General features: G+C 34.4%; 1 protein-coding gene and 2 long non-coding RNA genes across 3 annotated transcripts; all 3 read right to left on the bottom strand.

Annotated features, from left to right (window-relative positions):
- Positions 1 to 6,660: 6,660 nt before the first annotated feature.
- LOC128126245 (uncharacterized) lies at positions 6,661 to 8,690 on the bottom strand. Its single transcript, XM_052764001.1, has 5 exons — positions 8,377 to 8,690; positions 7,875 to 8,251; positions 7,731 to 7,781; positions 7,521 to 7,602; positions 6,661 to 6,953 (listed from the first exon to the last, which is right to left on the bottom strand). Exons 2-5 carry the CDS (start codon positions 8,201 to 8,203, stop codon positions 6,801 to 6,803), a joined length of 615 nt encoding a protein of 204 aa, XP_052619961.1. The 5' UTR covers positions 8,204 to 8,251; positions 8,377 to 8,690; the 3' UTR covers positions 6,661 to 6,800.
- A 35,122-nt stretch (positions 8,691 to 43,812) lies between these two features.
- Positions 43,813 to 46,196, bottom strand: LOC111897648 (uncharacterized). The gene is made up of 5 exons (XR_002852341.3): positions 45,524 to 46,196; positions 45,022 to 45,398; positions 44,877 to 44,927; positions 44,659 to 44,739; positions 43,813 to 44,079 (listed from the first exon to the last, which is right to left on the bottom strand). It is a non-coding gene; the product is annotated as an uncharacterized LOC111897648 (long non-coding RNA).
- Positions 46,197 to 66,363: 20,167 nt separating this feature from the next.
- LOC111897634 (uncharacterized) lies at positions 66,364 to 68,082 on the bottom strand. The gene is made up of 5 exons (XR_006191859.2): positions 68,001 to 68,082; positions 67,499 to 67,875; positions 67,355 to 67,405; positions 67,145 to 67,226; positions 66,364 to 66,578 (listed from the first exon to the last, which is right to left on the bottom strand). It is a non-coding gene; the product is annotated as an uncharacterized LOC111897634 (long non-coding RNA).
- Between the last annotated feature and the right edge of the window lie 4,007 nt (positions 68,083 to 72,089).

Below are 72,089 nucleotides of genomic sequence, written 5' to 3'. Positions count from 1 at the left end.
GTGAACCAAAAGTTAACCCTTTAGTATGGTATCTCAATGACATAGACACACAAATCGTTGAGTTTCGCTGGTAACGGATTAACTTTCTTCTTCCCCTTGTTGGTGTTTATAGATTGTGTGGACAAATGAAGCTATTATATAATTAGATTCAGGGATCTAGTCATTGTATTGTGAAGAATATATAGTATCTCAAAATTATACCAATGACAATTTCCTTAAATAGTCCAATAACCAACAACAAGAGAAAGGAGGAATGAGAAAATTAATGAGTTACCAGTTAAACGAAAGATTTGTGGGAGTCTATGCCATTAAAGATTAATATCAGTTCACCATCAAAGTCATACTTCATGTCCATGAAAATGCCATGATATTCACCAAATCCAAAAATAAAACATCTATGAAAGTGAGGACAGAAATCAAGAAATCAATGAGGAGAAATAAACAGAAAAAAGCGACTTAGCATTCTTGTGGGAAAACAATTTGTCTACATGAAGTGGTTGACCCTCTGAATCAGACCAACAATTTGCAATCATAATGGAAAAACCGAAATTTGAGATTCTTCAACCATCTGGAAGATCCAGATAATCAGAAAAGAAGGCAAAATGTTCGGTAATCGACAAGACTATGGGGGCAGAGATGGAATATATATAGAAATAAAAAAGCGATGGCGAGATTTCAGCAGACAGTCAGATGTGTGATCCGACGGAAAAGATAGGATAGGGTTTTCATGTCAACGACTAGGGTTAAATACTAACCGATCCCTAGACCAATACTCTCTTAAGGAGCCCAATGTAATTGACCAGAAAGCCCATATGACTTCTAGTCTTTGACTCTTCATAGAAGCTAAGATAGGGCTGTCATGTACGCTAGTAAGTTATTTTTTGTTATAATTTTATAAATAGATAATGATTTAAAAGGATAATATATTTTTAGATTTGTACATGTTTAGTCATTGGATTTCTTTTTTGTCTATATTTTTTCATTGAATTTGTTGAACTGTTAAAAAAAAACATCTTTATCGCCTGCTATCAGAGGTTTAGCTAGTTTCCGAAGGCTCCGGCAAGTCTCCGGCCAAAAATACCAAAAAACTTAGATTTATGTGTTTTTCCTCTAGAAAGTCTTAAACCCAAATTAAACATCTTCAAGAACATGATCAAACGAGTTCATCATAAACGATTTCAGATTTGTGCGCGAGTGTGTGTGTGTGTGTTAGATCTGAACAAATTTCAAACATAAACCCATATGTGTGTTCGACTTTCAAACTCAAGAACCCAAACCTAGAAATCAATACAAAACGCTCATAACTCACATGCTCGAGATCTAGAATTCCTTTTAGATGAGCAAAGGTGTTCCAAGCACAAACAGATCCAACAACATATACATGTCAAAGCCTCTGACAAGATTTTCGCTTACATATAAAAAGAATTATAACTAAATAAAATGCAAAGGGAAAAAAAGGCAACCTACTAAACAAAAGCAATGACGTGCAAAATAGTTAAAAATCATACGTACTATACTAATGTATCATGCATTAGAAGCATCAATGACCTTTCAATTTTAAACATAATATAATTAATCTATTAACTTAAAATATGTTTTTCAACGCAAAATACTATTTTATTATTGGTAGAATTTTAAAATGACAATTATAATGCATGCACTTGTTTGTTAATTTACATGTCAATTTAAATCCAATAAGTAAATCAAAATTTTAAAAACTTAGAAAGTATTTCAAATATTATTTTCAAAATATTTAAGAATGTTTACATATTAAATGTAAAACGAAAATACAAATTAAATAAAAAATATAAAAAATTACTTTTTATTATAATTTAATTTTTTCAAAATAAGTGGTTTTTAAATAACTAATACAAAAAATTAAGTTGTGGTAACTTACAAACGATGAAAAACTTATATTGTATAAACTTACAAACAATGGTTAGATATCAATTAACCATGATCATGATTGAAATTAAAAATAAAAATAGTAGATAATACATTAAACTCAATTATTATTCTAACTATAATATTACTTTTCCAATTTCAAAGCTAATATGTTAAATTTAATAATTTCAGTTGGATATAATCTTTTAATGATAACATTTTAAAGTTATTAATCAAATATAATTAATTTCTTAATTTAAATATAATTTCAAATTCAAAATACAAATGGGAACTTTAATAAATTAGAGAAAATTATTAAAAGATATTTTTTAAATTATTGCTTTTGTTAAATATAAAGTTAAATATAAAATCTAAACCAAAATTGGTTGGTTTTTTGAACTATTAGCATAATATAATTAACATATGGATATAAATATACATATTAAACAAAGTACTTAAATAAAAGGATCGAATATACTTAAAAAATGAATTATTGGTTTCAAAAAAGAATTAAAAAGAATTTAAATATTTCAAGTGTAAAAGCTAAATTAAAATATCAAATAAACTTAAGTGTATTGAAATTCTTTTTCTTTTTACATAGTTACTAAAAATAAATTTTTAAATATAAAAAGGGTTAATGAACTAGAAAGGTAACGAACTTTGGTCTTTGTTCACATTAAGGTAACTATGTTTTTTCCATACACATTTGACCATTAAACTTGTTTGACTTGTTCAAAATAAGGTAATATGATTGGTAATTAGCAGTAATATTACCTTATTATGAACAGGTTAAACAAGTTTACTGGTCAAATCTGTACGAAAAAAACATAGTTACCTAAATACGGACAAAAACCAATGTTCCTTACCCATTTTGATAATATTGGGTTCTTTATGTTAAGTGCAAGTAATCATAATATCCATTGATGTTACATGAAATTGGGTTGTCCGATCTTTGTGTATTAGGAGATGGTCAAGTCTTAGGCCAACCCAATTTATGCTCAACTAGTTAGGGTTAAGTTGTATACGCTTAAGGGGCTAGGTTGTATGTGCTTTAAAGACCTTGCAAGATATCCTAGCCCATGACTAGTCAGGACTGTACTGGGTTAGACTAAGCCTAACCTAATTGTTCACTGACTATAGGAGCTTGATCCCACTTCGTAGGGCACAGTCACTGAGACAGTTCCTGTCCAATATTACCAAAACGGTAAAAAACTTTGGTTTTTGTCCATATTTAGGTAACCATGTTTTTTATACACATTTGACTAATAAACTTGTTGGACCTGTTCATAACAGTGTAATATTACTGTAATTACTGGTAGGGGTGTCAAAAAAACCCGAACCCGATCAACCCGACCCAACCTGAACCCGAATAAGGTAATTAGGGTCGGGTTTAATAAGGTTAGAACTCTTAAGCGGGTTATTCGGGTTAACCCGACTAACCCGAATTATTATTAGGGTCGGGTTTAGTGTTGATTTTTTCAAAACAATTCGGGTTTCGAGTCAACCCGAATAACCCGATTAAGAATATATTACCATTTTTTTTTACAGCGTTGAATGACATGAATTCAAGATCCCATGAGATTTTACAACTAATACATATTTCTTATTTAAACAAACCAGATAGTAAAATTACTATGTATAGAGATGTATAAAATGACATAACTTTCCTCTCTTCTTAATGTAGTACGGTTGTGTTGTAACAGTTTTACGAATTTTATTCATTGTTTACATTACTAATATGATAAAAGAAACTCCAAAAATTCATTTAGTATACCAACTTTACAATTTAAGTCCCTATACATGTGGATTATGTATTAAAATAGCACAACATAAATTCATCTTATATTTCAACCTCAACCCGACTAACCCGATTAACCCGACCCTACATACCCGAAACCCGATTAACCTCAACCCGACTAACCCGTATCTTATTAGGGTCAAGTTTCGGGTGAATATTTTTTCTAAAAAAACCCGACTAACCCGACCCATTTAACCCGAAACCCGATCGGGTAACCCGATTAACAGGCCTAATTATTGATCATATTACCCTATTTTAAACAAGCCAAACAAGTTCAATAGTCAAATGTGAACGAAAAAAAAAAACACAATTACCTAAATGTGGACAAAGACCAAAGTTCGTTACCTTTCTAGGTCATTAACCCATATAAAAAACCTAAATTGAAATGTCAAATTAACTAAAAATATCAAAAAAAAGTATTACTATTTTAATTAAAAATTCTCCAGATAAGTATTGTAGATAAATGACCATTAATAATAGGTAAGGATAAAAAAAAGTTATAGATAAAATTATATTATCTTACAAATAATAATTAATATTCTAAGCGGTCATCATAATCGAATTAAACAAAATGACAAATAACTTTTTGTCTTAAGTGATAAAACTAAGAGTAAATTGAGAAATATAAGTAACTTATTCATAGGCAAGTTGCGGCCTCAGGCGAGTAACTAATATGATTCTAATAGATGTTTATCGTTCAAATTAGTTATAATTTAATGTATCAATTTTGTATAAGAATTATCAATTTACTGTTAGTGTCAATAACATAATTATTTCCAGTAGCATATATTTACCAAAAGTGTAACTACATACTTTTATTATATGCAACATGTAGATATCCACCTAGTTTATTGTAAACTTGTCTAAACAATACACGCACAAGTTTTGAGTTGGAGGAAATTAATGACTTAGTGGTGGTGCTAATTGATGAATTCTAGAGTGCATTTATTCAAGAGTTATGTGATAAGTATCGATCCATCACAACGATGTTATAGGCCTTGAAACAGAATGAAGCTTCGTATAAGATATGTATTTCCCACTTCGACTTATCAAGGTAATCAATAAAGCAAATGGTGCAAGAGATCATTTTTTTATAAGGATTGTCAAAATTGTACAAGCCTATCATAGAAATAAATTCAACCACAAATAACTTTAAGCAACAATTGTAATTTGGCCTAAAGATATTGAATTTCATTGTCGAATACGTTTGGTCAATCACTTCACATATTTTTTTGAGATGGGAAATCTAAGCTACTCATACAACGATTGGGAAGCTGATCTGAAAGATTATTGAGACGAGCACAATAATCCGACATGTTGGAGAACTCAGAGAGGCGAATTTTATTGAACTGTTCTTTGAGATAAACAACCCTGGTAGTTTTGTTGTCTTGGTAAATTTCCTAAAGACGGGTCCAAAGCAGACGAGCAGCTGCATTGAGTTTCATGATCGATTGGAGTAACTTAATGGATATGGTGTTGTAAATCCATGATTTTACAATAGCATCAAGACGATTCCATGTTTCTTCGTTTATGCATGCTGGCCGCGGAGTGTTCGGATCAATGTGATCAAGAAGATTGTAAGCACATGTGTGGATGTGAAACAGTACCCACGAAGCATATTGATCGTCGGTTTGATTCAGAATGAGAGGGACGCCATTCTTAATGTTAGTGACAGTGAATGTCGGGTGGTTAGTTTCATGCAAGAATCAGAAGATTCGCCTGGTGCTACAATGTTTTATGAGACGGATGTTGGAGAAGAAGAGGGCAGCGATGGCTAGGGCTAGGGCAAGGCTCTGATACCATAAAGAATGGTATTCTCTATTGATTCTTCTCATTATACAAAATCAATTACGAATAGAGAACCATTCCTGTAAATAAGGAAAGGATATACATTGAAAGGATAAAATCAAATACAAAAATATAGAAGGTATATATTGTCTAAGAACATTGATCGTTGACTTTTTGACCCTGTTGACTTATGGTCAAATTGCTAGTTCTAAAGTGTAGACTAAGGTGTGACCTTGTGTGATTCGATAAGTGGGTTGTAACACCTATTTCGTGAGGTTAAGCTGGGATTTGTATGACTTTGTGAGAGAGGTGAGTCTTCTCACTATACTGTGTAAGATGCTAGCTGTCTTTGTGACTCTTGCATGTATGTTGGACGGGCTCATTTGTATGTTGGGTACGACCCGTATGTATGCTATGCGGGGCTCGTTATGATTGGTGGGGCCAAATATGTGGGCAGGATTCGAGGTTACGTATGGTATGTGGTATTTTGATAGACTACCTAAACTTTGTGCTTACAGTTGTGTGGTCAAAACATTTCAGGTTCCTCTGGTTCCAAAGGGAAAGGTCTATCGTGATCGCACAACATCCCCTTGATTTTTATTCCTCATTGTTATTTGAATTTACTCTGATGTTGACGATATTTATATTGTGGTTGGTTTTGGAACATTTGGTTGTATCTTTTTGGGTGTTTTAAAAATGAAATTTTAGCGATATTTTTGGCTCGTTACAACCAAATTGCAATTGAAATTAAACTGTGTTTGTATTTATCTGACTTTGTCCTTTCTAGCTGTGGAATTTACTAGCAAATGCTTAGGAGAGAAGTTTATGATTATGATATGTTATGAATAAGTTATTGTATGTTTAGTTTTGATTTTTTTATTGTGTTTATATCTTTGATATAGTTATTTAATAAGTTTAGTCAGTTATTTTATAAAAAATAATACATAAAAAATAAGGAAATGATCATTTTTATCATTCTGCACAACAATTAAGATGTTTCAACTAAACAACATTTTAAAATTCAGATCTTCAAAATTTAGACTCTTAGAAATTCAGACCTTTTATAAATTCAAATCTTAAAAATTTAGAACTTGTCAATGAGCCCTAACTCCGATGTAAGTTATTTTCAAAGATCATTGCTAGTTGGTTACTCAAAAACAATGTAACCATTATTAGTTTTAAAAGTCTAATAATCACTATGGAACCAACTAATTAATTCATTCGATCAGCATTAACCAAGAAATTGTAAAAGTCAATCGGTTAAATGGCACAATTAAGGAACAAAGCTTTGTTGGATTTTATTATAAATGCATACTTTTGTCTATTCTCTTCAAGCATAAGTCAGCTTCACACAGAAGTTCTCAGCAGAACTTCCAATCTTGGTTATTTTCCTCTCTGAATCAACAATAGCCATCCACTGTTTCACCACATCAAGTAGCTTCATTTCCGGGGCAAGAAGTTTTCCATTCAAGAAGATACCAACCTGTTCAGATTATTAAAATACAAGTCATTACAGAAAGTATTTTTGTGATACAAAAACAGGAAAAAGAAGAACAAATACATGTCTATGAGACTGTGATGTCCTTGTTCTATTAGTAAAGTCTATATTTGCTGAATCTTCATGGAAAAAGAACAATTAACGGACAACTGAACTCTAACGAAAACTGATGTTTTTTAGGCATACAAAAATCAAGTTATTGTATGTAGTTAAGAATCGCATGGTTCAATGTTTATGCAAGAACACATAAAAAATGCAAAACAAACTCTCTAACAGTTTCATGTTTTTTAGTTATTAGATTTACATGGGGACAATTTCCTTTGCCTATGAAATATTGTTCATTATAGCAATTTGTGCATGATACATTGAAAGCTGCATATTTCAAGGCACTTTGTCCCCTCGGCACTTCAAAAGGAGTTTACATTTACTAAATTATATATGTTTAAAAACGTATAACTAAAATCCACTCGGTGGAGATCATGAGAAAAGAACGATACTTCTTTGATGAACGGAACCGAACTTATATGCAATTAATTGAATCAGAAAAGATACCTCCTGTTGGCGAACATGCTTAAGTTGCAATGCGATATACTTCATGAGAATAGACACATCTGGATTACAGTTCCCCTCCATGCTAGAATAATTTGTTTTTAATCAGTACATGCAAGTTACAATGACCAATGTCAAAAATTTATTAACTAATGAACTGGTGAATTATATGAACATTAAACAACATTATACTGAAAAGGCCGATGTACTTACATTATCTGTAAGTATGGTTCCACTAGAAGTTGCAGAGTGTTCTTTCTGTTCCTACGGAATCAAAGACAAGAAAATAAAAAAGATAAGATGGTGAAGATACTATTAGCTATATGATTAAATTTAAAAGGGATCTTTATAGCTCACTGATCACAGGAAGGAGTTAAACTGAACCAAGCAGAATGCTTCTTTTTTGCTGGATTCAGATGCATTCCAGCGTCAACCACATCTTGTGGACAGATCCTGTTCCAAGAAGAAGGTTCAAGTACAACAATATTTTGCTGCTTATTTCTCCTCTTTCGTTTTTTGATTACTGTCCTCACATCCGTAGATGATTGATCTTTAGATTTGGAAATCATGGCATTTTCATGGACTTGAGGTGTGGGTCTTGGTGGGGAGGCAATAGTAACCCCCTTACTATGGTATCTCAATGGCAACTCCCGCATATCGGTCCCTTTAGCTGGTAAATCTATCATTTTCTCCTTCCCCTTGTTGCTGGTTACAGCCTGCTTGGACGGCTGAAACTGCCATATACATATTTAAGCCAACAAAAAGAATTTTGGATTAGGTCTACAGGTCTAGACTTTACCAATCTGAATGCCAAAAATGACTTATGATTATATAATCAGATATATCAATGACAATTTACCTTCTTTCCTTGATTATCCGGTGAGTTTAATTTGATCTTCCAGAAGAATCTCCAACTTATAATTGCTATTTATTTGTTCCTCTTCTTTGGCGCTTGGGTGTAAACATACGGAGAGCCGGCGATAAAAATAGCAATCATCAACGATAGAAGGTAAAACGTTCTATAATCGACAAGACGATGGAGAGCTGCAGAGATGGAACATAGAAATAAAAATCGGATAGCAGCGTTTCAGCAGACAGTCAGGTGCGTGATCTGACGGCGGCAGAAGATATGTTTGGCACGCCTAGGGTAAATGACCAGAAATCTTATATATAGCGTTTGTAGTCTTGACTCTTGAGAGAAGCAGCCTGTTATCTTTTGGGCATTCATTTTCTATTGATATTGTCCAAACCCATAATAATCTTGGGGTCGTGGGCATTGCTTAGGAATAGATCGCAGGAAAGAAACATTAATTTGCAGCCCAATAAACCTACAACCTTTCACACGTCCAGGGACATGTTTTTTTTTTTCACCGGATTGACATGAATAACTCCAGGCCCAACCTTTCCTTTCTCCAATATGCAGACGAAGATATCTTCATGGGGCTATGCAGGTCCAAGGATATCCAGGAAAGTAGAAACAGCATAAGGATTTTAACTTGTTTCCATCTCGAGTGTCATCTTAAGTTTAAATACCTTCAGAAGAATCTGGATGAACATACACAACGAATGATGTATGGTCGTTTGTAAAACCACCTATCATGACCATGTGTTATAAATTATGGATGATTGGAACTTATCGACTTTAATGAAGTGGTGGCAGTGAAAGCTACATCAAAAACGATAAAAGAAAGTATTACATGTGATTATGATTTTTATCTTGAAAACCTAGTTATCCATGGGTATCTCGTATGGGTAGAGGTCCACTCATGATCTGGTGGTACTGATATGTAGATGGGTTACCAACACTATATAGTGATCCAAAAATGCAAGCTAAAACGTGTGATTATCTAGTGACCCAAGGTAAGTTCACCCAAAAGTATGGTGGGGACAAGCCCAAATGTATAGTTATAAATTGTTATTCTACACATGTTTCTTTAACAATATGATGATCGTATTATTGTTACGTATATGATGACTTTATGATGTAGAAAATTTTAGTTAGCCGAATAAGCTTACTGCAGCTCATGATTTAGAGATTTAAATTTATTCTAGCATAACTATCACAACTTAGTTAATGTATGGTTTGCAACCTTTGAGCAACGGTGAACTTTTAGTACCAAGCGATCTAACACAATATATTTTCCTAAGCTTATGACAAGAATTTATTTGAAATATAATAAGAATTATAACCATAAAAATGGAGTGGAAATTATACTTTCTAAAAAAGCAACGATACACAAAAGGCGCCATTTGGAAAGTACAATCCTTGGATTGTCATGGACTCATACAAAATAAAATTATTTACCATATTCATTGTAAAGCTAATCATGGAAGATGGAGGAAACCGTTGAGTGGGATGGAATTATAACCTTGATCTTGGCACTAGTCGATAAATTCAAGTGTGTGTTTATGTAAAAGTTTCTTAATAGGTTTCAATTCTTCATAATGCTTTGTGACATATATTTATATTTCCTTGGAAAATAAAATTCATGTATTATTAGAGTTGTGAAATGATTCTACAGTAAAAGAAAAGATGTTATATGCCTTGAAGAAAATAAATGAATATTCCAATAAGATAAATCTTTCTAACTTCAACGTATCAAGGTAATCATCAAATGAATAGGTACAATACATCCTTTCTACTACAATGATTGTAACCATATAAGATATTTTAGTTATGAGCAACGTGGATAGTTTTATATTTTTGTGTCCTAAAAGTGGTAAAATATAATGTTATATTTGGTTAGTAATTAAGTAGTTCCTGGTTACAAATAAACTCAGATGGCATATTAATAAAAATCCTATACTATTTTTATAAATTTATATATTTTAAAAAGTAATTAAAGATCATGGTGATTCCTAATCAAACGTGGACGGACCTAAAATTCATAGTATAGACTAACACTAAACCAAAATACTTATATTTGCAATTAAAAAAAAAAACTGTAAAGGTTTTGTTGAAAATGGTTATGAATGTACGTCACTATAAAGTTATCTATAAGCTTATTCAACTCATTATACAACAAATAATGTATTATTGAAAAGCCCACATACTCTTATATATTGAAAAAAAAAGGTATTAAAATATCATGTTAAGTATTAGTTATTTGTATGGTAAAAAGCAGGTTGTGCATAACATAATGGTTTGTAAGGTTGATTCATCATCAAAATGATATTCCAACAGTACTAACAAAATAATAGTGTTTGTAAAACTTTCTATATTATCTAAATTTGAATTCATAATTTTCCATTATAATGGAATTGTATTTTCTAAAACCCCTTTTAATCCATTTTTCGTATTTTTGTTAGGGCATAATTTCTTTCATCACAAGTTTTATTTCATGATATTGTTTCCATTCACACTTAAAATCAAATAAAAAATCATTATGGTAATCAATGTTGTAGCGATCGAGAAATTAGAAGATACGCAAATCTATATATATATATATATATATATATATATATATATATATATATATATATATATATATATATATATATATCTTTTATTTTTTAATCATTACAAACATCAAATTAGACATGTAATCAAACTTACCAAATTTGACATTCATAGTTGTGAAAATCGATTACATTACTCCTTCCTGGAATTCTCTTTCTCAATCTAAATGATTCTTCTTCTAATTCTCTCGGATGCATACAATGAAATGAGAGTGATTAGGGTTTCTTCTTGATATTGTTTGTGGAACCTGTACATTGTAAAAAGGTTGATGGGCATACTCTTTAATTTCTAATCATGGTCCATGGTTCATATATTATTGACATTTTATATTTCAATCAAAGTTGAAAGTACACATTTTGGGTATATTAATGATTGACCATTGGCCATGGTACTGCTAAAAGGAAAAAAATGCTTCTCATCCTAAAGGTAAGTGAAAGACCTTGGTTGGATACTCCAATCAAGGTCTCAAGAGAAAGGTCGATTTCGAGATAGCTCTTACTAGTTAACAAAGGAGGCGTTTGTTTCTACTGCCAGTCAAATGGACATTGGAAATGTAGTCACCCTAAATACATGGAGGATCTAAAGAAGGACAAAGTCAAGGAGTGTGGTGCCTCAGGTGTATTTATGATTGAATTTCATACTACATCAACTTCTAATTCTTGGGTTCTTGGTACATGATGTGGTACTCATTTTTGCTATAATATGCTAGGAGTAAAGGAAAGTAGGAAGCTGAAGCATATGGAGCACAACCCAATCATAAGAAACAAACACACACTTGTTATAAGGAGTGGGGATTACGAGCTCGTGGTTAGGAGTGGTGTTACTTTAAGATTATTAAATTGTTGTTACTCGCCGTATATGGCACGCAACATTATTTCTTTTTATGCATTGTACAATGATGGTTTTCATTTTTCTTTTGATAATGAAAATTGTGATATTTTGTTTTATAAGAAAGGTCATTTTTAGTTTTAAGCTAGCCTTTGCAATGGTACGTATGAAAATGTTATTTGTGTTAGTAAATCAAATAATCTAATCATAAACATTGATTCTTCCGAAAATGTTTTGGATAAATCATGTATGTAGCATCGTCGTCTTGTCCATATAAAAAAGAAACTTATCACCAAGCTTCAATCGAACGATATCTTGGAATCATTTGACATGTATGCGAATCATGCTTACTTTGCAGGCTGACAAAAGACCATTCATATGTAACCCTGAAAAAGGCAACGATTTTTTGGACCTTATACACACATATATGTGTAGACCGTTAAGATCCACAACAAGGCATGGTGAATGATACTTTGTGACTTTTATTGATTACTTTTGTAGATAAACCTATATCTATTTAATCAAATATAAGTCAGAAACCTTTGAAGTATTTTTCCTCGCAATCAATCCCAATTAGTTAATTGATTTTAAATATAAGTTAGGTACATTCATTTTGAATTTTGAAAACCGAAATTTTAACTTTATTCCAAATTAAAATACCGGTAATCAGTTAATTCATTTTAAATCTCAAAAAATTATTTCCTTATTTACATCTTTTTTTATAGGGTTTGACATTAAATAAATAAAATAGCTAATAGACATTTTCATTTAATGTAGTCTATAAATCATCAAAAGAAATATATATTCATTTTTAATTTAAAAAAAAAGAATTTTAGCTTCATTCAAAATTAAATACAGATAATCCATGTTTAATCCATATCAACCGATAATTTATAAAAAATGAAACTTAGCTATTAATTTTGAAATTGATATCTTACCATTAATATAGTCTATAATCATTCTATTTAATGATTAGGATCCCAATTAATTTGATATCAACTTTTTTCTATAGTCAATTTATTCTGTAAATATCATTGTTCTTATTCTTTTGACTCACATGATTTTAGATACTCACGATTTTGATTTCAAGCATCGAAGTTGCTTCTCCTCCCATCTTTCTTCCACAATACATCTTTATACTCTTATTCTTAAGTTTATAAATATGTATTTGTAATATCAATTATACATTATATGGAAATAAATGATTAAAATTTCAACATTATACTTCCATTTTACACTATTTTAGCATTGTACTTTAAAGCCTCATTTATTAAAGTACAATAACATTCCACATTGAAAGCCATACTTCATACCTATTCACCATTATAGTTTTATAAACTTTAATATTTTCTATATATCACCAAAGTTTAGTATTGAATTTTAAAATTTTCTTATTATATCAATGTAGTTTGATTTTTTAATTTACAAACCCATGTAATACACAGGTCTCTAACCTAGCTTAATGTTATACAAATTTGTAAAATAAGATTTTATATATACATGTGTGTTTGTATATACCTATCTGTGTATGAATGTTTATGTCCGTACAAACATACATACACCCATACATACATACATACATAAATACATATGGATACATAAACATACACACACACACACACACACATATATATATATATATATATATATATACACACACACACACACATCTGAAAAGACACAAAGACAGACATCCGGATCTTTGGATGATGAAACCCTCTAGAGCCCGTAAATATTGCAAGTTAAGTGGTTTATTACTTTATAACACCAAGGGTGGCATCCCTAAGCTTAGGAAACGACCTTGAATAATAAAGCATCATCCTTGGGACCAAAAAGGTCCACAAACTCAACACAAGAGATCTAAGTATTCATAAGGCATGTTCAAGAGTTTATACCTTACAAAAGCCTGAAATGAAGCAACCAACTTGGAGCTACACTTTCTCCTTTGAATCACCACCTTGCTTTAACCTTTACTTCCTTGGAAAAGTGGATCAAAACACCAAGAATGCACTCAAGGGGCCTTCTAAGCACAAGAACACACAATATACAAATTAGGGTTTCGTAGGAGCTGCTTAAAGATGAGGGGGAAGTTGGTCCTTAAGACATAACGTTCTTTATATAGTGCTCAAACCTAAAATTTGGGGTTTTGGGTCTGGACACGTATGCTTCAGTATGCAGCGCATATATTCATGGCATCCGCGCCCATAAACAACTAGTACGCTCAGTGTACATAAGGCGGTACGCCCAGCGTGCGACACCCCCTAAAGGCCCAAAATGAAGAAAGTCCATGAACTCTAAGGTCTAAAAAGAAATATTTACAACATAAATCAAATAAATAAACACCTTGAAAAGTTGAGCATTATATAAATTCTTATTTTAGAGAAAGGATGAGACTCATTTTAAAAGTTTTATAGGAGGTTGTTAAGACAATGTCATCCACGTAAAGGATAAGGTGAGCAATGTCATTGCCCCTGATAGATTAAAATTTTAGTAGGATCGATATACTCTAAGCAGTAAATAAAATGATAAGAACAAACACAAGAATGACTCAAACAATGCTTAATGATTAAACTCAAACACCCCAGAAGAGCTCGATGAAGAACTTCGACTGTAGAGGTGTTTTAGGGCTACAAAAAATATTTAGAATAAATAGAATCGACGACGTATCTAATGCATTCATGCATGCAATCTATATATATTACATAACCCTAATAAAACACGGATGGACAGGCCAATCCGATTAATACAAAATAAGCCCATGACGCAACATCTTTATCTTACTATCTCCCCCTTTGCGTCCATGGAACCGAAAGCTCAGTTCGGTTGAGCAACAGAAGACTTCTTAACAGTCTTGAACAGCTTCGTTATGATGGCCAGAAGAGTATGACGAAACGTAATATACAACTGAAGCATGTCCGTGAAGTTCTTCTTATCGATCTCACTTTCTTCTTGCACCATTGTATGATGTTGATGATGTGCTCCAAGCAGTCAGTCGAGAACATATGCTTGTCTGCAAGAACAAACAAAAATTTGCTATGTTTGGCTCTTGTAAACATAACCGTTAGATGTGTAGGATCAATTTCACCCATAGTCATTTTATTCACATCTCCCGGTTTCGTAGTTGGCTTCATAATCGGTTTCTTGTTCATGACAATGGCAATCTCCTAATCCATCTTGGCCACTTCATAAATATATGACCCCAACATCCTCTTCAAATGATTCAGGATCAGTTCGTACTCCGTCGCATTTGTAAGCAAAATGTTGTTCAACAAAATCCAATCATGAGGATTTAAGTTTGGGAGATCTGGAAGGGAAATGATAGAGACTGAGTTGTTTGAACCTCAAGTAACTCTGAATTGAACATTGACAAATTTCCCTGCAGGTGTCGGCTTCAGCACTTTGACAGATGTGATCTTTTGTGCAGTCCACGTCAAGTACTGAGGTTGAACGAACCTCAAATAGAAATCAGTAAGCTCCCGATCAGTCTGAGGATGAGGCGAAGGTACCTCAGCGGTGGAATCAAAATAATGAAATTTGAACGCCTTCCTCGTTATAGGCAAGTCAAACTGAGAATCCCTCGTGTTATCAATGTCAAAAGAAGCCACTGGTTCCAACTAGAAAACACTCAAGAATTCTATCTCCTATTTAATAATCTTTTCCTTAGTCCAAACAGGAAAAAAAACCTTTTTACACTCAAGCGCGTCACTCTCTTGGTTTCTCTTCTTCTCTTTCTCCTATTCTTCCCTCACAATCCTTTGAGTTTCATTTAACTCCTTATCTCTATGCTTTCTTTTGAGAATATCAGTTATTGTTTCCTGGTCTTCATCACCATCATCAACAGACATACCCTTCTTTTCTTTTCTGCTTCTGAAGTGACTCTAAGAAGACTTTAGAATCATCAATCAGCTCTTTAACACCCTTAGTAGCCTGTTTGCATTGGGAAGTAGAATAATCCACAGCAGCTGAGCATTTGTCAATAGACTGAGTGTATTGCTCCAAGGCCGTATCCATGAAGGCTTTCATGATGACATCCACATGCTGCTGATAACACTCAAGTAGCTTGTCAAGCTTTTCATGAGCACTATGAAGTTTTTCCTTAGTGGCAGAAGCAGAATTATCATCTTCAGTCGGCAGACGATAGGGACTGTAATAGGTGGAGTTGTACTCAAAATCATCTCCTCCAAGAATTGGATTAGAGTCATCTGAAGCAGTAGGGGAAACGAGTTTTGTGGTAACTGGGGGTTTAGTACCAGTAAATGCCCCTGTATTAGATACACTTATATTCACCGGTGGATCAGTGATGGTTGAGGTAATGATGGGTATTGAAGTGATAATAGGAATAGTGCTGATAGTTGGAGATACGATTGGTGTGGAAAGTGGTGGTGTTGTAGAAACGGTAGTGATGGGAGCAACCGATTGTGGAACAGTAGACAGTGGTAGAGATGGAGGAATAGGAGCAACCGAAAGTGGAACAGTGACTTTCGGTGGTGAAGCAGATGGAGTAGGTACCTTGGTATGTAGCTCTTTGGTTGGAGTTGGAGATCTAGGAGGTGTGTCTCCTCTCTGTGAGTCCTCAACCAGAATTGCTTCAACTTCATCATTCAACTTAGACCGTCTCGCCATCTTCTTAATTTTCTTTGGATGAGTCGAAGATCCTCCTTTCTCTGATTTTCGTTTCTTAGATCCCACTTTATCACTTTTCTTTGATTTTTCAACTTTGGAAGATACACACTCCACTGTATCAGTAGGCTTTTCATCCTTCTTCTTACCCCGTTTTGAAGGTTTTTCCAAGGCTTCAAAAGCTGCCTTCATCTTTGGTGTTAATTGGCGTGGACTAGTAGGAGCAATCTCGCGATAAGGTTCCATGACTGTGCTATTGAGTGGAACACATCAATACATCGTCTCAGGGATGGAGCCAACATAAGTGAATTTGGATGCATCTACAATAATCACCTTCTTGGTGTGAAAAGTGGCTATAGAAGATAACAAGACATCCTTCATTACTGGGATGTTAAGAGAAGTGATGGCTCATTGTGTAACGATCGCCCAAAATCGGCCACACGAAATTTCTGAGTACTTGGTTGTGGAAGTGAGACTTTGCATCAGTTGAGACCAAATTAATGACCTGTAATCTAAGTTGATGCCATTGTAAAGACCATAGAGGATGGTCATGAAGCACTTATTGGAACCATCTGATCCTGCTACTCTTTCACCCAAACCTTTGTGAAGTAGAGTCAATAAACCATTCTATCGTGGTGGAAGACACGACTTTTTAAGCTTTGTAAAAGAAACAAGGACATCTAAATAACCCATCTCATAGAACATGGCAAAAAGTTGTGTGGTTAAGAAAACCAGGAGAGATCACTGAGGCATCGACTGCAATCCCTAGCAACGAACATAATCGTACTTTAGAAAGCGAAGTCTTGCGATTGAGGATCTGAAAGTAGATCCTATCCTTGTTCTTTTCATAAGAGGCACTGGAGTAAACCTCCAATAATAAAGACATTATAACAAATTCCATCTGAGATAATGCCAAAACCAGTGGAGAATACTTAAGGCACTCAACCACCTTGAGCATCCAGTGGTCATACACAAACGGATTGAGTTCTATGATTAAGTTTTGGTTGGGTTTGATCACCAGTAGGGAAGACGAAGCAGACTGATCATGGTGAGAATAGTAATCCGTCATTGTTGAAGAAAGAAGATAAACAATGCAGAATCATTTGTTCTATTCGAGCGATGGTGAAGAAGGTGAGAGACGAAAATGGGTGTGAGAAACCCATTATATACCATTGCCTGGTGAGAGAAAAAAATCTTCTGTAATGATTACACGATCTCTGAACCGTCGCCTGAAAAAGCGGGATTTGACAGGTTGGTTTCCCCAGATAGACGTCATCACGCATGTGGCTAGGAGCCATTTCAAATTCACGCGCCTATTTCCATCCTTATCTCTTAAATTGGTTCAAATTCTTGTCTATATAATGCATCGTCAACTGAATTTTCTGCTTGCTTCAACACATAAGTCAATCAAAGTACACTTGAAAACGATCATTAGAATTTTGGAAAATTAAAACAAATTTCCGTGCAAGAGTGACAAAGATAAAGAAATAAATCAAATGTATATGGGATGTGAGTGATGTCTTAAACCGACAGAAAGCAGTTGATTCTGGGCACGAATCTCTTCCTTCAAAGTCAAGAGAGACTCGAAGTGCTTGCATGTTTCTCCGTAAGATTACGATTGAATGTCTGTTAATAAACATCGAAAGGCTTCTTTTCAACTATCGGCTCTAAAAGGTGGCTGATCTCCAACCGAACCTCGATACTTCATATAAGACCGAAAGTAAGGCAAAGTACTTGTGAGATCGATGTGGTCTTTTGAACAAGTAGGAGTGATATGTTGATAAGTGGATGGGAATTGAAATCTCAAAAATAAAACAAAAACTGGACCTTTTGGGAAGAAATGCCTTGGTGTTAGACTAGTTCATAAAGATCTCGCATAAAAATGAAAAAGAGATTTCAACTATTAACAAGTTAGATCTTGAATACTAAAATTCACTGTTAATTCCTTATTGGTATTGGACGGTGGGTTTCTCTCAGTACGTGGTAAACGCAGCTATGATCATCAACACAGAGTTTGTGTAACCATAAACCTCAGTGGTAAAAACTGAGAGTCTCAAGGGTTACATTTGTGAACCGAAAGGAGATGAAGAATATTAATGAGGTGGTTAAAGAACCAAAAGTACCATCGCTATTAAAGATTGACAAAGCAGTAAACTCTTAACTACTTTGAAATTCATAGTTGTGAAAACCGATTACATTACTCCTTCCTGGAATTCTCTTTCTCAATCTAAATGATTCTTCTTCTAATTCTCTCGGATGCATACAATGAAATGAGAGTGATTAGGGTTTCTTCTTGATATTGTTTGTGGAACCTGTACATTGTAAAAAGGTTGATGGGCATATTCTTTAATTTCTAATCATGCTCCATGGTTCATATATTATTGACATTTTATATTTCAATCAAAGTTGAAAGTACACATTTTGGGTATATTAATGATTGACCATTGGCCATGGTACTGCTAAAAGGAAAAAAATGCTTCTCATCCTAAAGGTAAGTGAAAGACCTTAGTTGGATACTCCAATCAAGGTCTCAAGAGAAAGGTCGATTTCGAGATAGCTCTTACTAGTTAACAAAGGAGGCGTTTGTTTCTACTGCCAGTCAAATGGACATTGGAAATGTAGTCACCCTAAATACATGGAGGATCTAAAGAAGGACAAAGTCAAGGAGTGTGGTGCCTCAGGTGTATTTATGATTGAATTTCATACTACATCAACTTCTAATTCTTGGGTTCTTGGTACATGATGTGGTACTCATTTTTGCTATAATATGCTAGGAGTAAAGGAAAGTAGGAAGCTGAAGCATATGGAGCACAACCCAATCATAAGAAACAAACACACACTTGTTATAAGGAGTGGGGATTACGAGCTCGTGATTAGGAGTGGTGTTACTTTAAGATTATTAAATTGTTGTTACTCGCCGTATATGGCACGCAACATTATTTCTTTTTATGCATTGTACAATGATGGTTTTCATTTTTCTTTTGATAATGAAAATTGTGATATTTTGGTTTATAAGAAAGGTCATTTTTAGTTTTAAGCTAGCCTTTGCAATGGTACATATGAAAATGTTATTTGTGTTAGTAAATCAAATAATCTAATCATAAACATTGATTCTTCCGAAAATGTTTTGGATAAATCATGTATGTAGCATCGTCGTCTTGTCCATATAAAAAAGAAACTTATCACCAAGCTTCAATCGAACGATATCTTGGAATCATTTGACATGTATGCGAATCATGCTTACTTTGCAGGCTGACAAAAGACCATTCATATGTAACCCTGAAAAAGGCAACGATTTTTTGGACCTTATACACACATATATGTGTAGACCGTTAAGATCCACAACAAGGCATGGTGAATGATACTTTGTGACTTTTATTGATTACTTTTGTAGATAAACCTATATCTATTTAATCAAATATAAGTCAGAAACCTTTGAAGTATTTTTCCTCGCAATCAATCCCAATTAGTTAACTGATTTTAAATATAAGTTAGGTACATTCATTTTGAATTTTGAAAACCGAAATTTTAACTTTATTCCAAATTAAAATACCGGTAATCAGTTAATTCATTTTAAATCTCAAAAAATTACTTCCTTATTTACATCTTTTTTTATAGGGTTTGACATTAAATAAATAAAATAGCTAATAGACATTTTCATTTAATGTAGTCTATAAATCATCAAAAGAAATATATATTCATTTTTAATTTAAAAAAAAAAGAATTTTAGCTTCATTCAAAATTAAATACAGATAATCCATGTTTAATCCATATCAACCGATAATTTATAAAAAATGAAACTTAGCTATTAATTTTGAAATTGATATCTTACCATTAATATAGTCTATAATCATTCTATTTAATGATTAGGATCCCAATTAATTTGATATCAACTTTTTTCTATAGTCAATTTATTCTGTAAATATCATTGTTCTTATTCTTTTGACTCACATGATTTTAGATACTCACGATTTTGATTTCAAGCATCGAAGTTGCTTCTCCTCCCATCTTTCTTCCACAATACATCTTTATACTCTTATTCTTAAGTTTATAAATATGTATTTGTAATATCAATTATACATTATATGGAAATAAATGATTAAAATTTCAACATTATACTTCCATTTTACACTATTTTAGCATTGTACTTTAAAGCCTCATTTATTAAAGTACAATAACATTCCACATTGAAAGCCATACTTCATACCTATTCACCATTATAGTTTTATAAACTTTAATATTTTCTATATATCACCAAAGTTTAGTATTGAATTTTAAAATTTTCTTATTATATCAATGTAGTTTGATTTTTTAATTTACAAACCCATGTAATACATAGGTCTCTAACCTAGCTTAATGTTATACAAATTTGTAAAATAAGATTTTATATATACATGTGTGTTTGTATATACCTATCTGTGTATGAATGTTTATGTCCGTACAAACATACATACACACATACATACATACATACATAAATACATATGGATACATAAACATACACACACACACACACACACATATATATATATATATATATATATATACACACACACACATCTGAAAAGACACAAAGACAGACATCCGAATCTTTGGATGATGAAACCCTCTAGAGCCCGTAAATATTGCAAGTTAAGTGGTTTATTACTTTATAACACCAAGGGTGGCATCCCTAAGCTTAGGAAACGACCTTGAATAATAAAGCATCATCCTTGGGACCAAAAAGGTCCACAAACTCAACACAAGAGATCTAAGTATTCATAAGGCATGTTCAAGAGTTTATACCTTACAAAAGCCTGAAATGAAGCAACCAACTTGGAGCTACACCTTCTCCTTTGAAGCACCACCTTGCTTTAACCTTTACTTCCTTGGAAAAGTGGATCAAAACACCAAGAATGCACTCAAGGGGCCTTCTAAGCACAAGAACACACAATATACAAATTAGGGTTTCGTAGGAGCTGCTTAAAGATGAGGGGGAAGTTGGTCCTTAAGACATAACGTTCTTTATATAGTGCTCAAACCTAAAATTTGGGGTTTTGGGTCTGGACACGTACGCTTCAGTATGCAGCGCATATATAGACAGTATGTTATGTTTTATGATCCTTAGGGATTGGTATGTTAGTGGCTTGCTAGGCCTGTGCTCTAGTTATGAGAGATCGCTATGATTGATAATCCGTAAGATAAATATATTTGATGTATGCATATGCCATTATATGTTAGTTATGCGCACATGATTATTTGTTTGTTGGTTGGGTTGAGGCAATCCTTCTTTGTGTTGAAGGCCAACATACCCTATGAGCGGTCCGGGGAGACCGTAGGCCCACGTGGCGGTCCATTCATGCCGAAGGCTCAGTATAGATGCAGTTAGACTATAGGCTCTATAGCGCGGTCCAGTTGGGCTGATGGCCAGTATCCATTTTGATTGATTAATTATTACTGATATGATATTATCAGTGTGGTATTGGTATTTTCGGGGTAACTCACTAAGCCCTTGGGCTTACAGTTTTCAGTTATTGTTTCAAGTACTTTAGGAGATCGTGGCAAGGCGAAGGCGTGACCGTACCAATCCTCATCCTTATGATCTGTTTTTGGGACACTCTGATGAATAATGATTGGAAAACAATTTGTAAACAAACAGTATTTGGGTTTAAATTATGATTGGAAAGTTAAAATTTGGCTTAAAATTTATGGATGTTACAGAATGACAGTGGATACAGTGTTGAAATTTCCTTTTTTAAGGCCGGAAACTAAACGGAGCACCATCTTTGTTTCTGACATTGGCGAACTGATCTGAAAGATTTTTTTAGACGAACATAGTAATTTGACACGCTGGAGAACACGGAGAGGTGAGTGTTATTAAACTATTCTTCGAGATAAACAACCCCGGTAATTCTGTTGTCTTGGAAAATTTTTGAAGACGGTTCCAAAGTTGACGAGCGATTGTTCCAGGTATCATGATCGATTAGAGCAAATCAATGGATATGGTGCTGTAAATCCATGATTTAACAATAGCATCAAGACAATTCAATGTTTCTTCGTTGATGCCTACTGGTCGCAGAGTGTTCGGATCAATGTGATCAAGAAGATTGTAAGCACACGTGGATTTGAAACAGTTCAACCCACGAAGCATATCGGTTGTCGGTTTGATTCAAAATGAGAGGGACAACATTCTTAATGTTAGTGACAGTGAATGTTGGGTGGAATGGTGTCTTGCCGGAATCGGAAGATTCTCCTGGTGCTACCATGTTTGATGAGAAGGATGTTTAAGAAGAAGAGGGCAGGGATGGCTAGGGCTAGGGCAAGGCTCTGATACCATAAAGAATGGTATTCTTGATTCATTCTTCTCATTATACAAAATCAATTATAAATACAAAACCATTCCTGTAAATAAGGAAAGGATATACATTGTAAAGGGTAAAATCAAATACAAAAATATATAATGTATATATTGTCTAAGAACTTTGATCGTTGACTTTTTGACCTTGTTGATTTTTGGTCAAATTGCTAGTTCTAAAGTGTAGACTAAGGTGTGACCTTGTGTAATTCGATAGGTGGGTTGTAACACCTATTTCATGACGTTGAGCTGGGATTTGTATGACTTTGTGAGAGAGGTGAGTCTTCTCACTATACCGTGTAGGATGCTAGATGTCTTTGTGACTCTTGCATGTATGTCGGGCAGTCCCGTTTGTATGTTGGGTAGGACCTATTTGTATGCTACGAGGGGCCCGTTATGATGGGTGGGGCCAAATATGTGGATGGTCCCCGATGTTATGTATGATAGGTGTTATTTTGATGAACTCACTAAACTTTGTGCTTACGGTTTTGTGGTTTAAACATTTTAGGTACTTCTGGTTCCAAAGGGAAAGGTCCGACGTGATCGCGTAGCATCCCCTTGATTTTTATTCTTCATTGTTATTTGGATTTACTCTAATGTTGAATATATTTATAATGTGGTTGGTTTTGGAACATTTAGTTGTATCTTTTTGGTTGTTTTGAAAATGAAAATTTAACGGTATTTTTGGCTCGTTATAACCATAATGCAAATGAAATGAAAGTATGTTATTATTTATTTGACTTTGTCCTTTCTAGTTGTGGAATTTACTTGTAGATGCTTAGGAGAGAAGTTTATGATTATGATATGTTATGAACTAGTTGTGAGACCCATGTATTACATGAACTAATTAAAAAAAAAATTAACTCTGAAAGTCTAAGCAATTGAGAACTATGAATTTATTAGAAAATAAAAAATATAATGAATTATTAAGATGGAAATGCTTTTTATCTTTTATATTTAAACAAATAATTTAAATAAATAAACAAAAGAAACTAATAAACTTTAATTTAAAAATTTTGAAATTAAAAATAAGCTTGTTAATGAAATTGATATTCATTTATTACTATACTAGTTGTGAGACCCATGTGATACATGAGTTTATTCAAAAAATAAATAACTATGAAAATCTGAAAGTTTAGAAAATTTGAATTTATAAAAAAAAATTTAATTATTAAAATGGAAGTATTTATTTATCTTTTAAATTTATATAAATAATTTAAATAAATAAACAACCAAAACAATTGGTTTGAATTTAGAAATATACAAATTATAAGGAAAGTTACATTATTTAATTGAATACGCATTTATTATATATCTATTATATTAAAGTACTATATGGAATTATATAAAATGAAAAACCCCAAGATGACATGTTGATATAATTTAATCTAAAATTACCACAAAATAAAATGTGACATAATGCATTAGAAGATGACATATTACAACATTATTCTTATTTATTAGGGTAAATTTATTGTAATTATGATATTAAAATATTATATGAAATTTAATAAAATAAGAAAACCCATAAAATGACATGTGATAAAAAACTAATTCAAAATAACCACAAATTAACATTTGTCAAATTGAAGGACAACATGCCATGTGGCAAGAAAGTTCTTTATTTATTAGGGAGGATTAGTTATTACTTTTTTAATTTGGATTTTGTATTGGGTTTATATCTTTTTTTTATAATTATTTAAGAAGTTTAGTCAATTATTTTATAAAAAATAAGAAAGAAAGGAATAGTCATTTTTATCAGTTTGCATAACAATTCAGATGTTTCAACCAAACAACATTTTAAAATTCAAATCTTCAAAATTCATAATCTCTTAGAAATTCAAATCTTTTATAAATTCACATATTACAAATTCAGATCTTGCCAATGAGCCCTAACTATGGTGTAAGTTATTTTCAAAGATCCTTGCTAGTTGGTTACTCAAAAACAATGTAACCATTGTTAGTTTTAAAAGTCTAAAAATCACTACCGAACCAGCTAATTAATTCATTCCATCAGCATTAACCAAGAAATTGTAAAAGTCAATCGGTTAAATGGCATAATTAAGGAACAAATATTTGTCGGATTTTATTATAAAATCATACTTTTGTCTATTCTCTTCGAGCATAAGTCAGCTTCACACAGAAGTTCTCAGCAGAACTTCCTATCTTGGTTATTTTCCACTCTGAATCAACAATAGCCATCCACTGCTTCACCACATCAAGTAGCTTCATTTCCGGGGCAAGAAGTTTCCCGTTTAAGAAGATATCAACCTGTTCAGATTATTTAAAATATAAGTCATTAAAGAAAATATTTTTGTCAAACAAAAACATGAAAAAGAAGAACAAATACATATTTATGAGACTATGACGTCCTTGTTCTATTAGTAAAGTCTATATTGTTGAATCTCCATGGAAAAATAACAACTAACGGACAAGTGAACTCTAATGAAAACTGAAGTTTTTTAGGCATACAAAACTCACCTTATTGTATGTAGTTAAGAGTTGCATGGTTCAATGTTTATGCAAGAACGCATAAGAAACCCAAAACATACTCTCTAACAGTTTCGTGTTTTTTAGTTATTAGATTTACATGTGGACAATGTCCTTCTGCCTATGAAATATTGTTCATTATAGCAATTTGTGCATGATGCATCGAAAGCTGAATATTTCAATGCACTTTGTCCCCTCAGCACTTCAGAAGGAGTTTACATTTACTAAAGTATATATGTTTAAAAACCTATAACTAAAATCCACTCAGTGGATATCATGAGAAAAGAACAATACTTCTTTGATGAATGGAACCAAAGTTGTATGCAATTAATTGAATAAGAAAAATTAGAACGTACCTCCTGTTGGCAAACATGCTTAAGTTGCAACACGATATACTTCATGAAAATAGATACATCTGGATTACAGTTCTCCTCCATGCTAGAATAATTTGTTAATCATTACATGCAAGTTACAAAGACCAGAAAAATGAATGTCAATAAGTTATTTCCTAATGAACTGACGAATTATATGAACATTAAACAACATTATACCGGAAAGGCCAATGTACTTACATTATCTGTATGTATGGTTCCACTAGGAGTTGCAGAGTGTTCTTTATGTTCCTATGGAATCAAAGATAAGAAAATAAAAAAGATAAGATAGTGAAGATACTATTAGCTATATGATTAAATTTAAAAGGAATCTTTATTGCTCACTGATCACAGGAAGGAGTTAAAGTGAACCAAACAGAATGCTTCTTTTTAGCTGGATTCAGATGTATTCCAGCGTCAACCACATCTTGTGGACAAATCCTGTTCCAACAAGAAGGTTCAAGTTCAGCAATATTTTGCTGCTTATTTCTCCTGTTTCGTTTTTTGATTCTTGTCCTCATATCCGTAGATGATTGATCTTTAGATTTGGAAATCATGGGATTTTCATGGACTTGAGGTGGGGGTCTTGGTGGGGAGCCTATAGTAATCCCTTTATTGTTGTATCTCAATGGCAAATCGCACAGATCGGTCCCATTAGCTGGTAACTCAATCATTTTCTCCTTCCCCTTGTTGCTGGTTACACACTGCTTGGATGACTGAAGCTGCCATATACATATTTAAGCCAACAAAAAAGAATTTTGGATTAGGTCTACAGGTCTACACTTTACCAATCTGAATGCAAAAAATGACTGATGATTATATAATAATTAAACTCAAGGATCAAGTGATCATTGTATTCTTGATAATATGTACTGTCTCTGAATTGTATCAATGACAATTTACCTTCTTTCCTTGATTATCCAGTGAGTTTGATCTTCCAGAAGCATCTCCAACTTATGATTGCTATTCATTTGTTCGTCTTCTTTGGCGCTTAGTGTAAACATACGGAGAGCCGACACCAATAAGAGGATAAAAATAGCAACATCAATGGAAAAACAGAAGTTGGAGATCCTTCCACGATCTGACCGATCCAGATAATCAACGAAAGAAGGTAAAACGTTCTGTAATCGACAAGACGATGGAGAGCTGCATAGATGGAACATAGAAATAAAAATCAAATGGTGGCGTTTCAGCAGACAGTAAGATGCGTGATCTGATGGCAGAAGATATGTTTGGGCTGTCATGTCAACGCCTAGGGTCAAACAATGACGGAACCCCGAGGCTAATACTTCTCTTAAGACTTAAGGGGACCAATGTAATTGACCAGAAATCTCATATCGCTTGTAGTATTGACTCTTGAGAGAAGCAGCCTGTTATCTTCTGGGCAATCATTTTCTATTGATATTGTCCAAACCGATACCGGTCTTGGGGTCGTGGGCATTGCTTTGGATAAGAACCCAGGAAAGAAACATTTCCAGCCCAATCAACGTACAACCTATCACACGTCCAGGGACAAGTTTTTTTTTCACCAGATTGAAATGCATAACTCCGGGCCCAACCTTTCCTTTCTCCAATATGAAGACGACGAGATCTTAATGGGGCTATGCATGTCCAAGGATATGCCAAGAAAGTAGAAACGGTATAAGGATTTTAACTTGTTTCCCTCTTGAGTTTCGTCTTAAGGTTAATCAGCTTGAGAATAATTGGGCCATGACAAACCAACAGTCTAGAGGAACATACACAAGGAATGATGTATGCTTTTTTACAAAACGACATATCATGACCATGTTTTATAAACTATAGATGTTTGGAACTTATCTACTTTAATGAAGTGGTGGTAGTGAAAGTTATGTCAAAAATGATAAAAGAAAGTATTACATGTGACCCTGAGCACCTTTTAAAAGGAGAATATATGTGGCCCGATCGTATCGTATTTTTGAAGATTTTCAATTGACCAACCTCTGTGGGCCACACATAAAACAAGAAAAAAAGTACCCGGTCAATGCAACTCTAACATGTGGAAAATGGCTTAGTTTTAATTAGGTGGGTAATTACTATTTCACAACATTCATTTCTTGGTTTTATTTTAAACGTTCAAGAGGGACTTTCCGGGAAAGATTAAAAATTAGGATAAATTATACCGATATCAAATTGATTAGTCTTTTATCTACAATTATCAATCACATTTATCCATGATCAAAATAGTAAACACTCTTTGTTCTCTATCCTTGGAATTAGGGAAAAAGAAAAGCGTTTGCCAATCATAAAGAAAGAATACTTAATGATGAAATTTAGTAAGTACATTATCAGGGCCGGCCCAAGGGCTAGGCGAGCTGGGCACAGCCCAGGGCATCATTTCACATGAGGGCAACAAATTTTATGAAGTTGTTATAGGTATATTTTGTTTGGGCCAAATGTTAGATCCATAATATTGTAATAGAAATCCATTCCACCTAGGTGAGATTTAAGTGAAATGCGAACAAAAAAAGGATGAAAACTTGAAAAGTGAAGGCGGCAATTGATGACAAAGAGATGGGGAGAAGCCGAGGAGACGAGGAAACGGTATAAATCTAGCCACATAGGTAATGCTTCTAAGCGCACACTTCTTTCTTTTATACTTAATTTTTCTCTGATTCCTTTTTCTTTAGAGTCGAAGACTTAAAGTCGACTCTTCAATCTTCAACCTCTTATTCTCTATCTATCTCAAAAGGAAGGATTGAAGGAAATATATCACTAATTTTTGAGGATTTATTTCTTTTGTCCCGATCAATGTCGATTACAACTTGGTTTCTTTTATTGAACTTGATTTCTTTTCTCTAATCGAATTTATGTTGATAAAAACTGCATGCATATAATTTGTTTGTCTGGATTAATGTCGATTTCTCTTGATCCCTTTATTTTTTTACTTGAGTTCTCTTTAAGCACATGTATGTATGTGAAGTCTAGAATTAGCATATCATAGAACGAGGAATTTGTGTATGTGAAGTCTAGAACCTATCAGGGAAAATCACTTACGAGCCCAACGAAGTTTCCAAAACGTTCAAAAAAAACTCAATCATGTTTTGTCTGTTCAAAAAAACCCAACGAACTTAACATTTTGTCTAAAAAGCCTAACTAAGTTACACTTTCCTGAAAGTCAAATAAGAGAAACAGATGACGTGGCTTATTACCGTATCGGGAAAATGACTTGTTAGACCAACAAAGTTTTCAAAACGTTTAAAAAACTTCAATCATGTTTTAACTGTTCAAAAAAATCCAACTAACTTAAACAAAACAAAATTGGGGTTTTTTGAACGGTTTGGAACTTTGTTGGACTTTTTAGACAAAAGATTAAGTTCGTTGGGTTTTTTTGAATAGAAAAAACATGATTGAGGTTTTTTGAATGGTTTGGAAACTTCATTGGGCTTTTAAGTCATTTTCCCGTTAAAAAGTTGGGTTAATGTTCATCTTGTACTTGAAACATGAAAAATCTTCAATCAGCCTTCCCCAAGTTATGGCAGGTGTTAACTATTGATTTTATTTTGTTAAGTTCAGTAATTTGATGTATACAATCACTAGCTTTTGTTTGAAAAATATTCAATCAGCCTTCCCCAAGTTATGCCAGGTGTTAATTATTGATTTTATTTTGTTAAGTTCAGTAATTTGATGTATACAATCACTCGCTTTTGTTTGAAAAATATTCAATCAGCCTTCCCCAAGTTATAGCTTTTGTTTGGGATTCCATTTGAGAAACTTGATTGTTGTTTTTGCAGATTTTTAGTAGCATTAGACAAAGTTGTTGATTGTTGAGCATTCAGGGGAATTTTTTACTGATACAAATTGTTGAACGAATGATTGCTCATGTTAAAGTCAAACAATTGTGAAATTCACAACTGTTGTTTATTGAAAAAATAATTGCTAACAAAAAATTTACAAACAAATATGAAGATAGAAGAACCTAATGTAAAATGATGGTAATTCAGTGAAATACAAAATTATTGTTTTTATTTAAGTTTCTTAAATAAATGAGATTGTGGTGATTGAAGATCCGTATTGGTTATATGGACATCTAGAAAAGTATTGATGAATAGTTTTAGGCTAGAACTAGAAAAAGGGAATTCTTAAATTATACCAAATATCATGTCCAATAATCATATTTGTGACTATTCTTTGGGACTTCAATCTAACTTCTTAATAATTGTTTTTTATAAACATAAATTTATATAGGATTGGTACAAATAAACGGGCATAATTAAGCATCTTCGCCCAGGGCATGGAAAACCAATTGACCGGCCTGTAGATTATATTAATAGATGTTTTGTTATCAAATAAGACATAAAAAGTATTTTGTTTGATGATAGTTTGTTTTTGTTGTTGTCAATTGAAGTAAAGAACACTACAATTAAATTAAAATATAATAAATATTAAGTTCATATTTGGATTTATTTAACTCAGACTTGTTTGATGCTGTTTAAAGCAGTATATGTCGACAATAGAAAGCCATGGATGGTAAAACACAAGTTTCTCAACTAAAGAAAGCAAATAAATACAAGGCGTTAGGAATTTTCCATCCATGAAACATCAAGGTGAGTAACATAGCTATTTTTAAGGTGATTATGATTGTTATCTTGAAAATGGTGTTTATGTGGGACTACCTAGTTATCCATGGGTATCTCCTACGGGAAGACGTCTACTTGACACTATATCATGCTCTGAGGGTACCGATAAAGTATATGGGTTACCAACACTATATAGTGATGCAAAAAATGCAAGCTTGAAATTGTGTCTAGATGAATAACCACTACTATAACCATAATAAGTATAAAAATTCTAAAATCTACACTAAATTTATGATTTCATGAAAAAAATCCATCTTGTAAACACAGAGAATATTTTTAGGAGCAAACTTTAATAACGGAGAATGTGATGATAAAGCACAAATGGTTAAATAAGTCATAAGTCATATGTTAGAGATTTAAACTTCTTCTAGCAGGACTATCTACACTTACTTAATGTATGGTTTACAACCTATGAGCAACGGTGAGCTTTTAGTACCAAGGGATCCAACAACATATATTTTCCAAAGCCTAGGAAAAGAATTTATTTTAGATATGATAAGAATTATAACTATAAAAATGGAGTGGGAAATTATACTTTCTAATAAGGAAATGGTACACAAAAGACACCATTTGGAACCTAGAATCCTTGGATTGTCATGGACTCATACAAAAGAAAATTATTTACCATATTAATTGTAAAGCTGATCGAGGAAGATGGAGGAAACTTTTGAGTGGGATGGAATTATAACCTTGAGTGTGGTAGTAATCGATGAATTCAAGTGCGTGTTTAAGTAAAAGTTCCTTACTAGGTTCAATTCTTCATAATGCTTTATGACATATGTTTATTCTTCTTAGGAAGATAGAATTCATGTATTATGAGAGTTGTGAGATGGTTCTATGGTAAAAGGAAAGATGTTATAGGTCTTGAAAATAAATAAATGTTCCAATAAGATAAATCTTTCTTACTTCAATGTATCAAGGTAATCATCAAACGAATTGCTACTACACTGATTGTAACTATATAAGATATTTTAGGTATGACAAAGGGAATATATTAAAAAGCCCAGATGTTCTTATATATTGAAAAAAATAAAGGTCTCAAAATAACATGTTAGTTATCAATTATATTTATTTGTATGGTAAAATCAGGTTGTGCATAACATAATAGTTCGTATGGTCGATTCTTCATGAAAATGATACTCCAATAGTATTAACAAAATAATAGTGTTTTTAAAAAAATTCCTATATCGTCTAAACCTTAATTCATAATTTTCCCTTATAATGGAATAATATTTTCTATAACACCATTTAATCCATGTTTCACATTTTTTAGAGAACAATTCATTTCATTACAAGTTTTATTTCTTGATATTGTTTCCATTCACATTTCAATTCAAACTAAAAATCATTAGTCGTAATCAATGTTGTAGCGATTGAGAAATTAGAAGAAACAAACATCTATATATCTTTCATTTTTGAATCGTTACAAACATCAAACTAGATATGTAATAGAACTTACGAAATTTGACATTGATGGTTGTGAAAATCGATTACGTTACTTCTTTCTGGAATTCTCTTTCCCGATCTAAATGATTTTTCTTCTAATTTGCTCGGCTGCGTACAAAAAACATGAGATTGATTAGGGTTTCTTCTTATTATTGTTTGTGGAACTTATACGTCGCAAAAAAGTTAATGGGCCCAATCATTAATTTTAATCATGGCCCATGGTCTGTATATTATTGACATTTTATATTTCAACCAAAGTTGAAATTCCACATTTTGGGCATATTTATGATTGGCCATTGGCCATAGTACTGCTAAAAGGAAAAAAGGGTTCTCATCCCAAAAGAAATGAAAAGACATTGGTTGGATAGTCCAATCAGTGTCTCAAGAAAAAGGTCGATTTCGAGATAGCTTCCACCAGTTACCCAAATGAGGCCATTATATCTACCATAAGTCAAATGGACATTGGAAACGTAGTTTCCCTAAATACATGCATGATCTAAATAAGAAAAAAGTTAAGGAGTGTGGAACTTCAACTATATTTATAATTGACTTCCACACTACATCAACTTCTAATTCTTGGGTTCTTGTTATAAGATAAGGTACTCATATTTGCTCTGATATGGAAGCACTAAAGGAAAGTAGGAAGCTGGAGCATGGGGAGCACCACCGAATCATAGGAAACAAACACATTACACATGTTACAAGGATCGGGAATTATCAGCTCGTGCTTAGTAGTGGTGTTACTTTTAGATTATTAAACTATTGCTACTCGCCTGATATGGCACAAAACATTATTTCCTTTTATTAATTGTATAAGGTTGGTTTCCATTTTTCTTTTGATAATGAAAATGGTGATATTTTGGTTTAGGTGAATGGTTTTTTTTTTAAATTTAAAGATACCCCTTGCAATGGTATATATGGATATTTTGTTCTGTTAGTAAATCTAATAATCTAATCTTAAACATTGATTATTCGGAAAATGTTTTAGATAGATCATCTATGTGGCAACCTTGTTTTGGCCATATAAACAACAAACACATCACCAAGCTCCAATCGGATGGGATCTTAGAATCGTTTGACTTGAGGTCAAATGATATATGTGAATCATGCTTACTTCGCAAGATGACAAAAGTGCCATTCACGGGTAACTATGAATGAGGCAAGGATTTGTTGGACCTTATACACACATGTGTGTCTAGACCATTCAGATCCACCACAAGACATGACGAACATACTTTGTGACTTTAGTTCATTGTTTTAGTAGATATAGATATATCTATTTAATCAAATAGAAATTGGAAACCTTTGAAGTGTTCAAAGAGTTTCAAAACAAAGTAAAGAATCAACTTGGCAAGAAGACCAAGATGCTCCGATCTAATAGGGGTGGGGCATATCTAAGTCTTGAATTCTATGATCATTTAAAGAATTATGGAATAGTTTCACAATTATCTTCTCCCATAACGTCATAGCTTAATGGCGTTGATGAGAGAAGAAATCAAATGATATTAGGTATGGTTCGATCTATGATGATTCGAGCTACCCTTTTGATAAGTTTATTGGGTTACGCCTTAGAGTAAACAACCCACATCTTAAACCTCATAACAACTACGAAGGTTTCTAAGACACCCTCTGAGATGTGGAGCGAGAAACGTCCTCCGCTAGCACAGGTTAAAGTTTAGGGTTGCGAAGTTTTTGTTCGTCGCAAGACCAACAGTAAAATTGAAAACCATATTAGAGAAGTGTTACTTTATTGGTTATCTCCAAAAGTCTTTTGGATACTTGTTTTTCAAGCCTTTGAGAATAAAGTGTTTTTGGCTCAAAAGGGATTCTTCCTCGAGAGGGAGCTCACATTGAAAGAATCCAATAGGATTCCAATTGATCTTGAAGATATTTAAGAGTCAAATAAAGAAGAAATGATAGTTCAAAATAACAGTCAACCAAAGCTCGATGCACCTATTGTAACAACCCGAAGTTGTTCATCGCCGAAAACCTGTTCTGCCCGAATAACTCGTCGGAGATTGAAATATCCCGATATCGTTTTGGGTTTAGTTAATTAAAATAATATGTTTATTATCATTCAATGAGGGTCCAAATCATTTAGGAACTCATGAATTTAGCCCAAAACATTTATTTCATAAGTTTTAGAAATATCCTCGTCGGGTGACGGAAACTCAATCAGGTGCGACCTATAGCCTCGTTTAAGGCCGGTATCGGGTAGAATTCCACCGTGTCCAAGTTTTAGGAACTATATAAACATGTTTAACCTCTCATTTGAAGCTTTTTCCTTCTCTCTCTACTCTCTCTCTAACCTCTCTCCTAAATCCAAAGATTAAGTGTCCAAAACTCAATTTTAAGGCCTCAAATCCTTAAGGTACCTTCCTAGCCTTAATCTATAGCATGTTTAGCTTCCAAATTAGACACTTAATCATGAAATTGGACAATATATGTGAGTTTACAGCCCAGGAGACTGCCTAGGCCGTAAACACCATTTTGAAGGGTTTTTAGCCCTTAAACTCCTTCCTTAACTCAATTGGACTTTAGATATGGCTAAGGGACTTCAAGATATGGACTTAGAACACTTAAAACTATGATTTTGTGGACTTTGAAGGAGTTTACGGCGAAGGCATAAGCTTGGGCCGTAAACTCATGTTAATGGGGTTTTTCATGCCTTTAAACCCTTCCAAATCACCTCTATGGCTTAGATATGAATTATAGGACCTTGGTATTAGCATTTGGACACTTGAAACATGCATTTTGGGGGATTTAGATGAGTTTACGGCCAAGGATAGTGCTTGGGCCATAAACTCCCCAAAACTTGACATAAATCCAATTCTAAGGTGCTAGAAAGCCATCCAACACCACCAAAAGCCTTGGAATAAATCAAGGGACCAACCAAAAATACTTTAAAGGCCTTAAACACATCTTTTGTGGGGTTTCTAAGAATTTACGGCCAAGACCTGTTCTTGGGCCGTAAACTCCAAAATTTTTGGTGTTAGAATGCAAACTAAACACCCCTAAAGCCTTTAGATGAATTTTAGAAGTCCTTTCATGCAAGTTTTAGACCTTGAAACACATTGTAGCTTCATATATTAGAGTTTACGGCCATGAAGGGGGTTTCATGGGCCGTAAACTCCATAAATCCCTCATATGTCCCATACAAATTCATGTTAGGCCTTGGAATAATTCTATTAATCACATGTGATTTGTTCTAGCAACATTTAACACCATTTTCTTGGAAAAATAGGAGTTTACGGCCAAGGAGCCATGCTAGGCCGTAAACTCCCATATAAGGGTCTATTTTATGTTTTAAAACTATTCCAAGTCCCTAAACCAAGTCTAGAAATTATCCCTTAAGTGTTAGAAGACATTTAGCACCATAAACCACACCCACCATGAGTTTACGGCCGTAAACTCATGGGGAATGGGTGTATTTAGACCAAAACTCTTATTTTAATTTACTCATGGGGAGTAAACTCAAGTCCCAAGTCCCTAGTGTCACTTCACATCCTTAAACGCCACCCGGGTCCCTCCAAACACTTGTATCGGAGTGTTTTCGCGACTTGAAGCAAGTGTCCCTAACATATAAATAAAATAAGTCCTAATTAGATACAAATGTGTATCTTTACATTATAATTAGGAACCTCGTGTATTTACAAGCCCCAGATCAACTCTTAACGTCCAAATCGTCATACTTCTCGTCCGGTGAGTTCATACCCCTACGCCTTTTTGACTGTTTTTAACTGTTTTCAGGGGGGAATACAAGCAAACCAAAACTGTTTTCAAATCATAACATTTATGTGTTTCAAATAATATCTGGCAAACTTATAAACTCTTTTACTCCTTATGTATTATGTTGAGCATAAGGAATGAATTATCAATTTCAACTAAATGGATTTTAGTTAAGAAAATAACCAAACTAATCAAATTATTATGGGAATAATTTGGGGTTCTATGTTTCTTTTTATATCATGTACTGATATCTGTATTAAGTTTTTAGATAAACTATGTCTGATTCAGTTTATCTCTATATCATTCGAATGTTTTGCCAGATAGTCTCATTATATGTATCTATTTTTCAATGTATCATGTCTTGAAATCCTTGTATGTATGGTATCGTATGAGAATCCTGTGAATAGTTTAATACTAGCTTGTGAGATAGTCACTACCCTTTATGGATGATCAAGTAAATCCTCTCCGGAAGTGTAACCAGAGTCTCCTGGAGGGAGAGCGAGGAATTTGTGAATAGATCTATTCGGGACTGACAATCCCACACCTTAACTGCTAGCTACAGTTAGGCGGGCACGCCTGGGGTGACAAATTTTGTATATCATTCGACGTCTGACTAACGTCAAGGAGGTCTCGTTGTCATATCAGTATGGTTACCCGACTCACAATACGTATTAATATAAACTTATTCACAGCTAAGATTTGTTTAGAATCTAAATCTTGTTCGGGATGATAATCCCATGGTTTTATATCTATATCTTGTTCGGGATGGTAATCCCATGGTTTTGTCTATATTTCGTTCGGGATGATAATCCCATGATCTTGTGTCTATATCTCGTTCGGGATGGTAATCCCATGGTTTTGAAACTAAATCTTATACGGGATGATAATTCCATGATTTTATCAATCTATCATATATCTAGTTTCGGGATAGTGATCCCATGGTTTATCAAGTTATCTTATATCTACTTTCGGGATAGTGATCCCCTGGTCTTTATCGAATTATCTTATAACTGGTTCGGGATGTAGTCCCAAGGTTTTCAAAATACTTTCTATTTACAGTTTGTCTAAATTATAGTTTTGTATATTAAACTATACTATGTGTTATTCAATCAATCTTGCAATTAGGAAAATATGGGATTTTCTTAGGGTTAACTTATAACTTGTAACAGAATTGTAACGAAAGATAACTTAACTACTTTACATAAGAAAATATGGGATTTTCTTGGATATCAAACCTTTTCAGAAAACTAAAGGAAACCGACACATTTTTACAAAACAAAACCGCTTATGAACTCACCAGCTTTATGCTAATTTTCAAACTGCTTGTATTCTCAGGTCCAAGTTAGACAGGTACCCGGCGATATCTTTTGGTGAAGACGGAGTGCTCTGAAGACTCGTCTCTTTTGTTCATATGATATATGTATAACTTTTGTACAATTTACTTTTGAACCAAATGTAAACTTTCATATATATATATATATATATATATATATATATATATATATATGTAATGGTTGTTTACTGTGATTACTATGTACATTGGATTTGATACTCAACATGGAGTCAACCCCGAGAACGTTTCCGCCTTTGGTTTTCGGGGTGTGACACCTATTGAGGAAACTAACATATCTCAACCTCTTCTTCACATATCTAATATAGTTCGTCTTCTTCCTAAGTTTTATGATTCCATATTACTGTAATAGGATTCGTGAAGACTGATGATGAGTCACTAATTAGTATAGATAGGCCATCTGAATATAAGGAAATGATGGTAGGCCGAGAGGCTGCCAAATGCAAAGAGAGCATAAAAAGCAAGATCCAGTCCATGTACGATAACACAGTTTGGAATTTGATTGATCCTACACTTGGCCTTAAAACTTTTGGTTATAAGTGGATCTTCAAGAACAAATGCGATATGGATGGGAATAAGCACACATTCAAGGCTAGACCGGTCTCAAAGGGTTATACTCAAAATCAAGGGATAATGATGAGGAAACATTCTCACCAATAGCTAAGATCAATTTTATTAGGATATTACTTGCCATAATTGCTTTTTATGATTATGAAGTATGGAAAATGGATGTGAAAAAAGTTTTCCTTATTAGAAAACTCACATATGATTCGTACACGGCACAACCGAAGGGTTTCATAGAACCTAAATATCCAAATAGAGTGTGTAAGCTTAATAGATCCATCTATGGACTCAAACAAGCATCTCGCAACTGAAATCTCTTCTTTCATGAAGAAGTCAAGGAGTTTGGATTTTCTATAAGTGAAGACGAGTCTTGTGCATATGTTAAATCTAGTGGGATTTTTTTAGTCTTGCTAGTATTGTATGCTTATGACATACAACTTATAGAAATTATTTCTCAACATTGCAAACTATGATGACTTGGCTTGGAAAATGTTTCTGTATGAAGGACCTTGGAGATGCAAAATATATACTTGGAATAAGAATCTAGAGAGATGGATTCAAACGTCTAATAGAACTTAGCCAAAGTACATACTTGGATTAGATCTTGAAGAAGTTCAGGATTGAAGATTCCAAGAAAGGGTTTCTACATATGCAACATGACATTAAGTTGATTAAAGATCAATGTCCCAATACTATTGATGAAATAGACTGAAACTCTCGCAAATTCGGGATAGAAATTCAAAGGATTATAAATTATAAATATTCGTTTTATCGAATATATAAATCCTCGAATAGGATAATCGTAAATAATTAAGAATCATTCATACACGTTGCGAGTTATATAAATAATATTTAAATATTATGTACATAGTCTATCGACAAATATTATGGGCTTACAATCTATATATATCTTATAAATGAGGCCATCCAAATCAATGTTGTTTTAGTAAATAATTTATCTATTACCACATTAATTTTAATTTCTTTCTACTTATCCCACATCGCTTCACACATATATTTAACATTTCATATTTTCCCTATATAATTTTACTAATGTGCTTCTCTTATCTTTAATTCATAATCATAATGTGGCTTTCGAAGTCTATTATTAATATTCACTAGTAGTTGATTTATCATAAAAAAATGTTTTATCTAAAAGTTAGAAAATATTCTACTATTTGATTTTGACCTCTAGAAGTATTGAAATTTATAAGCTATTATAAAATTAGTTAGAAATTTTAATGAAAAAACGAGTAACATTGGAAGTTCATATTATGTCATTCTTATAGTCTAATTTGTAGTGATACATGTAAACTTCTTTTGAATTATCACATTATATATTTTTTTACAATAAACGTGTGAACATTGTTAAAAAAAAGTTGGAAGTTGTATTTATATAATTGTTCAAAAAATTAAACTTTAATGTAAATGTTAAGACTCAAAATTATATACTTTAAACCCATTAAAAATATTTGTTATGTAATAGGTAAAAATGATATTGCCTGAAATACGTGTTAAGAGCATATCTAACGATATATGATGATTTAGGATACAGAATAAATTGCTTATATGAGGTGAACTTTATATATATATATATATATATATATATATATATATATATATATATATATATATATATATATATATATATATATATGTAACAACGTAAATTTCAAAACAAATTTTTCATTTTTCATCAACCAAGTTCGTATGAAAATATTCTCAAATATTTCCAACAGTAGTTTTTTTTTTTGAAGCATAACATATCCCAAGAACATGAAAATCAAACTCTCTCTCTAGTGTGTACGAGTCACGCTGGCGCCTTTCCACGGTCCTCGCTAGTACCCGAAACACATAACACAGCAACTGTAAGCATAAATGCTTAGTGAGTTCCCCAAAATACCGCACACAACACATACGCCACTCGAGGCTATAATACGACCCTCCGGTCGATTTGTCTCAACGGGACCCTCTAGTCCCGTAGCTCTTTGGACCCTCTGGTCCGGTGATAGCTCGTTGGACCCTCCGGCCCGGTCTGTATCGTTGGACCCTCCGGCCCGGTTTATAATGTCATACAACATACATATAACATATAGCACATAATCTCATATATAACACGTAGGACCCTCTGGTCAACATATAATACCACTCTAGGTACGTATAGTGAGAAGACTCACCTCAGGTGTCTCGGTAAGTCTCTGACTCGGTAAAAATATGATCTAGCCTCCGCCTAATCACATAAAGTAAATACTCTCATAAATATAACTATACTCAAACCTTTCTTAACACCCTCAGAAGGGTAAATGACCATTTTACCCCTCTGTTGGCTTAAAGGCCTCATTGTTGACCAAACCCTAAAAGTCAACCAAAGTCAATGGTCACACTTTGACCCGACTCGTCGAGTGCACTAGGGCGACTCGGTGAGTCTACACAACCGCTAATTCTTTAATCCCGCTTGGCACATCGAGTTCTTCCCCTTGCTCGACGAGTCACCCCTGGCATGAATAGCGGGGCCACCCCGACTCAACTCGCCGAGTCTCAAGAACAACTCTGAGAGTTCTTCCTTGAACTCCATTCCTCTAATCCCCCTCTGACTCACTGAGTTATTTCCCCAACTCGGCAAGTCTACACACTGAGTGATTTACGGGAAACCCTACTCTACTCGTCGAGTCAGATCTTTGGACTCGGCGAGTTCATGCCATGCACAAACTCCATAGACCTCCTGAGGTCAGATCTGTTCCTTTAATCCATAGATCTGACCTTCCCAAGCATGATAATGACGTAAAGTTCAGACCTTGACACTCAAATAGCATCAAGATGGTCTTACTTGGTGATTTAGTCCCAAAATAACATCCAAAGTTCATGACTCCCAGAATAACTCCAAAAAGCCCCAAGGGTTAAGGTCTTTGGACCTCTTTGAGTGCAGATCCAAAGCATGAACTCGAGAAGGGACCAATTATTCCACAAATCCATCCTCTAAAGGGGGTTAGAAAACCCTAACTCTGGGAATCAACACTACATCTGAAGAAGGTCCGAAAAATACCTCAAGATGAAGTCTATGAGCTCTAAAATCACCAGAATCACACCTCCTTCAGCCTCCTCTTGCCTTGGTTTCCTCCTTCTTGCAATTACACCAACAAAATGTTCACAAATGGCCTCTCCTTCCTCACAAACGCTCTAGATCTCTTAGGGTTTTTCTCTGGGGTTTGGTAGCCGCAAATTACGGCCCTAAGGGCCTTTAAATAGGTCCCATACCCAGGAAATTAGGGTTTCATTAAACAGCGTGGACTCGCCGAGTCCACTCATGAACTCGCCGAGTCCAGCTGTGAACTCGAATAAGAATCCGCGACCATATTCGGCGAGTTTAAACACCAACTCGTCGAGTCCCCTCTCAACTTCCAAAAATAAAGGAATAAAATATTATACTTGGGAATCCGGATGTTACAATATATATATATATATATATATATATATATATATATATATATATATAATATAAGATTGTGAGATTTAAATCCCTATGTACTGAACATGTTTCACAACCTGACCCACTCACTGTATTTGTATCATAGGTGTCGATACGAAGATACATTACACTGAGAGATTAAAGGAGGTGTAAATCATTAATGTAAATGAATGTAGGGTCTGTTGATGCTTATGTTTTTGTATTAAAGATGACATCCTAATGTTTTAATATAAACAAAATACATTTCCTCGGAAATGTTTTGATAATAACTTTATCATGTTTTGTAGGAACAAATTCTGCTATATTATTCTTTAAAATGGATACTCTGGTTTTCAAATAAAGCTTAAACAAATCGGTCTTTTCTGGCCGAGAAATTGGGATGTCACATTTCTTCAAGCAAAAGTTGAGAGCGAGCTTTATTAAATCTGGGTAGCGGGTCCGATTTCTAAATGATAGTGGAAACGGTGTTGAAATCTCCTTTTGTAAGGCCGGAAACTAGACGAAGCGCCATCTTCATTTTTGACATTGGCGAGCTGATCTAAAAGATTTTTTAGACGAGCATATTAATTTGACATGTTGGAGAACGCGGAGAGGCGAGTGTTATTAAACTATTCTTCGAGATAAACAACCCTGGTAATTCTGTTGTCTTGGAAAATTTCTTGAAGACGGCCGGGTCTCATGATCGATTGGAGAAAATCAATGGATATGGTGCTTTAAATCCATGATTTAACAATAGCATCAAGACAAATCCATGTTTCTTCGATGACGCCTACTGGTTGCAGAGTGTTCTGATCAAGGTGATCAAGAAGATTGTAAGCACACGAGGATTCGAAAGAGTTCAACCCACGAAGCATATTGACCATCGGTTTGATTCAGAATGAGAGGGACAACATTCTTAATGTTAGTGACAGTGAATCTTGGGTGGAATGGTGTCTTTTCGGAATCGAAAGATTCTCCTGGTACTACCATGTTTAATGAGAAGGATGTTGGAGAAGAAGAGGGCAGCGACGGCTAGGGCTAGGGCAAGGCTCTTATACCATAAAGAATGCAAGTCTTAATTGATTCTTCTCATTATACAAAATCAATTATAAATACAAAACCATTCCTGTAAATAAGGAACGGATATACATTGTAAAGGGTAAAATCAAACACAAAAATATAGAATGTATATATCATCTAAGAACTTTGATCGTTGACTTTTAGACCTTGTTGATTTTTTGTCAAATTGCTAGTTCTAAAATGTAGACTAAGGTGTGACCTTGTGTAATTCGATAGGTGGGTTGTAACACCTATTTCATGACGTTGAGCTGGGATTTGTATGACTTTGTGAGAGAGGTGAGTCTTCTCACTATACCGTGTAGGATAGTAGCTGTCTTTTTGACTCTTTCATGTATGTTGGGCAGGCCCGTTTGTATGTTGGGTTGGACCTATTTGTATGCTACGTGGGGCCCGTTATGGTGGGTGGGGCCAAATATATGGACGGTCCCCGATGTTATGTATGATAGGTGTTATTTTGATAAACTCACTAAACTTTGTGCTTACGGTTTTGTGGTTTAAACATTTTAGGTACTTCTGGTTCCAAAGGGAAGGGTCCGACATGATCGCGCAACATCCGCTTGATTTTTATTCATCATTGTTATTTGGATTTACTCTAATGTTGAGAATATTATAATGTGGTTGGTTTTGGAACATTTGGTTGTATCTTTTTGGGTGTTTTGAAAATGAAAATTTAACGGTATTTTTGGCTCGTTACAACCATAATGCAAATGAAAGAAAGTATGTTAGTATTTATTTGACTTTGTCCTTTCTAGTTGTGGAATTTACTTGTAGATGCTTAGGAGAGAAGTTTATGATTATGATATGTTATGAACTAGTTGTGAGTATTACATGAATTAATTAAAAAAAAATTAACTCTGAAAGTCTAAGCAATTGAGAACTATGTATTTATAAGAAAATAAGAAAAATAATGAATTATTAAAATGGAAATGTTTTTTATCTTTTAAATTTAAATAAATAAACAAAAGAAACTAATAAACTTTTATTTAAAATTTTTTAAATTAGAAGGTAAGCTCATTAATGAAATTGATATCCAATTATTAGTATACTAGTTGTGAGATGCATGAGATACATGAATTTATTCAAAAAAATAAATAACTATGAAAATCCAAAAGTTTAGAAAATTTGAATTTATAAAAAAAATTAATTATTAAAATTGAAGTATTTATTTATCTTTTAAACTTATATAAATAACTTAAATAAATAAACAATTAAAACTATTGGATTCAATTTAGAAGTATATAAATTATATGGAAAGTTAGATTAATGAATTGAATATGCATTTATTATATATTTTTTATATTAAAATATTATATTGAATTTTATAAAATGAAAAACCACAAGATGACAGGTGGATATAATTTAATCTAAAATTACCACAAAATGACATGTGACATAATGCATCAGAAGATGACATGTGACAACATCATTCTTATTTATTACGGTAGATTTATTGTAATTATGATATTAAAATATTATTTAAATTTATTAAAATAAGAAAACTCATAAAATGACCTGTGGAAAAAAATTAATTCAAAATTACCACAAATTAACATTTGTCAAATAGAATGAGAGCATGCTATATGGCAAAAAAGTTATTTATTTATTAGGGAAGATTAGTTATTACTTTTTTAATTTGGATTTTGTACTGTGTTTATATCTTTTTTTAATAATTATTTAACAAGTTTAGTCAATTATTTTATAACAAATAATGAAGAAGGGAATGGTCATTTTTATCATTTTGCATAACAATTTAGATGTTTCAACCAAACAACATTTTAAAATTCAAATCTTCAAATTTCAAAATATCTTAGAAATTAAAATCTGTTATAAATTCACATCTTAAAAATTTAGATCTTGCCAATGAGCTTTAGCTATGGTGTAAGTTATTTTCAAAGATCATTGCTAGTTGGTTACTCAAAAACAAGGTAACCATTATTAGTTTTAAAAGTCTAATAATCACTACGGAACCAGCTAATTAATTCATTCCATCAGCGTTAACCAAGAAATTGTAAAAGTCAATCGGTTAAATGGCATAATTACGGAACAAACATTTGTCGGATTTTATAATAAATTCATACTTTTGTCTATTCTCTTCGAGCATAAGTCAACTTCATACAGAAGTTCTCGGCAGAACTTCCTATCTTGGTTATTTTCCTCTCTGAATCAACAAAAGCCATCCACTGCTTCACCACATCAAGTAGCTTCATTTCCGGGGCAAGAAGTTTCCCGTTCAAGAAAATACCAACCTGTTCAGATTATTTAAAATATAAGTCATTAAAGAAAATATTTTTGTTAAACAAAAACATGAAAAAGAAGAACAAATACATATCTATGTGACTATGACGTCCTTGTTCTATTAGTAAAGTCTATATTTGCTGAATCTCCATGGAAAAAGAGCAATTAACGGACAACTGAACTCTAACGAAAACTGAAGTTTTTTAGGCATACAAAAATCAAGTTATTGTATGTAGTTAAGAGTCGCATGGTCCAATGTTTATGCAAGAACACATAAGAAACGCAAAACATACTCTCCAACAGTTTCGTGTTTTTTAGTTATTAGATTTACATGGGGACAATTTCCTTCTGCCTATGAAATATTGTTCATTATAGCAATTTGTGCATGATGCATTGAAAGCAGCTGCATATTTCAATGCACTTTGTCCCCTCAGCACTTCAAAAGGAGTTTACATTTACTAAATTATATATGTTTAAAAACCTATAACTAAAATCCACTCGGTGGAGATCATGAGAAAAGAACGATACTTCTTTGATGAATGGAACGAAAGTTATATGCAATTAATTGAATCAGAAAATTTACAAGATACCTCCTGTTGGCGAACATGCTTAAGTTGCAACGCGATATATTCATGAGAATAGACACATCTGGATTACAGTTCCCCTCCATGCTAGAATAATTTGTTTTTAATCAGTACATGCAAGTTACAATGACCAGAAAAATGAATGTCAAAAATTTATTTCCTAATAAACTGGTGAATTATATGGACATTAAACAACATTATACTGAAAAGGCCGATGTACTTACATTATCTGTAAGTATGGTTCCACTAGAAGTTGCAGAGTGTTCTTTCTGTTCCTATGGGAATCAAGGACAAGAAAATAAAAAAGATAAGATGGTGAAGATAGTATTAGCTATATGATTAAATTTAAAAGGGATCTTTATAGCTCACTGATCACAGGAAGGAGTTAAACTGAACCAAGCAGAATGCTTCTTTTTTGCTGGATTCAGATGCATTCCAGCGCCAACCACATCTTGTGGACAGATCCTGTTCCAAAAAGAAGGTTCAAGTTCAACAATATTTTGCTGCTTATTTCTCCTCTTTCGTTTTTAGATTCCTGTCCTCATATCCGTAGTTGATTGATCTTTAGATTTGGAAATCATGGCATTTTCATGGACTTGAGGTGCGGGTCTTGGTGGGAAGGCGATAGTAACCCCCTTATTATGGTATCTCAATGGCAACTCCCACATATCGGTCCCTTTAGCTTGTAAATCAATCATTTTCTCCTTCCCCTTGTTGCTGGTTACAGCCTGCTTGGACGACTGAAGCTGCCATATACATATTTAAGCCAACAAAAAAGAATTTTGGATTAGGTCTACAGGTCTAGAAATCTGAATGCCAAAAATGACTGATGATTATATAATCAGACTCAAGGATAAAGTCATTGTTTTACCTTCTTTCCTTCATTATCCGGTGAGTTTGATCTTCCAGAAGATTCTCCAACTTATAATTGCTAATTATTTGTTCCTCTTCTTTAGAGCCGATGCCAATAAGAGGATAAAAATAGCAATCATCAACGACAGAAGGTAAAACGTTCTATAATCGACAAGACGATGGAGAGCTGAAGAGATGGAACATAGAAATAAAAATCGGATAGCAGCGTTTCAGCAGACAGTCAGGTGCGTGATCTGACGGCGGCAGAAGATATGTTTGGCACGCCTAGGGTAAATGACCAGAAATCTTATATATATCGCTTGTAGTCTTGACTCTTGAGAGAAGCAGCCTGTTATCTTTTGGGCATTTATTTTCTATTGATATTGTCCAAACCGATACCAATGTTGGAGTCGTGGGCATTGCTTAGGAATAGAACACAGGAAAGAAACATTAAATTGCAGCCCAATCAACCTACAACCTATCACACGTCCAGGGACATGTTTTTTTTTCACCAGATTGACATGCATAACTCCAGGCCCAACCTTTCCTTCCTCCAATATGCAGACAAAGAGATCTTCATGGGGCTTTGCAGGTCCAAGGTTAATCCACGAAAGTAGAAACAACATAAGGATTTTAACTTGTTTCCATCTCGAGTTTCATCTTAAGCTTAAATACCTTCAGAAGAATAGACCATGAAAAACAAACTATCTAGATGAACATACACAAGGAATGATGTATTGTCGTTTATAAAACGCCCTATCATGACCATGTGTTACAAACTATGGATGATTGGAACTTATCTACTTTAATAAAGTGGTGGCAGTGAAAGCTACGTCAAAAACGATAAAAGAAAGTATTACATGTGACCTGAGCACCATCTGAAAGGAGAATATATGTGGCCCAATCATATCGTATTTTTGAAGATTTTCAATTGGCCAACCACTGTGGGCAGCACATTAAAAAATAAAAAAATTAAGAAAAAAAAGGTTCTCGGCAAACGCAACTCTAAGGCTTCTCAGTGTGGTGCGGAAGGAGACCGCGGTTGGCTACCACGTGGGACAGAAAAACCGCCCCCAGGGTGCGGTTTGGAGCGGTCGAGACCGCACTGCGGCCTTTGAAGACCGCGCCTTGTGATTGGCTGTTTCTTTCTTTCTTGACCGTTCAAAGATTCGTTCCATTTATTTATTTATTTATTTATTTTTTAACCTTTTACTCCATCTATATATACATATCTTATCATTTTTACATTTACACAACCTTTAAACACATATCAATACAATCATTTTATCTAATTTTTTTTGAAAAAATGTCTTCTTCCAAAAGACCTAGCAAAGAAAAAACACCAGTCAGAAACACCAACACCCCAATACCTTCATTTGATCAACCGATTTTCTCACCTCCATATTACCACTATGGCGGTATGTTTCCTTCTTTTCCACAACGACCAGGGCAACCACATCCACAAACACCACCTTCTTTTCAACAACCCGACCCGGATTTTAATCCATTTGATTTTTTGTCCCAACCCGAGTTTGTACAACAAACACAAACACAACCAGAAACGGTCGTTTCTGATTCAGAACCGGAATTCGTTACAGAAACTCAGCCCACTCGAGCAACGAATATCAAATTGATTAGTCTTTCAACAACAATTATCAATCACTTCTATCCATGATAAAGATGGTAAACACTCTTCATTCTCTATCCTTCGAATTAGGGAAAAGGAAAAGGATTTGCCAATCATGAAGAAAGAGTACTTAATGATGAAATTTAGTAAGTAGATTATATTACATGTTTGGCTACCAAATAAGAGGTAAAAAGTATTTTGTTTAGTCCATAATTATATCTAGATTCATGAATCCCAAAGTAGTTGATTTGGTATCTACTTGTGGTGATAGTAAAATTAGATCTTGTATGATGGTTTGTTTTTATTGTTGTCAATTGAAGTGAAAAACACTAAAATTAGACTAAAATATAATAAATATTATGTAGATTTGTGGATTTATAAAAGTCAAACTTGTTTGATGCTATTTAAAGTGTTGTATGTTGACAATAGAAACCCATGGATGGTAAAACACAAGTTTGTCAGCTATTGGAAGCAAATAAATACAAGGAGTTAGGAATTTTTCAACCATGAAATATCAAGGTGAGTAAACATAGCTATTTTTATGGTTATTATGATTTTTATCTTGAAAATGGTGTTCATGTGGGACTACCTAGTTATCCATGGGTGTCTCGTATGTGTAGAGGTCCGCTTGACATTACATCATGATCTGAGGGTACTGATATAAAGTAGATGGGTTACCAACACTATATAGTGATCAAAAAATGCAAGCTAAAAGGGGTGATTATCCAGTGACCCAAGCTAAGTTCACCCAAAAGTATGGTGGGGCCAATCCCAAATGTATAAGTCAATATTATTTATAGTTATAAATTGTTATTCTTCACATGTTTCATTAACAATATGATGATCGCATTATTGTTACGTATTTGATGACTTTATGATGTAGAAAATTTTCGATTGCCGAATAAGCTTATTGCAGCTTATTGTTGCTTGTATGTTTCACTATTACATGTGTGTACTAGTAGCAAAGGCAAGGACTTTGCTTATAAACTATATGAGATATGAGGATCTAGAAAGTATTTTCTTTTATGGGTGTTCAATGTATTAATATTGTCGTGTTACATTATTGTATCACCAAAGAATTCATGATTGAAAGAAATCGCTCTCTTTCTATTTCCTAAAACATGACCATAAATGGGGCAACAACAATTTAATGTGTATATATAAAAAAATTATGTCTAGATGAATAGCCGCTACTATAATCTAGAGATTTAAATTTCTTCTAGGCGGACTAAATAAACTTAGTTAATGTATGGTTTGAAACCTTTGAGCAACGGTGAACTTTTAGTATTAAGGGATCTATCACAATATATTTTCCAATGCTTATGACAAGAATTTATTTAAAATATTATAAGAATTATAACCATAAAAATGAAGTGGAAATTATACTTTCTAAAAAATCAACGATACACAAAAGGTGCCATTTGGAAACTAGAATCCTTGGATTGTCATGGACTCATACAAAAGAAAATTATTTAACGTATTCATTGTAAAGCTAATCAAGAAAGATGGAAGAAACTGTTGAGTGGGATTGAATTATAACCTTGATCTTGGCACTAATCGATGAATTCAAGTGTGTGTTTATGTAAAAGTTCCTTAATAGGTTTCAATTCTTCATAATGCTTTATGACATATATTTATACTTCCTAGGAAAATAGAATTCATGTATTATTAGAGTTGTGAAATGATTCTACAATAAACAAAAGATGTTTTATGCCTTGAAAAAAATAAATGAATGCTCCAGTAAGATAAATCTTTCTAACTTCAGTGTATCAAGATAATCATTAAATGAATAGGTACAATACATCCTTTCTACTACAATGATTGTAACCATATAAAATATTTTAGTTATGAGCAACATGAATAGTTTTATATTTTTGTGGATCCCTAAGTTATGACACAAATTGAAAAAACTTGCCCATTGACTGCACTGCATCACACACCATACATCTCGACATCCCTTAGAATCTCTTTAGATTCGAACTAGGGTCTCTATGAAATGTAGCTTAACATGTCTTACTATGTCTTACTAGGTGACCTATTAACGAGTGGTTTAACATACTTGGTTTGTAAAAATTTATGTATCATCCATAAAGAATTGTTTGATCTAGAGGTTATACTCGGTCATGAAGATGTTTTCTCCATCTATATAACGCATTGAAAATGTCTATTGATATAAACTAGAGTAAGTATTCTATTTTTTTAATAATTAAATTATTTAGGGATTATTCATTTTATTTATTTGAGGCACTAGATTAAATTGTTTTTGTTACTGATCGTGTTTCTTATAATTTTGAAAAATTATTGGTCTAGATTTGTTAGTTCTCATGCACTCTTTCATGAGTAATTTCAAATTTAAGCCTTATAATTTTCATGTATATAAAAGTTGGTGCCTTAAAAGTAGTAAAATATAATGGTATATTTGGCGAGTAATTAAGTAGTTCCCGGTTACAAATGAATTTACATGGCATATTAATAAAAATCCTATTGTAATTTTATAAATTTATATATTTTAAAAGGTAATTAAAGATCATGGTGATTCCTAATCAAATGTGGACGGACCTAAAATTCATAGTATAGACTAACACTAAAATAAAATACTTATATTTGCTCTTTAAAAAAATAATAATTAAATAAATAAATAAAACTGTAAAGGTTTTGTTTAAAATGGTTATGAATCTACCTCACTATAAAGTTATCCATGCATAAGCTTATTCAACTCATTATACAACAAATAATGTATTAATGAAAAGCCCACATGCTCTTACATATTGAAAAAAAAACGTCTTAAAATATCATGTTAAGTATTAGTTATTTGTATGGAAAAAAGCAATTATTTGTATGGTAAAAATCAGGTTGTGCATAACATAATGGTTAGTAAGGTCGATTCATCATCAAAATGATATTCCAACAGTATTAACAAAATAAGAGTGTGTATAAAACTTTCTATATCTTCTAAATCTGAATTTATAATTTTCCATTATAATGGAATTGTATTTTCTATAACCCCTTTTAATCCATTTTTTATATATTTGTTAGGGCATAAATTATTTCATCACAAGTTTTATTTCATGATATTGTTTCCATTCACACTTAAATCAAATTAAAAATCATTATAGTAATCAATGTTGTAGCGATTGAAAAATTAGAAGATACGCACATCTATATATATCATTCATTTTTTAATCGTTACAATCTTCAAGTTAGACATGTAATAAAACTTACCAAATTTGACATTGATAGTTGTGAAAATCGATTGCGATACTCCTTTGTGGAATTCTCTTTCCCAATCTAAATGATTTTTCTTCTAATTCTCTCGGCTGTGTACAATGAAATGAGAGTGATTAGGGTTTCCTCTTGTTATTGTTTGTGGAACGAGTACATTGCAAAAAGGCTGATGGGCATAATCTTAAATTTTTAATCATGGTCCATGGTTCATATATTATTGACATTTTATATTTCAACCAAAGTTGAAAATAGACATTTTGGGTATAATAATGATTCACCATTGGCCAGGATACTGCTAAAAGGAAAAAAAAGGTTTCTCCTCCTAAACGCAAGTGAAAGACCTTGGTCGGACACTCCAATCAAGGTCTCAAGAGAAAGGCCGATTTAGAGATAGTTCTTACCAGTTAACCAAAGGAGGCGTTTATTTCTACTGCTAGTCAAATGGACATTGGAAATGTAGTCGCCCTAAATACATGGAAGATCTAAAGAAGAACAAAGTCGAGGAGTATAGCGCCTCAGGTATATTTATGATTGAATTCCATAGTACATCAACTTCCAATTCTTGGGTTCTTGATACATGATGTGATACTCATTTTTGCTCTAATATGTAAGGATTAAAGGAAAGTAGGAAGCTGAAGCATAAGGGGCACAACCCAATCAAAAGACACAAACACACCGCACCTGTTATAAGGATTGGGGATTACTAGCTCGTGATTAGTAGTGGTGTTTCTTTTAGATTATTAAATTGTTGTTACTCGCCTTATATGGCATGCAACATTATTTCTTTTTATGCATTGTACAATGATGGTTTTCATTTTTCTTTTGATAATGAAAATTGTGATATTTTGGTTTATAAGAATGGTTATTTTTACTTTAAAGCTAGCCTTTGCAATCGTACATATGAAAATGTTATTTGTGTTAGTAAATCTAATTATCTAATCATAAACATTTATTCTTCCGAAAATGTTTCGGATAAATCACGTATGTGGCATCGTCGTCTTGGCCATATAAAATAGAAACATATCACCAAGCTTCAATTAAATGATATCTTGGAATCATTTGACATGTATGCGAATCATGCTTACTTTGCAAGATGACAAAAGCACCATTAATAAGTAACTGTGAAAGAGGCAAGGATTTGTTGGACCTTATACACACATATATGTGTAGACCGTTAAGATCCACATCAAGACATGGTGAACGATACTTTGTGACTTTTATTGATTATTTTTGTAGATAAAGCTATATCTATTTCACCAAATAAAAGTCAGAAACCTTTGAAGTGTTATTCCTCACAATCAATCCCAATTAGTTTTTAAAAAAATTGTAACATACAATATTTATAGTTAATATAATCATATTTTACTACATTATTTACTTCCTTATTTATAGGTATTGACTTTAAATAAATAAATTATCTAATTAACATTTTCCTTTAATGTAATCTATAAATCAACAAAAAAAGGTCCATTCATTTTGAATTTTAAAGACCGAAATTTTAAATTTATTCCAAATTAAAATACCGGTAATCAATTAATTGATCTTAAATGTCAAAAAATTAATTCCTTATTTACATCGTTTTTATAGGGTTTGACATTAAATAAATAAAATAGATAATAACCATTTTCATTTAATGTACTCTAAAAATCATCGAAAGAAATATATATTCATTTTTAATTTTGAAAACGAGAATTTTAGCTTCATTCATATTTAATCCATATCAACTGGTAATTCATAAAAAATGAAACTTAGCTATTAATTTTGAAATTTGAAACCACTTAATTGATATATTACCATTAATATAGCCTATAATCATTCTATTTATTGATTAGGATCCCGATTAATTTGATATCAATTTTTTTCTATATTCAATTTGTTCTATAAATACCATTGTTCTTATTCTCTTAGCTCACATGATTTTAGACACTCACTATTTTGATTTCAAGCATCGAAGTTGCTTCTCCTCCAATCTTTCTTCCACGTTCCATCTTTATTCTCTTATTCTTAAGTTTATAAATATGTATTTGTAATATCCATTAGATATTATATGGAAATAAATAAATAAAATTTCAACATTATACTTCCAATTTATACTATTTTAGCATTGTACTTTTAAAGTCTCATTTATTAAAGTACAATAACATTCTACATTGAAAGCCATACCATTATAGTTTTATAAACTTTAATATTTTCTATATTTCACCATATTTTAGTATTGAATTTTAAAGTTTTCTTTGGGACAATGCTTAAAAGGGTAATATATTTTTCGATTTGTACACATTTGGTCGGTGTATTTTTTTTCGTCCGCATTTACCCCTTCAACTTGTTAAACTGTACACATTCAGTCCTTATGACCGGATACTCCAGGTTAGCTGGGAAAAATGACTTAAAAGGGTAATATATTTCTCCTTTTGTACACATTTAGTCCTTAATATTTTTGTACACATTTAGTCCTTAATATTTTTTGTTTCAAAATAAGTCATTTTTGTTTTTCTATTCATTCGGTACTTATGAATGTGGGACAATCAGTGATGAAGTGTGCGGTGTTGTTGATGTTTATGTGTAATGTCTCATTTTCACAACCAAAAATTTTCAATTTTAAGTAAGGAAAAAGTTCCTAATTATAAATCCATTATTAAGAAAAAACGTTTAGTCCAAAATACATTTATCCAAATTCAGAGTAATATAAGAAACACAGAATCCACAATACTATTGATAAGTATATAAAGTCTTGTAAAGTCATGTCTTCGCCTTCCAACGATCAACGATACAACCTGAAAACATAAAGAATTGGGTAGGCATAAATTTTAGTGGATTTCACCCAAAATACCCAATACAACAAACGTATTATCATACATAACGTGCCCACACTCATCAGATAGGAATACCTTGGCCTAATCAGTTATTAGACTCGAATGCCAACATGCAACAAGTCCAATCAGTCAGTGGACTAGAATACTCAGGGTTTGTCGGCATGCTGCCTTAACGCAACCGCTCTTCTTGAGCCTCCGTGCCAATGACTTACAGCCGGCCCGCACCAGGTATCTTAGCCTACAGAATATAGCAGGACCACCTCACCCTATCCCACCAACATATAACTATCCCACATAAGATGTCATGAGAAAGCCTAAAAAAATCATTCATAAGTACTGAATGAGTACAAAAAAAATAACTTATTTTGCAACAAAAAAATATTAAGCACTAAATGTGTACAAAAATATGAAGGACTAAATGTGTACAAAGTGAAAAATATTATACCATATTAAGTCATTTTACCGGCTAACCTGGAGTAGCCGGTCATAAGGACTAAATGAGTATAGTTTAACAAGTTGAAGGGGTAAATGTCGACGAAAAAAAGTCAGCGATTTAATGTGTACAAATCAAATAATATATTACTCTTTTAAGGCATTATCCAATTTTCGTATTATATCAATGTAGTTTAATTTTTTAATATCCAAACCCGTGTAATGCACAAGTCTATAACCTAGTTTAATGTTATACAAATTTGTAAAATAAAATTTTATATATACATGTGTTTGTTTGTATATACAAATCTATATATGAATGTATAGGACACACATACATACGTACATACATACATATGTATATATGGATACATACACATACACACACACACGTATATATATACATACTATATATATATATATATATATATATATATATATATATATATATATATATATATATATATATGAAAAGACACGAAGACAGACATGCAGATATTTGGATGATGAAACCCTCTAGAGCCCGTAAATATTGCAAGGTAAGTGGTTTATTATTTATAACACCAAGGGTGGCATCCCTAAGCTTAGAAAATGACCTTGAATAATAAAGCTTCATCCTTGGGACCAAAAAGGTCCACAAACTCAACACAAGAGATCTAAGTATTCATAAGGAAAGTTCAAGACTTTATACCTTCCAAAAGCCTGAAATGAAGCAACCAACTTGGATCTACACCTTTTTCTTTGAACCACCACCTTGCTTCAACCTTTACTTCCTTGGAAAAGTGAATCAAAACACCAAGAATTCACTCAAGGGGCCTTCCAAGCACAAGAACACACAATATACGAATTAGGGTTTCGTGGGAGCTACTTAAAGATGAGGGGGAAGTTGGTCCTTAAGACATAACATCCTTTATATAGTGCTCAACCCTAAAGATTAGGGTTTTGGTTATGGACAGAAACATTGTGTGTACGCTTTAGTATGCAATGCGTATGTACATGGCATCCACGCCCATAAACAACTATTACGCTCAGTATATATAACGCGGTACGCCGAGCGTACGACAACCCCCTTAAGGGCCAAAATGAAGAAAGTCCAAGAACTCCAAGGTCTAACCAGAAATATTTACAACATAAATCAAATAAATAAACGCCTTCAAAAATTGAGCGTTACACAAATTCTTGTTTCAGAGAAAAGCTGAGACTAATTTTGAGAGTTTTAGAGGAGGTTGTTAAGACAATGTCATCCACGTAAAGGAGAAGGTAAGCAATGTCATTACCATTTTTGTAGATGAATAGGTAAGTTTCAATTTTACTGCAAACAAACCCAATAGTAAGAAGTTATGTAGCAAACCGTTGTCACCAAGCCCTAGGCGCTTGCTTAAGTCTGTACGGAGATTTCTTTAGCTTGCAAACATAGTATGGGTAATTAGGGTCGGAGAACCCTGGAGGTTGGTGTGTGTATACTGTTTCATTCAAGTGGACAAGTAGGAAGACATTTTTAACATCCAATTGATGGACGTCCCAATTTCAACTCAAAGAAAGGGAAAAAAGAGTACATATGGTGGCAGGTTTGACAAGAACACTAAATATTTCATTGCAGTCAAATACGATCTCTTGTGTTTTTGCCATTTACAACTAATCATGCTTTGTGGCGTTTTAGAGTACCGTCAGCCTTAAATTTGTGCCAAAAATCCAGTTGCAACAGATTATGTTTTCATCCGTTGGTCGTAGGACAAGATCCCATGTTTCCTGTTTCAATAAAGCCTTATATTATGTGGTCATAGGATCGAGCCAATTTTTATCAAGTAGAGAAAGTTTTGGATTTAGTGAAACAGGAGAGATGTTTTGGGTGTGTAGAGAGAAGATGGTCTTAGGTTTGGTGATCCCACTTTTTAAGCGAGTTTGCATGGGGTGAGATGAAGGAGGGGTGAGAGGGAGGTGGAGGTAATGGTAGACTTTTGGTTAGGAATCGAAGGGGATGGGGCGTGGGAGGAATCGAAGTTGGAGGAGGAGGGTTGGATGGAATGAGGTGGGGGTGAGTAATGTAGGGAGAATGTTCCACTTTATTGAGAAAATCACATGAAGTTGCTTGGTATTTGTTTATGTTGGAGTAAGGAAATATTGTTTTCATGGAATGCGATATACCTAGGACTGGAATTTGAGAGAGGGGGCAAAGGTATCCATGATGGTTATCGGGATAACCAAGGAAGACGCGAGGGGTGGATCTTGGGGCGAGTTTATGAGGAACAATGGAAGAAATGTTGGGATAGCATAGACACCCGAATGTACAAAGATAGGAATATATTGGGGTACAGAGGTATAGGAGTTGGGTGGGTGTTGAATTTGTTATACATTGAGAGGGAAGTATATTTATAAGGTATGTGGATGTGTTCAAGGCATAGTTCTAAGAATAAGGTGTAAGAGAGGCATGTATGAGAGTTGTGCATATCATATTGTTATGGGTGTGAATAATTCTTTTAGCTTTAACATTTTGGGAAGATGTGTAAGGACATCTGAAACGCATGCGAATGTTGTTTGACTCACAAAAATGTTGAAATGAGGCGTTGTTGAATTCTCGAGCATTGTCACACTAAAATGATTTGATTTTTCTTATGAAATGTGTTTGAATATATTTGTGAAAGTAAAGAAGTGTTTGAAATTTTTTGGACCTGGCTTTGAGTGGTAAAGTCCATAAGTACTGTGAAAATCATCAAGAAGGACTAGGTAGTATTTATGGCCAAGTTTCCAGGGTAAAGGTGATGTCAAAATGTCATTGTGAATAATATCGAATGGAGAATAAGTAATGGAAAATGAATCATAAAAAGGTAATCGACAATGTCTTCCTAAAGAACAAGCATTACATGAACTGTTATTATTATTGCTAGAAGGTAGAAAAGAACTAGTAACAGAATCAAAAATCAAAACGACAGGGTGACCGAGACGGTTGGGCCAGGTGGTTTAGGAGATAAACGCAAATGGGTAATGCTTGATGGGATTTGTGGAAGTGACAGGATAATGCTCGCCATAGTTGTCATATCTGGTTATAACGTTCTTCGTGTTGAGATCCTTCACAATAAAACCGAAGGGGTCAAATTATACCGAAGTATTATTGTCCTGAGTAAATTTTCTCACAGAAATAAGATTTTTGATGATATTCGGCACATGAAAAACTTTGTAAGCTGGAGTGGAACATTAGAGAAAGAGGTGATGAAATTTCCTTGACCAAGAATTGGAACTCGAGCACCATTACCGACAAGAATATAATTTTCATTATGAAAATGAGAGAAACCAGAAAATACACCAGCGTCACTAGTCAGGTGGGATGTAGAGCCATATTTATATACCATAAATTATCTGGAGGTTGCATCTGCATGGTGTGAAAGGCAGCATCAAGTTTTATTGGTGTCATGGGGTTACTGTGTAACAACCAAAAATTTCAACCAAATTAAAAAAATGTATTTCATTCAAAACCATTACGATCATACATCTTGTTTTCAAAATAGTTTAAATATCAGAGTATTCCCCCAAAACCATATCATAGAAATAATAAAAGAATGAGGAGTGGTACGATCACGCCTTCGCCTTGCCACGATCTCCTAAAGCACCTGAAAAAATAAACAACAACTGTAAGCCCGAAAGCTTAGTGAGTTCCCCCAAAGTACCCATACACACAACACTCCTCTAGGTCAAGTGTCCACAACAGTCCTTAAGTCCATTATCCTCTTATTGGGCCAAGACCCAAAACAAAATCCTCTTGTAAAGCCTAATATTGGCCCAATTTACTAAATTGGGCCCACCTTTCCAAACGGACCTAGATCAAAGGTCCATAATAATTATTGGGTCAAAATTACTCCATCCATAATATTCAGTCATGACCCAAGCCCCACTAGCCCATAAACAGCCCAATCACTTAAGGCCCAAAATCGAAAACCCAACAGAGGGAGTACGCTGGGCGTACTTCGATTCTTGCGGACTGGAAACGGGACACATACCCACTATGCTGGGCATACATCAATTTACGCGGGGCGTACACGTGCTGATCTAAAACTCCTCATAAGGTCTTAATGGCTTAAGCTCTTAAGCCCAAACATCAGATCCATCGACCAAACATGCCTAGGATTCATAAAGTCTCAAAATTTATTAATTGGGACGTCCATAAAGCTCTTAACTCAAGGTCTTAATCCATTAAGACCTACCTACATCACTCGTGAGACAACCAAAGCCATTGGGACCTCATTTTTCTCACTCAAGACCTCTTCTAAGGTCTGAAAGGATAGCTAATCTCAGCCAACTCGCATCATGCATCACTTTGGGGTTTTTGGGACAAGAAATGGTGTCAAAACTTCATAACACCTAGATCTACACAAAATAGATGTCAAGCAAGAGACTTTATACCTCAAAAGGGCTCCAAAAGATGATGTCTTCTTGGATCTACGAGCTCCAGCCACCCAACTCTTTCCTTGACAACTTCTTTCTTCTTCAAGGCTCTCCTTTGCCAAACCAAGCTCCCCAAGGTCAAATATCCCTAACAATGGAAGACGAATGGCTACTTAGGGTTTCTGAGGGTAAGAGGGCAGATATAGAGGCTAGGGTTGGAACCATAATGTTCCTTATATAGTGGCTGACCCTAAATTCGGGTTTCTGGACACTGGACGTATGATGGGCGTACATCCTGTACGCTTGGCGTACGCCCCCAACACTTGTGTTCATTTAACCAATCTAAGTTGGGCGTAACCTAGCTTCCGCTGGGCGTACCCAGCCAATCGCACGCATGCACTCCATGCAAGCCTAGGACGCCTTTGGCAAATATTTCCTTTAGGGACCATTATTGACACTATCTTCAAAGTGTCATAACTCCTTTATTCTAAGTCCGTTTTCCGACGGACTTTATATCCACGAAAAGGTGGTGAGAAGCCCTACGCTTCTAGCAACACACCCCGTCCTGAAACCTTCTCAAATAAAACCCATTGCCCATAAAAGACCGAAACGCCCTTGCTCATGATCTCGAGGGTCCATAAATAATTACTCTTAAAACGGGGCGTTACAATTCTCCCCCACTTAAATATGATTTCGCCCTCGAAATCGCCAATTGCCAACTCTGGATACCCAAAATCCTGAAAGGCACATTCACGCCCCTAAGGCATGACGACCACCGAGGGAGGCTAACCCCACTGGAACTCCATCTCGAAGAGATACCTACTCCTTCTCATGCGGACTTAAATACCTATCTATTTGAAAAGCCCTGAACTTGGAAAGTTAGATTGGATCCGTCTACAAGACAGGCCGTCCAAACTAACCATCCCCTGACCTCTTCCCATTGCTATAAAAAGAGACTACGCCACCGTGGGAACCTGAATTCCCAACCTAAAGACAAGACCACGAGTCATACTCTGCTATCGGCCACACTTGCTCTCTCTTAACTCATACTCAAACGTACATTCATCTATACTCTCACCAAAACCAACACTTACGCCTGGCCCAATCAACCTCGGGCTGGAATACCAGGCATGCCTACGACGGGTCCGCTCATCCCTAGGATGGAATACCCTCGTATCCCTACACATGTTTGGCCCAATCAACCCTCGGGTTGGAGTACCAAACACATCAGGTCCAATCAATCATAGGGTCCAGTCATCCTCATGATGGAATACCCCAAATTGGAATGCCTCCACATACATAACTCAAACCCATAACCATACTCGGAACCAAGGACCTTGTCCTTGCGTCACCCTCGAACCCTCCGGTTCACCACACCTGAGTGTAACCCACTCATACTTCCCTAACATGATCCCTAGGTCCTTGACCTCCGACTGCAATATCTCTACATAGTCCTCATCACCGATCCAGACTGCTCCCGAGTCTGTTAACCTGCTATCTTACTTTCGTCTATCCAAACCACCAATCTGGAGCCACTATCCCCCTCCTCTTCCAAGGAGACTGAAAACATGCTTACGCATCATCCAACATTGTCCCAACGACAGATCCTCGCTATACCTCACCCCTTAGCGATGCCTACCGCTATCTCATAACATGTATACATACTCAGAGACTGATCATATAACCAACAATCCATACATAGCCTGTCACATTTCCTCGACACATGCAAGCCCTTACTATAACCGAACCGCCTCATCGCACCGTCCCAATGACCGACGTTCAAGCTGTGCCGGACAACCTTCTACAACCAGCGGCTCCTCCGAGAATTTCCAATTCTCCCCCACATAGGGAACTAACCACCATATACTGGCGGCAAAGCTAACACGCTGTTCAATCGAACCCACTAATACGCCGAACTTCAAGGAACCTAAGTTCCTGCTAAAAGTTTCCGAGTTCTCGAACCATAACCTTCCTTCCTCATGAATTCCACACTGGATGATAACCCTCTAAAAACCCTTAATACTCGCTCTCCTTTAACACATACAATACTAAAACATCTCATGCAAGAACAACATCTCATAACCACAGCATAAACAAGGTAAGGCAGAAAACATACCGACTGATACCTTTGGCTCAGATCTGATCTCCTCGGTCACAAGCTGATAAGCACGCCATGGAGCCTTCAGAGGCTCTGCTTGACCTTGACCTCTGTCGGTAAGTCTCAAAGTGGCTGCTGTTGGGGCCTGCACTGACCTAGAAGCTAGCAGAGGACATTGGGCCTTCATATGGCCCACCTGATCACAATGATAACAAAGTCGAACTTCGGCAGCTGGAGCCTGTTGCCTGCAATCCCTGGCTATGTCGCCCTCCTTGCCACACTTGTGGCACCCCAAAGAAGAACGACAACTACCCTCGTGCACCTTGCCGCACTTCCCGCAAGTGCGACTCCTCTGACCTCCCTGTCGATAATCAACGGCCTCATCCGCTTCGGTGCAGGCTGCGACTGCACCGGGGCCTACCTCTACTCTCTTAACTGGATCTCAATCTCTAACTCGCGCCGCCTAGCGGCCTCCTGCAACTCCAACAAGGTACTACACCTATGATTGGATGCAAACTGTCTGATGTCCCTCTTGAGCATACTCAGATATCGAGACATCTGAGCCTACTCCGAAGCAAACTTCGGGCAAAACATCGCCCTCTTAGTGAACATCCTGGTGATCTCCGTCACCGACTCTGAACCCTTCTTCAATTCCAGGAACTCCTGAGCTAACCTCTCTCTCTATCTCTCTCTCAACCTGTGGAACCTAACGAGTACTGAACATTTCCCGGAACTGATCCCACGAAACTGCAGCCCGCTGCGCATCAGAATAAGATCTCGTGGTCAACCTCCACCAATCCTTCGCCCCGAGCATCCAACTCCTCCATACTCATCTGACCAATAACCTCGGGTGGTGCTGATCCATCCTGACCACCCTCTGCTGATCCCGATCCCGAACCGGATCCTGACTCGAAGCGTCTCGCATCCGCCATGCTGAAATGAACCATAATAATCTCAGATACCTCGCATAACCGCCGATAACTAACCTCTAACTAACAACCTAGGGGTTGTGACTTCCTTGACACACGTATGGGTCCTGTGCTTTCAGTAGTACGGGCCCATACTACCTTCCACACCTACCCATAGTTGTCTCAAGTATCACCACAACGCCCTAAGTACAACATACATAACAAGCACTCAATCCTCACCCATATAGGAATACCGAATAACTCATATCAAGGAACCCTAGGATAGTAGGCATCATAAATCAGGCAATCATATCATGCAATTCCTGAAGATCCCTAGCCTAGTACTAGCATGATGTTCTAACATATCTCAAAACAAATAACTTGTATGGTATTTTGGGGTAACTTACTGGCTACGACTGATTGTGCCCTTTGCGTCCTCCTTTACTTATTTTGAAAACCTCTACTTGATTTGAGACTGGATTCACATGAATGTTCCTCCAATTCACTCAAACCAAGGCTCTCATATCAACTTGTAACGACCAAAGATTTCAACCAAATTAAAACATTTTATTTCATTCAAAACCATTACGATCATACATCTTTTTTTCAAAATAGTTTAAACATCAAAGTATTCCCCCAGAACCATATCACATAAATCATAAAAGCATGAGGAGCGGTACGATCACGCCTTCACCTTGCCACGATTTCCTGAAGCACCAGAAAAAATAAACAACAACTGTAAGCCCGAAAGCTTAGTGAGTTCCCCCAAAGTACCCATACACACATAAACATACGCATACAGCAAAGAACAACATACTACGGGTCCAATCAACCTTCCGGTTGGAATACCCCTGGCCCTCAACCATCGGGTTGGAATGCCTACATACTACAAGCCCAATCATCCTACCGGGATCGAATACTCTCGGCCCACAACCATGGGGTTGGAATGCCCAAACCCCTATACGTACAACAATAATTACTATGGGTCCAATCATCCCTCAAGATGGAATACCCCAGGCCCCTCAACCATCGGGTTGGAATGCCAAACTACTATGAGTCCAGTCATCCTACCGGGATGGAATACGCCTGGCCCACAACCATCGGGTTAGAATTCCCCACCTCCTATACATATTGTAACTACTACTACTATGGGTCCAATCATCCCTCGGGATGGAATACCCCAGGCCCTTCAACCATCGGGTTGGAATGCCAAACTACTACGAGTCCAATCATCCTACCTGGATGTAATACTCCTGGCCCACAACCATCGGGTTGGAATGCCAATCTACACTAGCAGACAGGTACACATAACAGGCAACCACATAATACTCTACAGAACCAACACACTAGGGCCCTATCATCCTACCGGGATGGAATACCCCTACTACTGCTCAACATACATAACCCGTAGGTAACCTCCTACCAGCATACATAAGGCTAGACCAACTACCGGTCTATAAATAATCACTAGCCAACTACCAGGGTGCTGATCCAACAGAACTAGCCATCATACAACTATCCATTTCTCTAGGATACTAAGCTAACAAAGCATATCATCATATCACTATCCTATCTACCAGGATACTAGCAAGCATATCATCACATAACATAACAAGCTCTAACAACAATTCAAAAGGCCGGCCTTGGTGCCTTAGACCCTTGAGTACAGTGAGGAAAACTCACCTTACAACTACCGAAATCCTGCAAATCTCTGACTGCTGATTCACCGAGAATCCCAACTATCACATGCAAAATCATCACATAAGAATCCATCATGACTTTCTAGGCCAAGTGTTCACAACACTCCTTAAGTCCATTATCCTCTTATTAGGCCAAGACCCAAAACAAAATCCTCTTGTAAAGCCCAATATTGGCCCAATTTACTAAATTGGGGCCACCTTTCCAAACGGGCCTAGATCCAAGGTCCATAATAATTATTGGGTCCAAATTACTCCATCCATAATATTCAGTCACGGCCCAAGCCCCACTAGCCCATAAACAGCCCAATCACCTAAGGCCCAAAATCGAAAACCCAACAAAGGGAGTACACTAGGCGTACTTCGATTCTCGCGGACTGGAAAGGGGACACTGACCCACTATGCTGGGCATACATCAATTTACGCGGGACGTACGCGTGCTGATCTAAAACTCCTCATAAGGTCTTAATGGCTTAAGCTCTTAAGCCCAAACTTCAGATCCATTGACCAAACATGCCTAGGATTCATAAAGTCTCAAACTTTATTACTTGGGACGTCCATAAAGCTCTTAACTCAAGGTCTTAATCCATTAAGACCTACCTACATCACTCGTGAGACAACCAAAGCCATTGGGACCTCATTTTTCTCACTCAAGACCTCTTCTAAGGTCTGAAAGGACAACTAATCTCAGCCAACTCACATCATGCATCACTTTGGGGTTTTTGGGACAAGAAATGGTGTCAAAACTTCATAACACCTAGATCTACACAAAATAGATGTCAAGAAAGAGACTTTATACCTCAAAAGGGCTCCAGAAGATGATGTCTTCCCAGATCTACGAGCTCCAGCCACCCAACTCCTTCCTTAACAACTTCTTCTTTCTTCTTCAAGGCTCTCCTTTGCCAAAACAAGCTCCCCAAGGTCAAATATACCCAACAATGGAAGAACAACGTCTACTTAGGGTTTTCCGAGGGTAAGAGGGTAGATATGTAGGCTAGGGTTGGAACCATAATGTTCCTTATATAGTGGTTGGCCCTAAAATTAGGGTTTCTGGACATTGGACGTACGATGGGCGTACACCCCCAACACCCACGTTCACTTAACCAATCTACGCTGGGCGTAACCTAGCTTATGCTGGGCGTACCCAGGCAATCACACGCATGCACTCCATGCATGCCTAGAACCCCTTTGGCCAATATTTCCTTTAGGGACCATTATTGACACTATCTTCAAAGTGTCCTAACTCCTTTATTATAAGTCCGTTTCCAACGAACTTTATATCCACGAAAAGGAGGCGAGAATCCCTACGCTTCTAGCAACACACCTCGTCCCGAAACCTTCTCGAATAAAACCCATTGCCCAAAAAAGTCCGAAACTCCCTTACTCATGATCTCGGTGGTCCATAAATAATTACTCTTAAAATGGGGCGTTACATACTGTAAGTCGATTCCTGATCAGTACTGAGGTGTGCCTGATTTCCTCCAAACTGAGTTGGCTGTGAAGAAGATGTCGGACAAGAGTTGGTTTGAGGACCCATGATACCGGCTTGAGGAGTTGCTATGGGATATGGGCAAGGCGAGGTAGTCCATCGATATTGAGGGTACCAACTGGGAAAAAATAGAAATTAGGGCGTCATGGATCTGCCACATCCACGTCCTCTGCCGCCACAGTGACTTCCACGAGACGATCGTCCTCCGTGTTGTACGTCGCTCTGACCATGACCATTGTATCTGGTGCCATGTTGTGTTGTCAGCGGTGTGTTGGAGATGGGCTGATCCAGTCGCTGAGTTATCATTACCTGTTGTAGATGGGAGTCTTGCTTGTTCCTTCTTGTTTCTTCAAGTAAAAATTGAGAGTGAGCTTTATTAAAGCTAAGCAGCGGGTCCGATTGTTGAATGACAATGGCAATGTTGTCGAAAACTCCATTTGTATGGCCAGAAACTTGTTGGAGCACCATCTTCGTTTCTGAAATAGGGTTTCCAACATTGGGGAGCTAATCTGAAAGATTTTTGAGACAAGCACAATAATTCGACATGTTGGAGAACGCCGAGAGGCAAGTGTTATTGAACTGTTCTTTGAGATAAACAGCCCTGGTAGTTTTGTTGTCTTGGAAAATTTCCTAAAGACGGGTCCAAAGCTGACGAGCGATTGCGCTGAGTTTCAAGATCGATTTGAGTAAATTAATGGATATGGTGTTGTAACTCCATGATTTTACAATAGCATCAAGACCATTCCGTGTTTCTTCGTTGATGTCTGCTGGCCGCAGAGTGTTCAGATCAATGTGATCAAGAATGAGAGGGACACCATTCTTAATGTTAGTGACAGTGAATGCTGGGTGGAATAGTCTCTTGTAAGAATTAGAAGATTCTCCTGGTGCTACAATGTTTTATGAGAAGGATGTTGGAGAAGAAGAGGGCAACGACGACCAGGGCTAGGGCAAGGCTCCGATACCATAAAGAATGGTATTTTCGATTGATTCTTCTCATTATACAAAATCAATTATAAATAGAGAACATTTCCGGTAAATAAGGAAAGGATATACATTGTAAGGATAAAATCAAATACAGAAATATAGAATGTATATATCGTCTAAGAACATTGACCGTTGACTTTTTGACCCTGTTGACTTTTGGTCATATAGTTAGTTTGAATTGTATACTAAGGTGTGACCTTGTGTGATTCGATAGGTGGGTTGTAACACCTATTTCGTGAGGTTGAGTTGGGATTTGTATGACTTTGTGAGAGAGGTGAGTTTTCTCACTATACCATATAGGATGCTAGTTGTCTTTATGACTCTTGCATGTATGTTGGACGGGCTCGTTTGTATGTTATGCGGGGCTCGTTATGATGGGTGGGGCCAAATTTTTGGGTGGGACCTGATGTTACGTATCGTATGTGGTATTTTGATGAACTCACTGAACTTTATGCTTGTAGTTGTGCGGTTAAAACATTTCAGGTATTTCTGGTTCCAAAGGTAAGGGTCCCCCGTGATCGCAACATCCCCTTGATTTTTATTCCTCATTGTTATTTGGATTTACTCTGATGTTGAGAATATTTATATTGTGGTTGGTTTTGGAACATTTGGTTGTATCTTTTTGGGTGTTTTGAAAATGAAATTTTAGCGGTATTTTTGGCTTGTTACAACCAAATTGAAAATGAAATGAAAGTATGTTTGTACTTATCTGACTTTGTCCTTTCTCGCTGTGGAATTTACTAGTAGATGCTTAGGAGAGAAGTTTATGATTAGGATATGATATGAATAAGTTATTATATGTTTAATTTGGATTTTGTATTGTGTTAAATCTTTGTTATAATTATTTAATAACTTTAGTCAGCTATTTTATAAAAAATAATACTTAAAAAATAAAGGAATTTTCATTTTATCATTCTACACAACAATTCAGATGTTTCAACTAAACAACATTTTAAAATTCACATCTTCAAAATTCAGACTTTTAGAAATTAAGACCTTTTATAAATTCATATCTAAAAATTTAGAACTCGTCAATGAGCCTAACTCCGATGTAAGTTATTTTCAAAGATCATTGCTAGTTGGTTACTCAAAAACAATGTAACCATTAGTAGTTTTAAAAGTCTAATAATCACTATGGAACCAGCTAATTAATTCATTCAATTAACATTAATCAAGAAATTGTAAAAGTCAATCGGTTAAATGGCATAATTAAGGAACAAACATTTGTCGGATTTTTGTTATAAATGCATAGTTTAAATTGTCTATTCTCTTCAAGCATAAGTCAGCTTCACACAGAAGTTCTCGACACAACTGCCTATCTTGATTATTTTCTTCTCTGAATCAACAATAGCCATCGACCGCTTCACCACATCAAGTAGCTTCATTTCCAGGGCAAGAAGTTTCCCATTCAAGAAGATACCAACCTGTTCAGATTATTAAAATATAAGTCATTACAGAAAATATTTTTGTGATACAAAAACATGAAAAAGAAAAACAAATACATATCTATGAGACTATGACGTCCTTGTTCTATTAGTAAAGTCTATATTGCTGAATCTCCATGGAAAAAGAACAATTAACGGACAACTGAACTCTAACGAAAACTGAAGTTTTTTAGGCATACAAAAATCAACTTATTGTATGTAGTTAAGAATCGCATGGTTCAATGTTTATGCAAGAACACATAAAAAACGCAAAACAAACTCTCTAACAGTTTCATGTTTTTTAGTTATTAGATTTACATGGGGACAATTTCCTTTGCCTATGAAATATTGTTCATTATAGCAATTTGTGCATGATACATTGAAAGCTGCATATTTCAAGGCACTTTGTCCCCTCGGCACTTCAAAAGGAGTTTACATTTACTGAATTATATATGTTTAAAAACGTATAACTAAAATCCACTCGGTGGAGATCATGAGAAAAGAACGATACTTCTTTGATGAACGGAACCGAACTTATATGCAATTAATTGAATCAGAAAAGATACCTCCTGTTGGCGAACATGCTTAAGTTGCAATGCGATATACTTCATGAGAATAGACACATCTGGATTACAGTTCCCCTCCATGCTAGAATAATTTGTTTTTAATCAGTACATGCAAGTTACAATGACCAATGTCAAAAATTTATTAACTAATGAACTGGTGAATTATATGAACATTAAACAACATTATACTGAAAAGGCCGATGTACTTACATTATCTGTAAGTATGGTTCCACTAAAAGTTGCAGAGTGTTCTTTCTGTTCCTACGGAATCAAAGACAAGAAAATAAAAAAGATAAGATCGTGAAGATACTATTAGCTATATGATTAAATTTAAAAGGGATCTTTATAGCTCACTGATCACAGGAAGGAGTTAAACTGAACCAAGCAGAATGCTTCTTTTTTGCTGGATTCAGATGCATTCCAGCGTCAACCACATCTTGTGGACAGATCCTGTTCCAAGAAGAAGGTTCAAGTACAACAATATTTTGCTGCTTATTTCTCCTCTTTCGTTTTTTGATTCCTGTCCTCACATCCGTAGATGATTGATCTTTAGATTTGGAAATCATGGCATTTTCATGGACTTGAGGTGCGGGTCTTGGTGGGGAGGCGATAGTAACCCCCTTACTATGGTATCTCAATGGCAACTCCCACATATCGGTCCCTTTAGCTGGTAAATCAATCATTTTCTCCTTCCCCTTGTTGCTGGTTACAGCCTGCTTGGACGGCTGAAACTGGCATATACATATTTAAGCCAACAAAAAGAATTTTGGATTAGGTCTACAGGTCTAGACTTTACCAATCTGAATGCCAAAAATGACTTATGATTATATAATCAGATATATCAATGACAATTTACCTTCTTTCCTTGATTATCCGGTGAGTTTAATTTGATCTTCCAGAAGATTCTCCAACTTATAATTGCTATTTATTTGTTCCTCTTCGTTGGCGCTTGGGTGTAAACATACGGAGAGCCGGCGATAAAAATAGCAATCATCAACAACAGAAGGTAAAACGTTCTATAATCGACAAGACGATGGAGAACTGCAGAGATGGAACATAGAAATAAAAATCGGATAGCAGCGTTTCAGCAGACAATGATCAGGTGCGTGATCTGACGGCGGCAGAAGATATGTTTGGCACGCCTAGGGTAAATGACCAGAAATCTTATATATATCGCTTGTAGTCTTGACTCTTGAGAGAAGCAGCCTGTTATCTTTTGGGCATTTATTTTCTATTGATATTGTCCAAACCGATACCAATCTTGGAGTCGTGGGCATTGCTTAGGAATAGAACACAGGAAAGAAACATTGATTAGTCTTTCATCAACAATTATCAATAACTTTTATCCATGATCAAAATGGTAAACACTCTTCATTCTCTATCCTTCGAATTAGGGTAAAGGAAAAGGGTTTGCCAATCATGAGGAAAGAGTACTTAATGATGAAATTTAGTAAGTAAATTTTATTACTACATGTTTGGCTATCAAATAAGAGGTAAAAAGTATTTTGTTTATTCCGTAATTATATGTAGATTCATGACGGTGGCAGAAGATATGTTTGGTATCTACTTGTGGTGATAGTAAAATTAGAGCTTGTATGATGGTTTGTTTTTATTGTGTCAATTGAAGTGAAGAACACTAAAATTAAACTAAAATATAATAAATATTAAGCAGATTTGTGGATTTATATAACTCATACTTGTTTGATGCTATTTAATGAATTAAAGTGGTATATGTTGACAATAGAAAGCCATGGATGGTAAAACACAAGTTTCTCAGCTATTGGAAGTAAATAAATACAAGGAGTTAGGAATTTTTCAACCATGAAATGTCAAGGTGAGTAAACATAGCTATTTTTATGGTGATTATGATTTTTATCTTGAAAATTGTTTCCATGTGGGACTACCTAGTTATCCATGGGTATCTCGTATGGTAAGAGGTCCACTTGACATTACATCATGATCTGAGGGTACTGATATAAAGTAGACGGGTTACCAACACAATATAGTGATCCAAAAATGCAAGCTAAAACGGGTGATTATCTAGTGACCCATGGTAAGTTCACCCAAAAGTATGGTGGGTACAAGTCAAATGTATAAGTCAATATTATTTATAGTTATATATTGTTATTCTTCACATGTTTCTTTAACAATATGATGATCGTATTATTGTTACTATATGATGACTTTATGATGTAGGAAATTTTAGATTGTCAAATAAGCTTATTGCAGCTTATGGTTGCTTGTATATTTCACTATTACATGTGTGTACTAGTAGCAAAGGCAAGGACTTTGCTTATACACTAATAGACATACTAAGGGATTCATGATTGAAAGAAACCACACTCTTTCAATTTCCTAAAACTTGACCATAAATGGGGCAACAATAATTTAATTTGTGTATATATAAAAAATTATGTCTAGATGAACAGCAGCTACTATAACCATAATAAGTATCAAAATTCTGAAACCTACACTAAATTTATGCCTGTTAATGATACTTGAAATTGTTTTATCATGATTTCATAAAAAAATTCCATCTATGAAATACATACGCTATTTTTAGGACCAAACTTTGAATAACGAAGAACATGATGATAAAGCACAAATGGTTAAATCATCCATTAGTCATAATTTAGAGATTTCAATTTATTCTAGCAGGACTATCTAAACTTAGTTAATGTATGGTTTACAACCTTTGAGCAACGATGAACTTTTAGTACCAAGGGATCTAACACAATATATTTTCCAAAACATATGACAAGAATTTATTTGAAATATAATAAGAATTATAACCATAAAAATGGGGTGGATATTATACTTTCTAAAAAAGCAATGATACACAACAGGCACCATTTGGAAATTAGAATCCTTGGATTGTCATGGACTCATACAAACAAAAATTATTTACCATATTCATTATAAAGCTAATCAAGGAAGATGGAGGAAACCGGTGAGTGGGATTGAATTATAACCTTGATCGTGGCACTAATTGATGAATTCAAGTGTGTGTTTATGTAAAAGTTCCTTAATAGGTTTCAATTCTTCATAATGCTTTATGACATATATTTATACTTCCTAGAAAAATAGAATTCATGTATTATTAGAGTTGTGAAATGACTCTACAGTAAAAGAAAAGATGTTATATGCGTTGAAAAAAATAAATGAATGTTCCAATGAGATAAATCTTTCTAACTTCAATGTATCAAGGTAATCATCAAATGAATAGGTACAATACATCCTTTCTACTACAATGATTGTAACCATATAAGATATTTTAGTTATGAGCAACATGAATAGTTTTATGTTTTTGTGGATCCCTAAATTATGACTCAAATTGAAAGAACTTGCCCATCGACAGCACTGCATCACACACCATACACCTCGACATCCCTTAGCATCTCTTTAGATTCGAACTTGGGTCTCTATGACATGTAACTTAAAATGGCATACTATGTCTTACTAGGTGACCTATTAACGAGTGGTTTAACATACTTGGTTTGTAACAATTTATGTATCATTTCAAAGAATTGTTTGATCTAGAGGTTATACTCAGTCATGAAGATATTCTCTTCGTCTATATAACATGCTGAAAATGTCTATTGATATAAATTAGAGTAAGTATTCTATTATTTAATAAGTTAATTATTTAGGGATTATTCATTATATTTATTCGAGGCACTAGATTAAATTGTTTTTGTTACTGATCGTGTTTGTTATAATCTTGAAAAATTATTGGTCTAAATTTGTTAGTTCTCCTGCACTATTTCATGAGAAATTTCAAATTTAAGCCTTATAATTTTCAGGTATATAAAAGTTGGTACCCTAAAAGTGGTAAAATATAATGTTATATTTGGTTAGTAATTCAGTAGTTCCTGGTTACAAATGAACTCACATGTCATATTAATAAAAATCCTATACTAGTTTTATAAATTTATATATTTTAAAAGGTAATTAAAGATCACGAGTGATTCCTAATCAAACATGGATGGACCTAAAATACATAGTATAGACTAACACTAAAACAAAATACTTATATTTGTTCTTAAAAAATAATAATAATAATAATAATAATAATAATAATAATAATAATAATAATAAAGAACCGTAAAAGATATGTTTAAAATGGTTATGAATCTACCTCACTATAAAGTTATTCATAAGCTTATTCAACTCATTATACAACAGTAAATGTATTAATGAAAAGCCCACATGCTCTTATATATTGAAAAAAATGTCTTAAAATATCATGTTAAATATTAGTTATTTGTATGTAATTGTATGGTAAAAAGCAGTTTGTGCATAACATGAGGGTTTGTATGGTGGATTCATAATCGAAATGATATTCCAACAGTATTAACAAAATAATAGTGTTTGTAAAACTTTCTATATCATGTAAATTTGAATTCATAATTTTCCATTATAATGGAATTGTATTTTCTACAACCCCTTTTAATTCGTTTTTCATATTTTTGTTGGGGCATAATTTATTTCATCACAAGTTTTATTTCATGATATTGATTCAATTTACACTTAAAATCAAATTAAAAATCATTATGGTAATCAATGTTGAAGCGATTAAGAAATTAGAAGATACGCACATCTATATATATCTTTCATTTTTAATTGTTACGAACTTCAGATTAGACATGTAATAGAACTTACCAAATTTGACATTGATAGTTGTGAAAATCAATTACGTTACTCCTTCCTAGAATTCTCTTTCCCAATCTAAATGATTTTTCTTCTAATTCTCTTAGTTGCGTACAATGAAATGAGAGATATTAGGGTTTCTTCTTGTTATTGTTTGTGGAACCTGTACATTGAAACTTGAAATGACTTAATTGATATATTACCTTTAATAAAGCCTATAATTATTCTATTTATTGATTAGGATCCAAATTAATTTGATATCAATTTTTTTCTATATTCAATTTATTCTATAAAT

The sequence above is a fragment of the Lactuca sativa genome, chromosome 5, assembly GCF_002870075.4.
Source record: "Lactuca sativa cultivar Salinas chromosome 5, Lsat_Salinas_v11, whole genome shotgun sequence".
Classification (NCBI taxonomy): domain Eukaryota; kingdom Viridiplantae; phylum Streptophyta; class Magnoliopsida; order Asterales; family Asteraceae; genus Lactuca; species Lactuca sativa.
The sequence above is the reverse complement of the archived record's forward strand: the minus strand, read 5'-3'. Positions and strand labels throughout refer to the sequence as shown.

Coding starts and splice junctions, on each gene's coding strand:
- LOC128126245 (XM_052764001.1), bottom strand. CDS start 8,203: ATGATAGATTTACCAGCTAAAGGGACCGATATGCGGGAGTTGCCATTG. Junction 7,603..7,730: donor GAACCATACTTACAGATAAT/GTAAGTACATCG, acceptor AAATTATTCTAG/CATGGAGGGGAACTGTAATC. Junction 6,954..7,520: donor AGCATGTTCGCCAACAGGAG/GTATCTTTTCTG, acceptor TAATCTGAACAG/GTTGGTATCTTCTTGAATGG.